General features: G+C 53.4%; 1 protein-coding gene across 2 annotated transcripts; it reads left to right on the top strand.

Annotated features, from left to right (window-relative positions):
* Positions 1 to 31,463: 31,463 nt before the first annotated feature.
* NOS1 (nitric oxide synthase 1) lies at positions 31,464 to 69,629 on the top strand (the record flags this gene model as incomplete). Of its 2 annotated transcripts, none has more annotated exons than XM_080628693.1 (27): positions 31,464 to 32,191; positions 41,725 to 41,851; positions 47,173 to 47,310; positions 47,757 to 47,902; positions 48,647 to 48,809; positions 50,037 to 50,128; positions 50,646 to 50,787; positions 51,451 to 51,590; positions 52,139 to 52,313; positions 53,204 to 53,305; positions 54,039 to 54,233; positions 55,321 to 55,406; positions 58,134 to 58,278; positions 58,693 to 58,797; positions 59,231 to 59,289; positions 62,135 to 62,251; positions 62,471 to 62,645; positions 63,049 to 63,187; positions 64,312 to 64,390; positions 65,021 to 65,214; positions 65,845 to 66,014; positions 66,203 to 66,413; positions 66,684 to 66,771; positions 67,051 to 67,172; positions 67,703 to 67,851; positions 68,403 to 68,597; positions 69,507 to 69,629. In XM_080628693.1, 27 exons carry the CDS (start codon positions 31,464 to 31,466, stop codon positions 69,627 to 69,629), a joined length of 4,305 nt encoding a protein of 1,434 aa, XP_080484819.1. The 2 variants fall into 2 exon arrangements, with proteins under 2 accessions (XP_080484819.1, XP_080484818.1); XM_080628692.1 differs by having other exon boundaries at positions 41,719 to 41,851.
* Positions 69,630 to 69,951: the final 322 nt, after the last annotated feature.

The raw sequence follows: 69,951 nt of genomic DNA, 5'->3' as shown, positions 1-69,951 counted from the left end.
ATATAAATATATAAAGGGGGAGTGTCACGAGGATGGAGCCAGGCTCTTCTCAGTGGCAAACAATGATAGGACAAGGGGTAATGGGTACAAACTGGAACACAAGAGGTTCCACTTAAACTTGAGAAGAAACTTCTTCTCAGTGAGGGTGACAGAACACTGGAACAGGCTGCCCAGGGGGGTTGTGGAGTCTCCTCTGGAGACATTCAAAACCCGCCTGGACACATTCCTGTGTAACCTTATCTAGGTGTTCCTGCTCTGCCAGGGGGATTGGACTAGATGATCTTTTGAGGTCCCTTCCAATCTCTAACATACTGTGATACTGTGATACTGTGGGTCCCTGCCTGGAACTGGATGAGCTTTAAGGTCCCTTCCAACACAAGCCAGGCTGGTTTGTGATAAACACCTATCAATCTCAGGGGCTTTTGCAGCACTTCATCTGCTGGCTGCTGCACCAGGGGTGTTTGGGGATGCCCCGTGCTTGGGAACCATCTGTCCCTCTGTGTCTGTTGGCACCATCATCACCAACAGGCTCTCGAGGCCCTGGCCCACATCACTGGGGATGCAGAGGGGATGGCGGTCACCCCCAGGCTCATGGATGCTGGGATTAGAGTGGAGCTGCTGACAGAGCCCTGGGTTGGGTTTCATTTGCTGGTGGCTATTTCCAGGCCTGCAAATCCAATGGGAGATAATGCTGGTGGCTCGGTGTGTATGAGGTAAAGTCACGGTCGGTCCTTCCTCAGCCTGGCCATGCTGCTTTCTCTTTTAGGCTCTAACTTACACACTCTTATCTTCAGCTGCTTGCCCCAGCATCCTGCGTGGGGATGGCTCCTTGCTTAGCCCTTGCATGGGGGATTTGCTGCTGGAATTAGCCCATAGCATCCTACAGCGTGGTGATCAGTCCCTGCTCCGTACCCAGAGCTCCCCAAACCAACACACGGGGCTGCTTCTGAGTTCATTTTGTATTTACAGCAGTGTACACACGGTGCTGGAGCAGCTACACCATGGCTTTGCCAGGTGGCATTGGCTCTGTATTGGTTTTGCAGCCTGCACACCATGAACCCCGTTTACATCCTCAGGGATGTGGGGAGACTCCGGGCAGCCACCATGCTGTGGAGAAGCAGATTTTAGCAGAGAGGATCCCTTGCCCTGTGGCTGGGTAAATGCTCTCAGTGGTTTCCCTTGGTCCTGCCCTTGGGCTTGGCTTGGAGCAAACCTGTCTCAGGTGCTGGCAGGAAAATGGATGGCCCCATTAGCAGCAATTTCTCCCGCACTTTAAATACAATGCATTGGCAGGAGAGGGGCCTTGGGTGCTGCTCACTCACCTGTGGTGGTCACAGCCTCCCAGGGAGCACCCCTGGGGCTGCTTTTCCCATGGGAACAACACTGTGGCCATCCAGGACCCAGCGGTGAGTGAGACCTGGGCTGGTGGGTTGAGACCCAGCCTGAGTCTGTACATGCCGGGGGGCTTGGGGTGATGCTGGCTGGGGTCCTGCTGTGGGGATGAGTGCTGTGAGCTATGTGCTGGGTGATGCTGTGGTTGGTAGGGGGGGATTTAGGGGCTGGGAAGGTCATGCTGAGCAGGTGAAAACTGTTGAGGAGGCTCAAAATTCCCCTATGGAATTAAGGTGGGAAGACAGGATTTGCCTTCAGGTGCTTGGGAAGCTATAAAATAGCAGCTGCTCCAGCCTGTCTGGCTGCATCCCTAGAGCTTTCTTCTAGGGCTTCCTCCTGCACTGTTCGAGATGTCCAAGCCCCTTCTCTAAATGCCTGTAGTTGACTATAAAAGCGGCCTGAACATTGGAGCACAGCACCCTTTTTGACCGCACTCTCTTTGTTTCCATGCTCCTGGCCGATGTTTGGGAATAGATCCTGGGAGTGCAGGGTTGGGAAGCCAGAACTGGGGGTTTAAAGGCACGAACATGGAACTGCTCTGATGTTGCTCATGTGAGGTGGGATGGAGATTTGCTGCTCAAAAGTCTTCCTCTTGGTGGTAAATGGCCCAGTGCAGAGCAGTCAGGATTGACTCTGGCTTTAGAAGAGGAAAATGCTGGGTTAAATTGCTCCCAGCCAGGTGAAAGTGGGGTTTTGCAGGCAATGGGGAGCAAAAAGAGGGCAGGTGGGATGTATTCCTGCTCTCATGAGCAGCATCTGAGTTGCTTTGGGATGAGAAGGGCTCATGCGAAGCGTTGCAGGGACCTGATCCAGGTGTTGACAGTGACTGGGGCAGGATGTGACTCTGAAAACTGATTTGATTTCACAAGGGTTTGGGTTCCTTGGGGTTGAGTTGAGGCTTCTGGGCAAGAGGGCTGCATCCATGCTGGTGCAATGAGGGGGTCGAGTGCATCCCTGCCTGCTTGGGGCTGGGGGGCTCTTGTTTGGTGTTAAAGTCTCTTCAGTTTGAAGCAAATTGCCCCTTTAAAGGCAAAGGGAAGCTCAGGGGCTTTGCAGCACTCAAACCTGATGCAGAATTAAGGTGCAGGTCTCTCATCACTGAGTGGATACTGCATGGGGCAATTGGAGGGGACAGGAGGGTCCCTGGTGATGATTTAATCTCTAAGCACTGGTTTAATTAATGCAGTAGCTCTTAGATGCATCCTAATTCCCTGGGCACACCTGACTTTGCAGCACACAGGGGCTATGGTAAGGAGCCTGCGGGCACCTTCCTGCTCCCCTTCACTTTGTAGCTGAGGAAAATCAATGCAAAACCCTTCAAGATGCCTGGAAAGACCTGTTATCTCCTGATCGAGCTCAAATAAAGCCCCACCTCAGCGTCAAGGACAAGAGCTCCTTGCCTGCTCTTCTGGGGGTGGGTTAAAAACCCAATTCCTTCCTTATGTCTATATGTAATTCCTTAGGTTTCAGGCTAAAAGAGCCTTCCTTGTCCTGGCTGTGGTGTGGAAGCAGCCTTGTTGTGGGGTCTGCAGCTTGTTCTATGCTTTGCAGAGGAGAAGGTCCTGATGCCCTGTGGATGTGTGCTTGGGAAGCCTGTTTCTGCAGCAGTGAGGGGCTGCTGGCCTTTCCCCTTCGACTTTTCCCTGTTAGCTGGGTGTTGGAATTCAAATCCGAAGCTTTTATCTCACCCTTTCCCTATTTCCCAACCCCTCCATTTGGTGCAAGGGAGAGACAAACCCCAATGCACAAAAGGAACTTGTGCGATGAGGTGGACGTAGAGCAGCCTCCACCTGGGGAGGTTAAAAGTTATTCAATAACCAAGCTCCTCCATCCCCTGCCAGTCACTGCTGGGGACTTTGCCTGCACCAGTGCCAAGTGCCCTGCGGGTGCTGTGGCCACCCAAACCCACCAGCAAACCCCCCCCATCCCAACGCTGGGGACCCGCAGGGGATGCTCCGGCTGGGGCAATGGGCAGAGCGGAGGGTCCCGGCAGCGCTGCAGGGCGCAGGGCACGGCCTGGGGAGGGGACGAGGGCACTGCGAGGCCCAATGCCACCGTGGGAAAGGCGGCGGGGGCCGCGCAGCCGGCGCGGCGCGGCGCTCCAGCCCTCCCGCAGCTCCCCCGCAGCAGAGCCCTTTCTCCCGCTGCCCGGAGCCTCCTTCCCTCGCTCCCGGACGGCTCCGGAGCCATGGAGCCGGGGTGCGCCTTTTGTTTGCTCTGCCTTTTGGGGCTGGAATCCCGCAATCCCGGGTGCGGGCGGGGGGCCCTCGGCTGAGCGGCGGCAGCGGAGGTGAGCGGGGTGCGATGCCCGATGCCCGGCTCTCTGCGCACAAGTAAGGCTGGGGACATGGGGCAATTGGGGGGGCGGGGGGTGGGGTTGGCAGTGAGGAGGCTTGGAGTGTGTGTGGGGTGTGAGTGTCTTTGGCTCCCATTGAACAGAGAGGTTTTGAGGAGCAGGAGCACTATGGATTATTCGGGATGGGATGGGGGGGGGGGTGGTGGTGCTGCTTTCCACCACCTCTTTCCTGGTCTCTTAACCTGGGGATTGCAGGGGGGTCACTTTTTGTCTCCAGCCCCCCCCCCCCCCTGCTTCATTGTTCCACCTCTTGAGCACATGTTTGGCCTTGGCACAGTGGGCAGGGGGCTGCTGCTGCCATCAGCATCCCTTTGGAACAGGAGGTTGGCAGCTCCCTCGCGTCTCGGGGGGACAATGGGCTGGGGTCTGCAGGACCATTTTATGCACTGGAAGCCTTAAAAGCCCCTCCCATGTGCATCTTGCTTCTCTCTGGGACATTCACCTTCTCCTGCATGCCACAGGCTGACGAGGCGGCTCTGCCTTGGCTAACCACAGCGTGTGTGAGCATGGGCACAGCGAGGAGGGGCAGCCGTGGGGCATGGAGAGGAGAGGAAGGAAGGAAAGGAAGCAGCCAAAGGGGATGGGGAGGCACTTCCAGCTTGTGCAGCAGCGTCTGCGGGGAGGTGCGAGAGCTCCTTCCTCCAGCACAGACCTCATCCTGCATCGGCACGCAGCTGCTCCAGCTTCCTGGGAAGTCCTATTGATGCCAGAGCGAGGAGGGGGGGAACAACTGAAGTTATGGGAGGCTGCGTGCGGCTGCAGATGCGGGGTCCTGATTCCCCCCCCTCCCTTCCTTGTTTTCTGGGGAGGCTTTCGGAGGCTGTGATCAAAAGCTGGAGCTGCGTCCATCTGCTTCTGACAACCTGAGCGCTCGCTGGCAGCTCCTGCATTCAGAGCCTTGAATTCCTCCATAATTAGAGGGCTTTTTTCCCCCCCCAAAAAAAACTCCATCTGGGCTTTTTCAGCACGGGAATGAAAAGCCAAGGTGGGTGTGGGAGGGGGGCAGGTGGATTTTCAGCCTTAGCAGCCCCAATCTTGCAATCTATTACATCAGCACCGAAGAGGTGTAATTAAGTAGGAAACAAATGAGCCCAACTAATCTGTTTTGCTTGTTTGAGCTTAGCCGAGTGCAGAAAACAAACAGAGACTGAATGATGAATGCGACTTCTCTTTGGTGCCTATGTTTCTGAAGGGTTTCTCTTTCTCTGAGCCCCACAGGGGGTGCTGATGTGGGTCAGGAAACTCGGCCACTCTCCCCCATGGCTCTGAGGCCACCCGGCTCCAGCCAGCACTTGCTGCTTGCCTGATTCCTGCTTTAATTGGCTGCTCTGCCAAGCCGGCTTCCTTGGATGCCCTCCCGGAGGGATGGGGATGGATCTCCACACTGCTTCTCCTGGTGGCTGCGGGGACATCAAAGCTGTGGCCCTGCAGGTTGCTGTGTGAGTGTCCTTTAGGGCTCCTCTGCTGCAGCCCCAGGAGCTTCCACATGTCCTGGGGAGGATGAGCCCTGGCCGGAGGTGATCCCTCTGCATCAGTGAGGCTCAGAGAACTGATGCTGCCGCTGCATCCTTGGGTGCAGAAGTAGGCAACCCCCATGGGGACCCCACAGCATCCCTGCAGTCGCTCTCCATCCCTCCTGCTGCATCCCACAAGGAGCAGAGGGGTGTAGACTCATAGACTGATTTGGGGTGGAAAGCACCTTAAGATCAACATGTCCCTGGCTGTGAAGCCACCAGCACGGGCAGTGTTTTGCAGCCCTTTAAACACCCCAAAGGGCTTTGGCAGCTTGGCCAGAGCTTGGCCGTGCCCCAGCTGCCTGCATCTCGCCCTTGGTGCTCCGAGCCCCCAGTGTGGGCTCACAGGGTTGCTGTGGTTTGTTTTCTCCTCGCACTCGTGTGCTTTCGGGCTCCGGCAGCGACACGAGGTGCCAGGAGCAGATGGCAGCCATCGGCTGGGCTTGCTCTCAGCTCCCCATGGCTCCTGGCACCGTGCTGGGCAGCGGCTCCTGGTAACCCCCTCGCTCCCACACTGCTCTGTAGGGAAAGAGCTGGGGTTGGCTTTGCCTCCTATTAGAGCACATTGAATATAAGCCACCTCCCCAGTGTTCCGAGGAGCTTCTGGAGCCCATGGCAGGGGTTGGAACTGGATGATCATTAAGGTCCTTTTCAGTCTTAACGATCCTATGACTGTTGCAGTGGTTTAGTGTGATGCCTGTGCTGGAGATGGGAGGAGACCTGGCATGGAAGGGTTTTGCATTACAGGCAGATGGATCTGAGTTGCTGCCCATCAATCTGTGTTAGAAAGACCCTGTTTCCCCACCACCCTCCAGCAAAACCTAGAAATGGTTTTAAAACCACAGGAAATGGGCAACTTGGCCTCAGGGAAGGCAGGTGACCGACATGGGGAGAAGCAGGGTGTGTGGGATCCTGGAGGGCTGTTGTCAAGTGGGATGTGGGATGGCCACCACTGTGCTGGCGATGAGGTGCTCCTTGAGCCTGGGTACCCATCTTCCCAAAACGTTGCACAGTGCAGGTGATGCTCCCAGTGTGCTGGTGGTGCCTGTCCTGGTCAGCACCTTCGAAAACACCCTGGTGCTTCCTAGAATCCCAGCCTGGTTTGGGTTGAAAGGGACCTTAAAGCTCCTCCAGCTCCAACCCCTGCCACGGGCAGGGACCCCTTCCACTGGAGCAGCTTGCTCCAAGCCCCTGTGTCCAACCTGGCCTTGAACACTGCCAGGGATGGGGCAGCCACAGCTTCTCTGGGCACCCTGGGCCAGCGCCTCAGCACCCTCACAGGGAAGAGCTTCTGCCTAAGAGCTCAGCTCAGTCTCCCCTCTGGCAGGTTAAAGCCATTCCCCTTGGCCTGTCCCTACAGGCCCTTGTCCAAAGCCCCTCTCCAGCTTTCCTGTAGCCCCTTTAGTGGGGCTTCCTTTACATTCATTCTCTTGATCCTGCACCTTTAGGCTGTTTTAAGCCTCCTTGGTGGGGTTCTGTCTCCAGCAGCCCCTCTTTCTGCACAGCAGGAGGATGCTGAGCCCCACACACACATATGGCTCTCCCTCATGCTCCCCCCCCATCCTCCCTCACCTTCTCCTACATCCACATCCCATCTCCTGCCCCCGGAGGGGCTGGGAAATTGGGAAATGGCCAAAATGAAACAAGTTTTCCCTTCCCTCCTGGGTGACAATTTCAACCCTGTGGGAGCTTGGTGCTCACCAGCTGGCTCCTGCATCCACAGCAGCCCTCAGCACCCCAAAGGGGAGCACCGGCTCCTTCTTCCCATCACAACGAGCATAAACATTCACCCTATTATTGCTATTATTTATTATTATTATAAAATCTGGTTTTTTCTCTGCAAGGGGAAGGATGCGGCTATTTATTTCTAGGTGTTGCAGTCGGCTGCCTTGTTTCAGCAGTGTTAAGGCTCTCTCCAAGCAATAAGAGCATCTCTGGAAGAGCAAATTGAGCAGCTCAGTAGCAGGCGGTGTCTTCCTCACCGGGCAAGGCTGTTTATCCTCCTCATTTGGTTTCAGACGAATACATTTGCCAGACAGCAATGATATTAGCCTCGTCTCAAAGACTTTATCAATTTGCAGTTGTCTCTTCGATGCTAGCATTTTATTGAACTGTCTGAGATGATTCCCAAGGAGAGGACTGCAATTTAAACTATTAAGTAATTTGGGAGAGCAATTAGTGTTAATCTGGAAACTCCCTGTGTTGCTCCTGAATAAATCAACCTCTCCATGAGACTCGTGCTGAAAGAGCCTGGGCTGATTTATGTGGAACTGAGGGGGGGGGGTTTCAGCCAGGATAACAACAAGGAGCAAGTTTATTGCCTGGAAAACTTCTAGAGCTGGATGGTGCTGTGGTTCAGACAGTGTCGGAGATGACAGAGGACCTCCACATCCTCCTTGTTGCATGTTCCCATGGGATCAGACCTGGCTCATGGCTGCACAAGGCACCACATTGTGTGTCAGGTGCTAGAAACACTGTGGTCCCATCAGGTGGAGCTGGTGGAGGTGAAGCTCCTTCCTCCTCTGCCTTGTTCTCTGTTGGCTTCTGCTCAAAACCAACCACCAAAACTGTACAAGGTCTCCAAGCCCAGCCTGTACCAGCAATCTCAGTGCTCTGCCTCACACCCTGCCTCCTCTGCCTGTGCCATGGGCATCTTTGCTCAAGGCAGGGCCAGAGGTGGTTGCTCAGAGCTGTGACCCAGCCAAGCCAATAGAATGGTTAAGGTTGGAAGGGACCTTAGAGCTCATCCAGTTCCATCCCCCTGCTATGGGTAGGGACACCTCCTCTAGACCATGTAACTCCAAGGATGGCTGTGCTGTGTGTGTTTGACCACCTGCATGGGGAGCATTTCTTCCCCCCAGTAGGTCAGAATTTCTCATGTTCCAGCTTGTGCCGTTGCATCTCATCCTGTCCCTGGTGCCCTCCATCTGTATTCTCCCCAGCTTCCACTGAGGTGGTTGCAGACAACCATTAGGTCTCTTCTTCCCTCTTTGGGAAGGAGGAGCCCACCTCCTGCAGCCTCCCCCTGTGCATTCTGTCCAGTCCTTAACTGGGTTGGTTGTTTCCAATAGACTTCCTCCAGTGTGTCCATGTCTGCCTTATCCTGGAGAGCCCAGAACTGGTCACCATCCAGAACTGCAGTACCAAATAGAGGGGAATAATACAGAGGGGGAAGCAATCTGTGCTGGCCAGGCTGCAGCGTGGTGGTTTGTGTTCACCAGGATCTCCAGATCATTTTCTCCAAAGCTGCTTTCCAGTCATTTGGATGCTGATACTTGGGGTTATCCCATTCCAGAGGCAAGAATCGGTGTTTGCCTTTGAATTCCCTGAGCCCCTGTTGGGCTGCTTGTTCAAGCCATTGTGGTCCCTCTGGGTAGCAGCTCTGCCTTCCAGCAATGTCAACTGCTTCCCCCATCTGGTGTCACTTGAAAATGAGCTGCGTGCAACCTGATTTACCTGCTTAGCCGCTATTTGGCAACAAGGACGCTACAGGAGGCTGTCAAAGGCCATGCCAAAGGGAGGTTATACAGCTTGCGTTGCTCTGCCCTGGTCCACAGAGCCAATCTTCTCAACTGGAAGGTGATCAGGTGCATTGGCCATGATTTACACCTAATAAATCCCTGCTGGCAGTTCCCAATGACTTTTTGCCCATCATAGGTGGAAACAGCTTCCAGGAGGATTTGCTCCATCACTTCCTCAGGCGAACTGAGCAGCCTGCGGTTGCCTACCTCATCCTTGCTGGATGATGGGTGGCATTTGTCTCTTTCCTGTCCTAAGGATACTCCTCTCGTCCCCACTGTCATTCAGCAACAGAAGCAAGGGTGAAGGCAACCCTGGCAGAGCAGAGAGCCCATCGCGGCCTCCTTTCCCCCACTTTGCCTTCCTCCTCAAGGTTATCCCAGGGAAGGTATTTGTGTTTCCAGGCAGCATCACGCTCCTTGTGCCCCCACCTCTCCAGACAGCTGCTTTTGTTTGGAGCTGTTGCTATTTTCTAGTGGCTGCTGGTTCCCCATTCGGATACCTTCGTAATCCACCAAGGGACCTTGCATCTCCCTTCCTTTCTTGTTTTCTTCTTCTAAAGCAATTAGCGTGGCTCAAGCCCTCTGCAATCCATCAATTAATACAAGCTGCGGCAGTAAATTAAAGGGAAACAGGAACAACTATGCTGGGATTAGGTCACTGAAACTATAAACTTTGGAACAAATCAGATTTCCTTGGGAAGGGAAATGGACAGCAGTGATATGTCAAGTCGTGAGATGAGACAGGCTCAGAGCAACTTTCCAGAGTCTCCTGACTTGGCTGCTGGATGCCAGAACTTCTTCCCTAGGGAAAGTTTTGGGTTGCCAGACCCTGTTGCTGCTGAGAAATGTTTGGATGGCCCAAACAAACAAACAACAAGAGAGAAAATGGGAAAGAGAATGGTGGTGAGCTGCGTGGCTGCTTTGGGCAGTGTATAGTGTGTATCAGTGTGTGTATCAGGACTTGCTGCCAGCCATTGTCAGGCCCTGTATCCCCTCCTCTGTGGTGGCTGATGCTCTTGGATGTTGCATGTGGCTGTGCTAGAAGGTCAGATTTGTTCACTACCAGCTCACCAAGTAATACTTCTGTCCTGCACAGCAGTGGTAAGAGCAATGCTGGGAAGGGTGATGGTGCTCAGGGGTCCCTGCAGAAGGGCCAGAGGAAGGCAGGATGCTCACAGCTCTGTGCCAGCTCAGCCTGCAGCCAAAAGGGGCTAAAAATGCTTCCGAAAAGCCAAAGTGACCGGTCCAGTGGCAATTTCTGCACTGAGGGAGCAAGAGCATCCTTGTCCTAGGGCTCTGCCGAGGTCCTCATTCCCTACACCTCGCTGATGGTACCCAGGACAGACAGAATGAGTGGAGGTCATCTGTCACCTCCCTCTTCAGGGGGATCCACTTGAGTTCCCAGTGATCTGAGGCTGATGAAAGGCCTGGAGTGGGGTTTATACCCTCCTGGCAAGGCTGATCACAGCCCCTGTGCTCTCATTAGCCATGTAAATGCATCACCCTTTCTAGCCTCTTACTCAGTTCTTGGCTTCAGTGAGATGCTGCAATCTGAATTACACGCTGCCTGTGTGAGTGCAACTTTCCCTGCTCTCCTCCCTCACTCCTCTTTTCCCACAGCTTCTCTCTTCACCTGAGCTTCATCCCCTGGGCTGATCATGCAAAACCCCTGTGGTCCCCACCGCCTTCACTGTAATGTCCTGTGAGCGCAAGCTGAGCCCCAGCGCTTAACCCCTGCCCACACAGCTTCGTTAGCAGCGGTGTGAAGGCAGCCGCATCCCTTCACCTCCAGACAAATGCCTTGCTAATGAAGGAACATCTGCTGGTGGAGCTGAAGCAGCGTGGGAGCTGCGGGGATGGGGATGCAGTGCTCTGTCTTGAAAAACAGCCCTGCGTGGCTTTCTCTTTCCTCCAGCACTAATGATGCTTCTCAGCCATCCCAGCTTGTTCTGAGCATCAAAGCTGGGAGACAACATCCTGGGCTCCTCACGTTGTTAGAGGAGAGGCATGTGGAGCTGGGCTCCAACGCCTTCCAGGGCTCCCACTTCTCACTGGAGAAGGGCCATAGTGGGTGATGGACCCAGGGGATCGCAGGGGACCAGATGTCCCTGCAGTGGTTGGTGCGGACTCTGCCATGGCAAAAGCTCCTTGTAGTAGATGTGTGATGGAGTAAGGTGGAGATGGAGACGCATGTCTTGCATCACTAAGATGTGGTGGAGAGCACGGTCTTGACAGTCTTGGTTAACCAAGTTTCTTGCTTCTTGCTTTTGGTTCAACCAAAGCTGTGCCGCCTCTCCCTGCTCTAAGGGAAGGCAAACTAGGCAAACACTGCACGTGTTTTGCACTCCTTTCTGAAGTGTCTCGGTCGCATCCAGGGATGTCATTGAGACACTTATCATCATCTTCATCAGTCGTATGCACAGTGTTTTGCAATGCTCCTGCCACTGCGTCCCTGCCCAGGGCCGTGCTGCTGTCCCAGGCATGCAGCCAGCTCCAGGCTCTTGGAAAAGCTGGCTTTGCCACCCCCAGCCTAATGTCTCTGCTGGCTGCTGCTGGGGACAGCATTTGTGTCCTCTCCGTGTATAAATCAGTGTGGTAATGAAGCATCAAGAGCAGATGTTCTCCCCTGTGAAGCTGCAGAGGTGGTTTCACACGCAGTGCTACACCCAACTTACTGCTCTTTCACCACCTTTTCCTTGTACCGGGTGGGCACAGGGACGAGGGAAGCAAATTGATTTCAGCATCACTGAAGGCAAAACCTTGTCTTGGCTGTTGTAGTGGCCCCGTGTAATTTGGCTTCTTTCTTGATGTTTTCATCGGAATTATTTTTTCCTAAGCCCTCCTCCCCTCATAATGACAGAGAGCTGAACCCAGAAAACATGTTACCAAACACTGTGACGCCAACCAAACACCTTTGTGTTCGTGTAAACTCCAGGACTGATGTCAGGGAGATCCTCTACCAACTTACACGAGCATCTCGGTACTGGTTGAGGTGCAGCAGACAGGGTATGTCCTATTTAATGCTGTAGCAGAACCTGCCTTACTTCAGTGTCTTGCTTGCATTTCTGAAGTCAATACCCCCAGAACCCTTGTGGGAAGCAACAGGTTGAGTGAGAATGAGCCATAAGGCTGGAAGAACCCAGGACAGCAAAGAAAGGTGGGATTTGTAGGGCTCTAACGCGGCCTGGGATAATGTCTGCTCAAGCCTCTGCAAGCAGCACCCACGTTCACACCAACAGCCTCAATCTTTGGCTCCCCTCAATCTTCCCTTCTCTGTGTCCACCTGCATCTTGGGTTCCTGCGGCTGCTTGGGGTTTTCTGGGGTCCTCGAGCCTGTTGGGAGTGGAGATGACTGCAGCGAGATTGGGAGGTTCAGACACTGGCTAATCCTGTTAGGAAGGCAGTGGTTATTGCAGGGCTTCCAGTGGGACCTGCTAAATGAACCATAATGCTGTAATGAGATTTCCTTTTCCCGGCCAGACTAAATGTTCTTGGCCACTGGGAATAAAAGGTCGAGGAGGGGAGAGAAAAATAAAGAGAGGGAAAGTAAAAGGGGAGGGGGAAGCCTGACTCAGGCTCCATCTATCTCCATTGCATCAAAAAGCTCTCGGATGTGCTTGGTTATTGCAGCTCACTTCTGCACCCCATGAGTGCGACTCAGGGCGATAGCTGCCCTGTCCTCCTCTGCAGGGGGTTGATGGGACCCTGAAAGCAAGAAAAACACATTTGAGGTGGTGATACAACTCCAAGATTCACAGAAGGCGAGAGAGGCTTCTTTAGGAACCAGCAGGATGCTGGGGAGAGAAAGAGAAACAGGCTGCGGGGCCATCGAGGAGAAAACGTGCCCTAGAAAGACAGCAGATTCTCTGTAGGAAAGCTGGATTCCATGAAGAGTGCCCGACGTGTGTTGTATTCTGACTTGTAGTGCAATAGGGAAAAGCCAGCAGCCTCCTGCTCTTCCCCAGCTGTGATTGCAGGCAGTCTGCAGGGGAGGATGCTTTGGGCTGGGGCATCTTAGCGCTGGTTCTGTGCTTGTTCTGCACTGAGACACCCATTAAGATGTGCTCCTGGTGATTTGGGCAGGATGAAGTCAGGGCAGAGATGGATTTGATCCATTGCATGGTCTTTGCAAACAGTGGGGGGTTTAGATGAAAACCCACAGCTGAGGCTGCTGTTAGCTCCAAGACCATCCCTGTTCATGCTGGACCATTGGCCAGCTGATGAGGACGGCTGCTGTCCTTGGGCAGCAAGGGCATGAGACAACATGTTTCTGATTCAAACAGCAACTCTTGCTCCTGGTGAGGGGCTCTGCTGTGCATTGGTGTGACCCCTTGCTCCCCAACAAGGCAGGAGTCCCAGCTGCTGAGCCCCAAGGGGTGGCATTGGTGGCAGGAGTGACATTTGGGTCACACAAGGCCCATGCCACCTTGGCCACAGGCTCAGCCACTGGTAACGCACCCGGTTCAATGACAGCCTCTGCTAACGCCACATCCCTCTCTCCTTTTCCATCAGCTTGTTTGCAGGTGTTCCCAAACTTCCCAAATTGGCCTCATTTGACCCTGGAATGAGAAGCTGGTCTCTATGGGGAAGGGCTGGCTTCTTTGTTCCATTGCTTGCTCCAGTGGGGTCTCTGCTGGGGAGCAGTTTGGGGCTGGGAGCTTTTGATGCAGGGAGAGATCCGCCTGCTGTGACTTGGTGTTTTGCAACAGCTCTTTTCTTGTTCGATCTTGATCGTGCTTGGGGTTCTTTCCTATTCTTTCTGGTCTTTCTTTTTGAATGTCTGACTCCAATTTATTTCTGTCTAAATGGCAAACAGAAGCTTTTGGGTTGCCAAGTCCCAAACTGGGTTTCTCTGGCTGTGGCTGGTGCTTTGGGGTAAGCGTTTTCCAGCCTTCCCCTGCTCCAGGGCTTCCTGATTGTCCTTTAACCTCGCAGTGAAAACCCTGAGCCCTGTCTCTTGGTCCTGGGGGTGCTGCACACACATTGGCTGACCCCAGCCCTTTCTGTGCCTCAGTTTCCCCACTTGGATTGGTAGGGTTGGTAAGAGGAAGGTTGTTTTCCAGTGCTTCACAGGGTTGCAGTTCTCAGGTCCGAGGTGGCCTCTTTAGCTGTTGGGCTGGTTTTGCTGTTTACTATGTTTTCAGCCTCAAAGCTCTCCCTCAGGCTGCGTGGATGGGTGCCCCCAGTCCTAACTCTGAGCCTGTTTCCAGCCCATCAGCTGCTCCTGCTGCAAAACCCCTCAAATGATGATAGCAAAATAACACTGCTAAAAATAAAACAGAGTGTTTGGATGCCAACTCTCCTGGTACCTTCTGAGGCCCACAGCCTTCAATCCTGGCCTCGGAAGGGCAGTACCATTGCTGGGCTGGAGACGAGTGCAGCAGGGACGGGTCTGTCCTGCTCCACAGGCTGCGGTGCTTGGCCAGCATGGGGGCGAAGCCTGTGGGTCTCCATCCTCCTGCCTGGGCTCTTCTCCAGTGTTTAGTGGTGGGTTGAGAGGGGGATTCAGCACATCGGGTGTGCGGTGATGACAGCCACATCTGGAGACACCGATGAAGTCCAGAGGAGCTGCAGCCCCTCTGGATCCCAGCTTCAACCCAACTCCCTTTGCCAATGTACTTCTGCCAGTAGCCTGATGGCAAAGGGACCGTGTCCAGTGCTGGAGTGGCCACTGAAGGAGCCTGAGGGTGGTGGCAGTGCTGTTCCCACTGGGACCTCACTTCTCCTGCTTTGGGAGCAAGGTGGGACCCAGCATCCCAGATCCAGAGCAGGACTGGGAGCAGAAGTGGATCAGGAGAGCTGTGGAGCAGTAAGTCCTACAGTCATGAGCCCTGGGCTGAGCTGATACCAGCCAGCTCTGCTCAAAGGACGTCCACAAGCAAAGCCCAAAGCTACAGCGGGATGTAGGCAAAACCATGGGTCAGATGTATCCGATGGGTCACAGCAATCAACTTAATCTGGGCTCTCTTAAGAGCCAAAGTGTGTTAAAATGCAGCAGGAAAAGCAGGAGCCTGGAAATAAAAGCAGTTGGGGCCCCTCCAGTGTTTCCCTGGCTTGGAGAGCCAGGATTTCCTGGGATTTCACCTCCTTCTTCAACAAACTGGGCAGGATCCCAGGACTAGGAAGGTCTATGTGTGCCCACCAGGAAACGTATCCTTACTGAGGACTGGCCCATCCTGGGGGGATGTAACTCCAGCTTGAGAGCAAGGAAAACACATTTTAGCCCCCCCAAAAGCAGCTGGGTTGAGGCGATGGGCAGCAATGTCACCCTTTGGTGGAGTTACCATCACCCACAGGAGGTACTGAGAGGTGGAAATCCTCCTGCTCTGAAGCACAGACACAGTTTTCCTTCTCCAACAGCACCAAAACAGAAGGTTTGGGGGTGTTCTCTTTTTGGGGGTACCTTTGGTACCTCTTTCCTAAGGAAACAGGGCTCACCCAGCTGCACTCTGGTGTATCCGCCCGCCTCATCCTAACAAACCCAGCTGATTTCCACCAAATTTAATGGGAGGGTTGAGACCTCAAAAACAGGATGTTTTTGGTGAGTTGCATGAAAATGGGTGCCAGGTGGCTGGGATGAGCGGGATGCCGAGCAGGGGGCTGGGATTTGGGCTGAAATCCATGAGGCACTGGTGATCTCACAAGGAAGCATCGAGGATGTTTTCAACCATGGGCAAAGTCTCCGTCAGCGTTATTAGAGCTGACGTCAAGGCGGTTTGAGGATGAGGTTCCCAGCACTAAGGAAGCTCTCACAGGTGACCCCAGTGAGCTGCTCAGCCCCTATTTCCTCCCATTAGTGGGGTCAGCCCTGCTTCCAGGAGCCTGGAACCAGAGCAGCCGCACACGAGCCAGGATTTGGCCCCAGGGAGCACCTTGCAGCTTGGAGGTAGGTGAACCACTGGGGCTGAGCTGGGTTTTGGGAGCCAGAAGCTGTAAATTGCTTTTTTAAACCAAAAGCAAGCTGTGACCTCAGGGCCTGGCACTTTCAAACCTGCTGCTGGGGCTTCGCGTGGGGCTGCTGAGCTCCCCTGGCTGTGCTGGTGTTTGTCAGCGTGGTTTGTACAAGGGTTTGCTTCATCTTGGCTTGACAAGAAGAAGCTGGGCAACACCTTTAAACTGCAGCAGTGTTTCAGGATCTCATTCAGGTCCTTCCAGAGAGAAATCTGAATTCCTGGCATACTTCTGCAAACTTCTCCGCAGTCAGTGGGAAACCTGAGCATCGCCTTTCCTTTGTCTGGTTTGTGGAAGAAAAGGAGAAAATCCACAGCTCTGCCTCTTGCCTTCTTGTTTTTCTTCCTTTCTGGGGAGCTGCTGCTGTTTGGGCTGGGATCAGTCCTTGGTTGCCATTTGGCCATGGCCAGATGATGCTAATACAGAGGTGGGTGACCAACACCTTTGTGTTCCCCTGTGCTTGCACATCTCTTGCTGGGGCTGGGATCAGCCTTTCACAGTCACCTTCCCTTTGCTGCTCCATCCAGGCTGATGTGACAGAGGGGCTGCACAGCTCGCTCCTCCTCATGGGGTACCCCAAAGATGCTGCTTCACTTAAGCGTGTCTGCGGAGGGGACCAGGGATGCTGGCACCTCCCTCCCTCCCCATCCTGTGAGGGGCTTTGCTGGTGGGGAATGGAGTATTTTAGGCTTTTTATTTTTGCCCTTCTTGCTCTTTTTTAGAAATTAAGAGCTCACCAGCAGCTGTTTCTCTGCTTTCGGGTTTGCTTTGTGTTCTTTTTCGCAATGAATGCTTTGCAGATTTGGCTTATCAGGCTTGTCAGCCTGCTCCAAGCCCTCCGCTCTCCTCCACGTCCCTATTTACTCAGGGCACTGGCTGGCGCAGGGCCCTTTCCTGTGTTTGTCACCACCCACCCCAAGGTCCTCCGGTGATAACTTTTCATTTAAGATTAGAGATTTGGGTCTTTTGGAGCAAGTGTTTAACCCCCAGTCCTCTGAAACGTGTCACTGAATAGGGAAAAAATACATCAAACCTCTCAATATGCTGCTCCAGGTTGACACAAAAGTGATGTTTCTGGTTTGGAATTACCCCGATAATTGATCCAAAGGTTAAAAGGCACCATTCGGGGGCCTGATCCCGCTGGAAAGGAACGGGCTTGAAATAGGGACTCAGATGGTATAAACCACTGCGAACTGGCTGGTTTTAGCTGGCTTTAATGATGTGGATTCTGCTGATTTCAGTGGAGTCGTGTAGCTCTGCCGCTGCTGAGCATCTGCCCCCAAACTTACAGCTGCTGGTGGATGGCTCAGGCACTTGTGTTTCAAAGCAGCGTTTGCATCTGAATAACCCAGAAGTAGCTGGAACCCCTTCCAGCCTGTGAAGCAAGGTCTTCAAGCAGGGGGGTTTTAATCTGTCTAAATCAGATCCTGGGTTTACAGGAAGTCCTTGAACTTTGGGGTGGTTTTGAGCCCTCCAACGTGTCCTTAAAATGATAATGAAAGCACTTTTGATGTTGATGGGAAGGTGGAAGGGCTTGGGCTGGAGGAAACGTGCTGCGGTGGCTGCTAAAGGTAGGGGGTTTGTGTTTTGAAGTACAAGTAAAAGAAACACAAGGGAAGATGGGCAGGTATTTCTCAGCCTTGTAATAGTGATGAAACATTAATTCATCCCCCTGGAATTTCTTGTTTGTGTGCTCCCGTAATTTCATTTCTGTGGTGTCTGTATGAACCTGGGCTGAGCTGAATGCCAGGAGCCAAATACTCTTCGACTAATATCTTTTTATTAGATTTGGTGTGTGCATGCGTGCCCGCAAGTACGTGTGACAGAGAGATCACCCTTTATAACCCACTTTATACCTTTGGAGGCGGTGCGATGCGCTCCAGAAGAATCCTTCCAGCAGCACGTTCCCAACCCTAACCCCCAGCGCAGGGAGGTTTAATGGATACAGCTGGGTTTTGGTGGGATTTACAGGTGTCCGGTTGGAAGGGAGGGTGGTTTCAGGGAAAGGCTGATGATTGCTGTTTGTGCTGGAAGACTTCGCGCTGCCGTGGCTCTGTTTGGTAGCTCAGGGCTTGTTACAGCTCCTGAAAATGGGAAGCAAGGAGTTTCACCCCCAAAACATGTCCAGGAGCTGGCGCAGGGATGTGAGCTCCCTTGGCCGTGTCCTGCAGGTTTTAAAGGCAGTCTGCATTGCCTCAAACCCCCGTCTTTTCCCCCGTGCACTGTGCGGAGGGAATGATGCCAAGGAATCCCGCCGGGCCAGTGGCACAGGCATGGCATGGGTGGAGAGGAAGGGGAAGGAGGCAGCAGGGCTCCTCCTTGCAGGTCCTGCCTGGGCACAGGAACCTGTGTTTATGCCCACAGCGGCCAAGCCAGCAGAGAGTGCAGAGCTCTGATGGGGACTTCGCAGGCCCCCCTGTGCTGCTCTGCTCTGCTCTAGTGCTGGAGAGGACAAGAGCGAAGGCTCACTGCCACCTCTAGGCAAGCACCCGCATAGGCGCCTGCTCTAAACTAGAGCACACACAGACAATCCTGGGATTTGTCCCAAATCACTGCAGTCTCTGTGCCAGACCCCCCATCAGCTGGTGTACGTGTGTGTGTGTGTGTGTGTGTGCAGTTACATAGCTCCTTAAGCTTTAGTATAAATATATTTAGCCGTTTCTTTATTCCCAGGGCAGTAATCCCTCCAACACATTTTGAGTTGCATAGAAATAGCAGCCGAATAACTCCAGAGCTGTGGCTGCCGGGGATATTGTGTGTGAGCTGTGCCAAGGCCACGCTTTCCTAAGGATCTTAGAGCTGAGCATCCCGAGCAGCACATTCCCATTGCGTTCCCGGCTCCCAGAAGAGAGGTGGGTGAGGATGAATGGCAGCAGGAGAGGGGAAAGTGCCCAGATCTGGGAAGGGGGAGGGAAAGGAAACTTGGGGAAGCATTAGCTGCTGGGGTTATATTTGGCTTCTCTAACCGCTGGCAGCATATGGCCAGAGGCAAGCAGAGCTGAGCTGATTTCAGAGAGGGGGAACTGGGATGCAGCTGTGTGAGGGGCAGGGAAAAGGCTATTCCCAATCCCAAGCAGGTTTGGGGGATAACTTGCTTGGTGGCACTGCCTGCATTTGCTCAGAGCTGTGAGAAGGGGGGAAGCAACTTCCGCAGATGGGGGGGTTCTCCAGAGCTGGGCTCTCTTTGGGGTTCTCATCTACCCATGAAGGATGAGGCAGGATGACAGGAACACGTTCCCTGTGGAGAAATCCTTCCCACAAATGCTCTTGGCTGGAGGAAGGAAGGTGCAAACATTTGCTGTCACATCAAGAGCTGTGTGGGAACGGGCTCACTGGGTGCAGATGGGCTGGAGAGGGTCTCGCTCCACCTTCTCCATTCACAGCCCAACATCTGCCTCATTAGCTGCTTATGAACCTCCAAGCCTCCCTCTCTGGGCTGACTCATGGCCACCAGCTGGAGGGAAAGTCTACCTTGGGGCTGCTCCTGGCTTAGGGGGTGAATGGGACATGCACAGGCCGGCAGCATCCTTCTCACCCCGACCCTTTGCTCCTGCCTTGCCCAGATTTACCGACTTCAGCAAAGCTCCGGCTGATACAGGAATGAGCATGGTCCTGTTAAGTTCTTTCAGGTTTGCTTCCCCAGCGTGGGTTTGCCTCCTGCAGTTCTGCCTCACCGGCAGGAAGGCACAAGAGCAGCGAGGTGCTGGTGGCCAGAGCTCATGCTGTGTTTCGGGGTGGCTTTGGCAGCACAGATTCCCTTTGAATGCCTCCCTGCAGTGTTAAGGCCAGGCTCAAAGACAGGAGCACTGAAAGAGGGGAAGGGTTTGTGTGTGTCATCAGCTGAGGATTTTCAGCCTGGGACAGGGTCATGCAGCGCTGGTGTGCACCTACGCATCCCTCCACGGGGCAGGTTTCCCTGCCCAGCGCATCAGAGCAAGTGTTGTTGGGTAGCTTACTATCAGATTAGTCCTCTTGCATCTAAATAGGCCTAATTATGTTTTCATTAGCCCCAGACAGTGTCTTACAGCGTGATGTATGAGGCGAGTGAGGAGGGGGGAGCATGGGGAAAGCAGCCCCAGTTCTGCTGCCGCATTTGCCTGTCCTCTCCCCTCCACCACCTCTGCGAAACTCCCAGTGTGCCGGGAGGGAATGGGGCTGCTCCCTTTCCTCTTCCCTGTGGGACGTTTTGTAATTGAATCTCCTGCTGAGCAGCCATGGGGCAGGGAGCCCGAGGTGCCGGGCATCCACGGGCCATGCATCTTCACCAGGCTGCAGCCACCTCTCTCTGCTCCAGTGAGAGCTGCCTTCTGGCCTTGGGAGGAGGCTGCAGCGGGTGAACCTCTTATTCCTGCCCAAGAACCTACTTGGGTTTATATAATACTATATATCTATAATTGTGTGTTTGTTGTTGCCATGGGAATGAGCACAATTGTAAATCCTGGAGACTGATGTCAAGCCTTGGGCTTGCACTGGGCCTTATCAGGGGCAAATAGAGAGTCAAAAATGGGGTGATGGGATGAGGAGGAGCCCCTTTGCTCCCTAACCTGCGCGCTGCCCGGGCTCGGTTCTGCCAGCAGAGGTACAGGCAGCTTTGGTGCTCAGGGCATCACAGCGGGGTTGGTGCCATCTGCCTTGGGTGCAGAGAGGGCAGGGGCAGACCGGGCAGCAAGGGAAAGAAGGGGCTTTCCTGCAGCCATCAGGGCACAGCCCGGCTGGGAGCAAGAAAGGGGGTGTGAATGCAGCTTTCCATGGGCCCTGAGGCAGTTGTTGGTGCGGCGGGGCTGGGCAGGGGCAGGCAGAGCTCGGGTCAGGGGCGGGCTGCGGCGCGGAGCTTCCCGGCAACAAGTGGGGACCGAGGGGTGTCTCTCGGCTCTTTAATTGGGGGGGGGGGGGGAGGAATTGGGGAGGGGGAGAGCGATGTTCCCCGTAAGGGGAGGGAGGGGGAAGAAAAGCCACGCTGGAAATGAGGTTATATAAAAGATGTATGATTTGGAGAGCAGAGTGTCTCCTAATGAGGGCTGCACCGGCTCGCTCCACACCCATAAAAACCCGGGTTGGACGTCAAAGCGGATTCGTTTCGGTGATGCTGGGATAAAGGGGCGCAGCAAGGACTGGCTCCCTCCCCGCCAGCCCAGCCGAGCCCAGCGCCGCGCCGGGCTCCGTCCGTCCGTCCGCTGCGCCCGGAGCCGCCGGGAGGGATGCACCGGGCGGGGACGGGGACAGGGCCGGGGACGGGGCCGGCTGCTCTCCGCCGCACGGTAGGTGGGGCGGCGGGCGGGCTGCCCCCAGCCCCGCACCGGGCGCCGCTTCGCCGGGAAACTTTGCGGGGGGACGCGCGGAGCCCCGCGGGACCGTGCGCTCCCTCGGGCGCCCGTCGGAAGCGCTCCCCGGGGCACCGGGGCTGCGCCGCGCCGCCGTGCCCTTGGCTGGGGACGGGGACGGGATGGCAGCCGCGGGTCCTCAGCCCCGCCGGTGCGGGCAGCCGGGCGTTGCCTCCGGCTGCAGGAGCCCGGGGTTCGGTGAGGGCAGTCGGGCTGCCTCCGGGCTCCGAGCCGCGGATGGGAGCGGGGGACATGGGTGGGGTCTGCCCGGCTAAAGCCGCTTTGCTGGTCCAGCGAGTGGGGCTCGGTGTTTCTGCGTCCCCTCGCCTTCCTCCGCACCCCCGGGGCTCCGCAGCTAACTCCGTGATCGGCTCCCCCCCTGCTTGTCCTTCGGGCTGGGGGGGCTGCAGGGACCGAGCGAAGCGGGTGGGTATTTCCCTCCCCCGTAACTCTTTGCAGCAAGTTGGGATGGGGCGAGGCGGGCCTCTTGTATGGGGGAGCGGTTCAGCGGGGAGGACACGGCACACACGGGACGGGGAACGGGACAGTTTGCCCGGAGAAGAAAGGGACCGGGACCGGCGGAGACGCGGAACAGCGTGCAGGGATGGGAGGGGGAAGCTGACGGAGGCAGTTTCCCGGTTTGGGGGGGGGGAGAGTTTCCCGTGATGGGGGGGTCAGGACTGTTCTCCCCCCCCGCTGGCGGGGGCCGTGCCGGAGCTGTCCCGGGTGCTGATCGCTGCCCGACACGAATAGCGACACATACCCCCCCCGCGACAGCGCGGGCACCATCAGGAAGGGCTCGGGGCTGCAGGAGGTGCCACCACCAGCCCAGCGCTCGGTTGGGGATGACCCGGAGTGTCCCCGCCGTCCCCGAGGCTCTGGGGTGGGAGCAGGGTCCGCATCCATCCCGGGGTGGAGAAGAGGCACCTTAATGCGGCTCCAGCCCCCCGAGTGTAGCCCTGGGATGCTCCGCTCAGCACCGTCTCCGGTCCTCCAGAGAGGGTCAGACCGGTTCTTGCCCCTTCCCTCTCCCCACCCGGGACGTCGATAGTCGCCTCTGGGTGTGCTTTAAATGCAGAAGGGAGTTGTCGCAGGGAGCAAGGGATTGAGCAGTGCTTGCTCTGCCTGTGGGCTCGCTCTCGGCTTAGTTTGCGGTAGATAGTAGAAAGCTTCTGGTTTTTACTGTCAAAGCAGAAGAAAAGGAGACCTCTGTAGAGGCACATCTGGAGCATCTGGTGCTGAGGTGGGCGTGCATCGCCCCATCCAGCTCCAGCCCCACAGAGCCTTTCCCTGCCTCAGCTCAGCAGCTCCACAGCCCAGGTGCAGACATTTTCTTCCAATGCTTTCAAGTTATGACTGTCAGGAGGAAATTCTGGCAGCAACTTGACAACGATCTCGCCGAGTCCCCAAGGAGCTGATCCGCCTCCCACCGCAATGGAGGGGAAGCGTCTCCTTCCTTCCCGTGGGAGCACAGGCTGTCTGGAGCGGGAGATGTGGGAGATTGCGGGGGGCAGTTGCAGTAGGTGGGGGCTCGACTGCTTTAAATGCCAGCTCGTCTTCCTTTTCTGCATCCCTAAATGCTGTTGGTTCAGGCAGGGCTCTATAGGGATCATCACACAAAAGCTGTAGGAAGCTTTTGGGGCAGGGGGGCTGTTCACAATAGGATCTCCCTGGGATTTTTACCTGCACGTCTTGGTTGGCTGTCTTTTCTGTTAAAGGTCTTAGTGAGGATGTCCTCTTGTAAAGAATTTGGGTTTGCATCAGCTCTTTCTTCCTCCTTCTATTTCTTTCTTGCTCGTAATACCCAGAATATTTCCTTAAAGATGCCACACTCAGCTACATACTCTCCTGTTTCAACGCGTGCATGTGTTTGCAAACAAACTCCCAGCACAAAGTCTCCTCTTACGCAGACCTGGGGTTTGAGGGGCTCTTTCTCTGATCAGACACCTGCACTGGGAGAAGCGTTACGTTCCCTCATGAGCAAAGAAGAGTGACAAGTCCTTGTGCCCTTTGAATCCTGCTTATTCCCTCTGTCAGTGCAATGATCGTGAGCGAATACTGGAGAGGCCATCTTAGGCAGAGGGGTTTGGGCTGAATCCTCACTTGCAATTAATGTTGTGTGCCTACTGATGGGGAGGGTTTGGTCCTCCCCCGGGGACATTTTACCCCTCTCAGCATTTTCTTTCCACCCCCTGCTTTGCTCGTGTATTTTGTCTTTTCCATTTCAGTAGAGTATCTGTACAAAGGCTTAGGAAATCTGCCAGATTGCCTAAATCAGTGCCTGAAAACAACTATATATAGTAACCGATAAGTCACATGAGCTCGGCTCGCATAGATTAGCATCTACCTCTCTTGAGTAATGAGAATATTGTTTGATACTTGTTGATACCGTCAATTTTTACTAAAGAAATACAATCCCGATAGGAGGGAACCGGTTTTGAGAGGAGGCTTCAAATGAAGCTAAAATGCCTTTCCTGTACTCACGCTGTTCTGATTGTATCGTGTGCATTAGATCAGATCTATATACATGATCTGATCTCTTGTGTGTAGCCAAAAATAACTGTATTGTGTCCTGAAAAGGGAAGGATCTGTCAGCCCCTTTCTGGCTGAAGCCAGATGTAACATGTTCATTCCAAGTGGATTGCGATGGGCTGTGTGTGATACCTGACCCAATGCGTTGCCACCCTCCACGGCAGCTGTAAAGCAAGCGGAATGAAGTGTCGATGTGATGCCAAGCGAGTGCTTGGGATCTGGCTGTGAGCATGAGAAACACACAGTCTGGAAAGCCCATATGTTAGCAGTATGTTGGTGCTATATGCAGAGTGTGGAAGCCTGCAAGTACTCTGTGTGTATATACAAAACCGGAGGTATTTATGCTAAGGCAACTCCTTATGCTTGACGAGATCTTGCAATGCTCTTCAAGGACAGGCTTGTCCTAATCCTATTTTGCAGAGTCTCAAGCCTATGTTTTCAGACATACTGAAAAGATGCTGTTCTTCTTCCTTGCCTTGATAGTCATGAAAGCTCAGTCTTTTGAGAGCAGGACCCATCCTTCAAAATGAATGCATCCTTGGAAATACCAGTGGCATGTTGTGGTCAGTGGCTCCGGTCCCACTGGAGTGCAGGCGGACTGTGGTCCTGGTGTGCCAGCCTGCCCCACTGCTGCCTCTCCCCGTAATACCATTATTGAGGAGCAGCATTGTAAGAAGCCATAATCATCTCCTTTGGCATAGGCAAACCCTCTGTTTCCAAGAAGGGCTGGGGCTGCTGCAGGCAAAGGCAGCATCACCAGCATAGGATTGTCCCATGGGAGAAGGGGAAAAGCCCCAGGAACCGATGAGCATCAGGGCCCATTTCTATTCCTCTCTCTCATGCACTTGTAGAATCACAACATGGTTTGGGTTGAAGGGACCTTAAAGCTCGTCCAGTCCCAACTCCTGCCCTGGGCAGGGACCCCTTCCACTGGAGCAGCTTGCTCCAAGCCCCTGTGTCCAACCTGGCCTTGAACACTGCCAGGGATGGGGCAGCCACAGCTTTCTCTGGGCACCCTGTGCCAGCTCCTCAGCACAATTTAATTTTCAAGGGAAGAGTTAGAAAGGAAACAGAAAATTTAACCCCCCATCTCCCAGAATCCTGCCTGAATTAGAGCCAGAGCCCTTCCTAGGACACGGAATGGGTCCCAGGAGGCATCCCGAGACCTTTGCTGCTGCTGGTGATACTATGGCAACAAGTGCTCATGCAAAACCCTAAGAAAAGTGCAGATAGAAACTCGGGAGCAAATTATCTTCCTTTCTGTCTTGCACAGTCACCGAGGATGCGGGTGCACAGAGGGTGCGGGCTCTGCTCTGCCTCCGTGTACCCAATTCATCAGCAGGGAATCTCACCTCGAGTCCTCCTGCCCCATTAGGTTTTGAAGAAGGGGGACAGAGAGAATCCCATCACCTTTCTCACTGGCAGGCTTTCACGGGGAGCTGCTGGCTCATGCCTCCAGACTGAGGAACCCAGGCTTGTTCCGTAAGGAGCCCGATGTTTTCCTGGGGTTTTAAATAGTGACATGAGTCACTCTATCAGAAGTTGGTGACAATCAGGTTTATTGCTATTTACTGTCCTAATTGGGCTGCATCTCCCACTGGCTTGTTAGAGGAGGCAAATTTGATGCTATTCTAGAAGGAGTTTGTGGAGTCAGCAGTAAAGGAGGGGACAAGAATGTGAGCTGCTGAGACGAGCCGGGAGTTGAATTCCTGGACTGACTCTGAGCCGAGAGCTCTGTCGCTGCCTCTATTGATGCCGGCTGGCGGCTCCGGAGCTATTGCAGCTCCAGCCAACCTGCTTTCCTGTTCCTTGTTCTTTCCTAAATGGAGCCACAATCCCCCTCTCGTGCTGCGACTGGATTCTGAGACCATCCATCAAGTGGCATTTTCTCATTTATTTCCTATCTACCTATTCTGTCATTTAGGACAAAGCGGTGTGGTGTTAACACGGGTCCCATTTGTCAAACTGGAGTCGCTGGTGTAATTCCAGTCCTCTTGGCAAATTGATGGTGGTGAAATTTATGTTTTACAGATGGGCTGAGCCTTAATAAGAACATCAGTTTCAGATGGGGTAAGCGGCAGAATTGACGGGTTTATCTAAACTCTGCTTCAGCCACACACCACAGGCGCCAAGAAACAGTAGAAGAGAAATGGCAGGCGTGTGACTGAAATCTGCGCAGCCTTGAACTCCAAATTAAAACAAAGCCTTGTTCCTGTCATCTGGGGAGAAAAATAAGGGAATTTTGTCAACACAGTTGTCTTGGCAACATTAAAGTGGTTGCCTGAGGTCTGCTCGGAGAGGTACGGTTTGTATCGGATGGGCTGAAGAGAAGAGGGATGAGGGACTTCATTAAATTACAGCAAAGTTTTGGTGCAGTTCTGCCTCCTCTAGGGTGGATGCTCCATGGTAAAGAGTGTGCAGGATGCTGGTCTGAATAGAGAATACAGCATTTCAGCTGGAAGGGACCTAGAATGATCCAACTGCTCACAAGGTCTGCCAGTGGCTGCTCCTGTCGGCAGGACCAGGCTTTCCTGGCTGTTTAATTCCCTGGAGTGAGACAGCTGGGATGAATACAAAAGCAAGAGTAAGGAGTTGGATAAATGTGCATGTTGTGGGGCTTTAGGGCAGCTCCAGCCCAAAGATGTGGCCATGAGCAACCATGGATCGTTTTGCTTTCCAGAAAGCAACCCCGTGATTAGAGGCAAATGAACCCTGTCAGGGAATGGACATGGATTTATTTATACTGGAAAGCAAATAGTTACATTATTAACTGTTCTTTTACCAGTTATAGGCGTGTTTTCAATGCTAACGTCTGTGCCTTTCTGATGTGAGGGAGGTGAGGGGGTTTCCAGGACTGAGACCTCAACCATTCATTCATTTGGCAGCATCCTTCTCGAGCCCGCTGCTTCCCGTGGCTGTATGAAGTGGTCCAGCAGTGATGCAGCATCCCTGGACACTGAGCACTAGCACCAGGATGTTGTACAGATGGCAAAGTGCCTCTTCTTTAATTCACTCCTAGGTGTAAATCAGGTTTATTGGAATGAATAAACCACTGTGGCCAGGGTGAAACAGCCACTTCCCAGCCTGGTGCGCTGGGGATGGGAAGGCAGAAGCGGAATGCGTGGTTTGGCTGTGAAGGAAAAAGGGCTTGCTCTTTCCTGGGTGTCTTTTGGCCAGGTTTGTGGGAGATGGATCATTAGAGATAGTTGGGGGCGCATTGTCTATATAATGTCAGGATTAAAAGGCCATGTACACAGATACATCGTGGCGTCGGTCTGAGCCGAGCGGGAGCTGAGCACAGAACTGCTGGCACGGGCGAGCTGGCTGCCGGTGAATCACTTTAATGCTCCATTTTCGGCTGCACAAACACACAGGTTTACAGTAACTGTGCATATGTTGCATCCCATCACTCCTCATCAGATCCACTGGTGCTCCATGGGTCGTAAAAATTAAACGGGCATAAATCCATCAGCCCTGGGGTTCTTCCTTGAGCTCTGTAAATCCCACCAAAACTAATTAAATAGGACAATGGTGTCCATTTAAAGTTGGCACATAGAAATATAAGCCATTACCACAGCGAAGACAAGGCTCAAAATCGATTTGTGAGGGCAAGGGCAACCCAAGTGCCCACGCTGAGGGCTGCTCTTGGGTACATCCTAACTCACCATCACTTGCAGCCCCTGGCTGGGAGAGCTAAGAGATTGTGTTAAGCTCCTAAGATTGATTTCTCCTCCTCTTTGCTTCCTAAATCAAATCAGGCAATTAACATATGTGCTGGAGTTTGTTGTTTGAAATGTTATCTGGCGACTCTAAAAGCTTCTTGTTATTGCTTTTCATAGGGCTTGTATGTTAAGCAAATGCCTTCGTCACTGCCATAGGGGAGCCTGTTCTGCTGCTCTTCCCTGCACGGATGGAAGCCTCCAAACAGGCGCTGCCAGTGTGGACTGGTGTTGAGATCAGGGTTAACGCTTGATTGGGGTGCTACATGCTTGTAGCTCTACAGGGTTTGTTGCTGTTCTGTGATTTGAGTTGGGTTTATGCTTTGGAAAGGGGAAGGAAACTGAGGCAGGGAGTGAGATGTCAATGACAGTGGATGTTTATCAGCAAGGAGCTGAACCTGGCTTTGCCCATGGTTTTAGCCACCTCCTGCTGTCTTTCAGGGGTGAAATAAGTGTTTCCACCCAGGTAGCACTGTGAAACTCTGCTCACCACACTGCTCTCATGGGTTTTGAGGCCTTAGAACTGACATCTCCAGCAGCTTCACATGTACGACCTGGCAAATGTGCTACTGCTCTTGGGTTCATAAATCAGACTCGTAATGATGCTCCTGGGGAGAACTGAGTTCGCCAGATCTGAGCAGAGTTCATCCGTGCTGTGAACAGCCCCCATCTCGCTGTCACTTCACATGGGGTTGAATCTTCCAGCTTCCCTCTGGGAACAGACCTACCAATGTGTTGGGACACACTGGGAGCTGGGCGTGGGGAAGCTCTGACCCATGCTGGGTGTCTGGGGAAGGCTTCCCTGTGCTTCCAGGCGACTCCTGAGCTTCTCCCTCTCCCTCCCATCTTCAATCTGAGTTTGTGCAACACTTTGTAGCTGGAAAATGGTCGGACTCGATGATCTGAAGGTTATTTCCCAACCTAAATGATTCTAAGATAATGCTTGTCCAACTCTTCCCCAAAGGAACAGAAGGGTCAGGAGCTTAGGGACAGGTTGTCCTCCATCTCCTTGCCTGCCCCTCTGCTTTCTGGAGTTTTTCTGACCTTCCTTACTCTGGGAGGCAGCTGAGAAAAAGGAAGGAACAAGTCACCCTCTTTTCTATGGGGACATGCTGGTCACCTCCATCTCGGAGAAAGCCCTGGCTGGGTGCTTGGGTACCACCTGGAATCTACTCTGTTCTTCTCTTGCCTCTTGTAAGGCAGGTTTTGGGGATGGGGAATGATGTGCACCAGCAATAATTCTGTTCCCTGGGATCCTGCAGGCTGGAGCTGCGTATATGTAACAGATTATAAGCTTTGCTATAAGGCTTTGGAGAGAAGAACTGGAAATTGGCCTGGTGGGAGAAGAGCGAGGGACTGTAAATACTTCGGGGTCTCTCAGCTATCTGGGGTGGATGAGGCTCAGCATTGCCCCCCTCCCTTGCAAGCACTGCAGTAAGGAGCTGAGACAAGCTGAAAGGCATCACCTCCTCCAGCTGCAGAGCATCTGCCCACGGGAGCTGCTGGGGATGCCTGGTGGTGAGAGGGGCTTGTGGGGGGCAGTCATTCAGGTGGCCCTGGCCCCTTCGATATGGGCATGATGTGAACACAGACTTCACCCGCTGCGAGACGTTCGTAGCTGGTGACTAATCCAGAGCTAATAACAGGGCTGTCCCCTTGAAGGAAGTTGGCAGTACTGCACTCGCATGGTACTTACACTGCTTTCAAAGCCTGGTTCATCCTTCTGGTGTCAGCTAATACATTAGAAATGAGTCCTGCTCTTGGTGGACCTGCCTGGACATCAGGGCGATGGTGACCTGGTTTGTAATGGGGACCAGTGGAGGGGCTGGGGGTTGCAGGGCATGTGCTGATGGGCTTCCAGGAGTAGGGAGAGGAAAAGAGGGAGCTTGAGCGGGGAGAAGGTCTGTCAGGTCCTGTTGTTTGGCACCGGCACCAAAGAGCCTGCAAGAGAGAGGGAAGGCTTGGCTGGGATCCTGTTGTGTCCAGTGCTGCCGGTGAAAGCCGGCTCTGGCTGGGGAAGGGATGGAGGGAGTGGAAAGGAAGGAGAAGAGAGGCAGGACCTTCCCCATAGAAGCAGATCTCTGCTTCCCTCCATCCTCCCCAGGTATGTGACCTTCCCGGCCCAGATGACCTGAGGACCAGGAGATGTCCAAACCCTGTGAGGTGGCACAACCCATCACTGCTGGCAGAGGTCCTGCTCTAGCCACCTCTGCCCAAGGCCACTGGTGGGAAGTCACTGGGCAATTAGGGCTTCTGTTACCCAGGTTAATTGGCCCTTGAAGTGGTGACTCCCCACTGACCTGCTCAGGTGACATTTACCCTTCACACCTTGCTGCTGCTCTGCAGGGATGAGTAATGGCAGAAGGGCAATAGGGGTTAAATCCATCAGCCTGGGTTATCGCTCTCTAATTGCTCTACTCTTTACTCGCCTGTAGAAATCCAGTCTGGGGTCAGCAGCCTTCATCACATGGGGATTAAAATGCTCAAGTGAGTTAATGCCAGGGCTGCTGTCCCCGCCCTGCTCCTCAGATCCCTGTCTTTCCTATCTGGGAGCTGAAGGGAGCTCCTGGAAGAGGGCGGCTCGGTGTCTGAAAGCTCAGATGCTGCCCTGATTGTGCTGTCTCTGGGCGACAGGAGAGCGTTTGATTTGGCACCCCAGTGCCTCCAGCCTGCAGATCTCGTGCCCTCTGTTCTCTCCCCAAAATTCAGATTTAAAAAGGAAAAGAAGGCATCTGCCTTTCAGCTCACTGCTAAATGTCAGGGCACGGTCCCAGAGAGACACGTTCTCCAGAGCATCTAAGAAACAGGAGGGGAATGCAGAGAAGGGGGGGTTTCAGAGCTGAAGTTAGCGAGCACGAGCATCGGCGTGTAGGAGCCAGGGTCTCATCAGGAGTCAATGAGATGTGGCCCCTCAAGCCACACATGGGCGGTAGAAAGTCATGCCCCGATGCACGAGGTTCCCCCGAGAGCTGGGTAAACTCAGTGCGTGTTCTCCTCTAGATGGTTTTCCATCAGCTGAAGCACTTTGCTTGGGAACTGCTCAGAGCTGGATGGCAGGGCTGGGCACGGGGGAGTGCGAGCTTTGCCTCCTGTGTCCCTGTGCCAGGCTTAAAATACAGGGAGAGGAGGAGCTGAGCCAGGCTGAGGCTGTGCTCCCTGTAGCCAGGCTTAAAAGCAACCTCCGTTCTGAGTGCTTTGCTGTAACTCAGGGTAAGGAAGCTGAATGTCTTCTACTGCTTTGGTTAGCTTGTGGGTGCTACTAGAAAGAGTAAAACCCTCTTGGTGTGACAGCACCTGTGGAACGGGTTTCATCCTGGGTAGGGATGCACATCCCCTGTCTGCTCACCCCGACCCACCTCAACCATCAGGCTGTTGGATACTCTGGAAAACACATGGAGAGGAGATCCTCGGCCGGCACCGGAGCCGCTTTCCCCGCAGCTCTACCCATTTGCCGGACTGGCACCCCATGGTCAAAGCAGGGAGGGTCTGAGCCCGGCTTCCCCTCCCCGGGCTCCCCCCGCACTTCCCCATCCCCTGCCGAGCAGATGGTGCTGCTTTCGGCAGGGAGGGGTGGAGGAAACAAAGCCCAGAGCAATGGGGAGCTGCAGCCCGGCTCCGGAGCGCAGCCCTGGGGGTGGCAAGTGTGGGGCCGGGCTGATGCACGGGGGTGTCTGTGGCGCGCCGACCCCGTGCAGCGCCGGCACTTAACGCCTGCCCTGTCTCACTTCTCTTTCTCCTTTGTTGTTTGCTTCTCTTTTCCTGCTCCTTTCCAGCTGAAGAGGCTCGTGCACCGCTTTCAGGGATGTCGGTGAAGTGAGCGGGCTGCGTCCCCTCCTCTGCCCAGCGCAGGACCAGAGGCTTACTGGAAGCTGGCATGTTGTCCCCTCCAGCCCCTGCGATGCCCAGCCCTGCTTTCCACCGGTGATGCACCCTGCTTTCCCCGGGCTGCATTACAGAGACAGGCAGCAGTGAGTATGCTGAAGAAAACCAGCCTGCAGCCAAAGCCCAGAGGAGTTCTGCAGTGAGGCCGGTTGCTCAAAAGCCAAAGAGTTGTCGCTTCCCCACCTCGGCGTGGACAAGCATCTCAGACAGTGAATTCCTCTGTGCTCAGCGGGTGCCAAGGTCCTGGTCTGCAGGCTCGATAAAGAGGGGCTGCCATGGAAGAGAATGTGTTCAGCGTGCAGCAGATACAGCCCAACGTCATCTCGGTGAGGCTCTTCAAGCGCAAGGTGGGCGGCCTCGGCTTCTTGGTGAAGGAGCGCGTCAGCAAGCCACCCGTCATCATCTCCGACCTGATCCGGGGAGGGGCTGCGGAGCAGAGTGGCCTCATCCAGGCTGGGGACATCATCTTAGCCGTCAATAGCAAACCGCTGGTGGACGTGAGCTATGAGACCGCGTTGGAGACACTGAGAAGCATCGCCTCCGAGACCTACGTGGTCCTCATCCTGCGGGGCCCCGAGGGCTTCACCACTCACCTGGAGACCACTTTTGCAGGCGACGGGACACCAAAAACCATCCGCGTCACCAGACCCCTGTGCCCCGTGCCGAAGGCAGTTGACTTGTCCAACCCAAGCCTGCACAGCAAAGAGCAGCCGCTGCCAGCAGCCGACCGCACCATGGGCTCCCTGTGGACAAGGGAGATCGGGCAGGAGGTGGAGCCGATGGTCCACGTTAACGGCGTCGTTACTGGTGGCAAAGGGCAGGGCAGTGGAAAGGGGAAGGCGGGTGCTTGTGGCTACCCTTGCCTCAACGGTGGTGTGGAAGACAATGAACTTCTCAAAGAAATCGAGCCTGTCCTGGATCTCCTGAAGAGCAGCAGTAAGGACAGCGATGGAGATGCACCCTCCAAGGTAGAGACAAGAGATATAGAAGTCCAGGTAGACTGGTAGGTCCCTAAATAACTTTTTTACCTTTGGTGGAATGTGGTGGTTTTGGCTACCCAACGCGGCTGGTTTGGGTGTTGGTGAGCAGCTCTCCACAAATGGCTGCTGTTTGACATAGCAGGATGGAGATGGAGAGGAAGGGATGGAGAAAAAGGGGGAAACAGTTGATGAGGGGAAGATCAAAGTAATGGAAGATTTGGAATAGATGGTGGGAGAAAGGAAGAAAGATGTAAGCATGGCAAATGGGGCAGACAGCAAGAGTTGTGTCTCATGGAAAGCTGAGCTGTGTGATGTGGTGGATCACTGGCTGGACTGGGATTCGTTTCTGTTCCGTGTTCTTGATCTCATTTGTGTTAAGTTGAAACAAAATCCTGTGCCTCAGTTTCCCCACCTGCCAAATAAGATTCATGGTATCGTCTGCCCTTGCTGTGCTGCGTTAGAGCTCTCCAGTTGAAATCTGCTATTGATTAGCTGCCAGAGAGGGAGAAGGAAGGTCAGACTGGCAGGGTATGATGCTGCCCAAGAGAAACGAGTTTCAAAACCTTCTGTGCTCTTGGTAGTCAGGATCTTGCTTGGGGAAGGGAGAGGGGAGCTCTGGTCCAGCTCCAGCTGAAGCCAAGGGGACCTCAGTGCAAGGGCAGTGGGACCTGCCTTGGGTGCTCTGTTTTCTGGAAAGGAGGGAGATGTTTCCCACCAAGAGCTCAGAAATGGCCATCTCTTGTTGACACCCAACAGCGGAGCTGCCTGTTCATCCCCTCCGCTCTTTCTAGATCAAGCTATTTATTTCTATACGTGTATGCGTGTATCACAAGGGTGGGGACATGCGTGCTTGCCCCATAGCTTCTTGGGGAGGGTGAAGCCCCATCGTGCGGGTGGAACCGCTTCATTTCTGATATCTATTTCTGCAAGGGGCCATGTGTGTGTTGGTGTCCCCCTGATCTTCCTCAGCACTATGTAGACCATTGCTGCGGAGCCGAAGCAGCTCCCTGTGGCCCTTCATGCTTTGCAGAAGCTGTTGTTAGTGCCTATTTCTATTTCTTGGTGTTTATTAGCAATGATAGGTTGCCTTCTCCTGTTGCCTTTCCCCAAGTCCCTGAACACATTTCAGCAGTGTCAAGTGCTGCGGCAGGCTGTGGCTGCACTCGCTTATTGACTGGCTGGAAAAGGTTCGCCAAAGCTGGTATCTCGGTTCAGTGACAGAGGGATTTGTAATCCCAAGTTGCCCTCCTGCACCTGCTTCCTTTGAGAGGGGAAAAGATTGTATTCATCCATTCCATCAGATACAACAAGAGGGGAAAGGCAGAGCTGGGGAGGAGCAGGACCCCTGTGGTGCACAGCTCGGTGCCAGAGCCCAGGCTGAGCTCCCGATGGCTCCCGTCACAAACCAACACCCACACTGTGTGTTTTCCATCTCCATTCCTGCTTTCCCAAATGATGCATTATCCCTTGCGGAGGACACGGCTGCTCAAAGCCCGTTGGGGTGGTCACACTGAGTCAGAGGGAAAACAAATGTGCTCAGCTCAGTGCCGGCAGCGGGTGGCAGGCGTCTGGGAAGAGCAATGGGACAGGGTATGCTGGGGACATCCTTCCCTGCCATCCTTTATCAGGTCTTGTACTTTTGGCTGTTTCAGAAGCAGCTGAGTTTGGTCTCTGCTGTGCAATAAGAGGTAATTTAACCCCTGAGCCCAGCACTCTCTTTGGGAGGCTGAGGGTTACCTACTTGGACTGCACATCCTTTAATCCAGTATCAATCCATCCCTGGGGGGGTACCTGGTTTTAGCAGACAAAGGATTGGAGCCTTGACAGGGCTGTGCTTGACTACAGGTCCAAAGAATGTGCAGGGGTGCTTAAAAATCCCCTCTGTGCCTCTGTTTTTGCTTATGCTGCTGTAGTGGGGGTCACAGCCCAGCAAATCCCCCAGGGGACACAATCCCAAGCACCGATACCAGGTACAACCTCACCCTTCAAACTGTGTCCCCACTGTCCCCATCCCACCAGCTGCAGGTCTCTGAGGGAATTCTGCTCCCGCTGGGAGAGGAAGGAAAATTGTGTGTTCTTTCCTTTGAGGAGTCGCTTTTACGCAGAGATTAAACCCAAACACTTCGAATTCACTTAAACTGAAGGATGCAAAACCAGGAAGAATATCAGCAAAGTGGGTACTCCAGCAAGGCTCCACTCGTTCTCTTTTTCCATACCAGTTAAAGAAGTATCTGTATAATCTATGTACCTTGGGACTGAAAATCCACTTTTCAGTCAAAGTCAGTCTTCTGCATAATAAAGAGCTGCAGCCTCGCTCTTGCGATAGGACTCTATGAATGAGGAGACCTGGGCTGGAGCAGAGAGGTGGAGAAGGAGATTTACTGCAGGGACAACTTGTTGAGAGCCGCTCTGCCAGGTAAAGGGCATTTTCCAGCCACCTCTCCTCCCACTGCTGCGACGTGCTGGAGGTGATTCATCTCCTTGGCTTGGTCTCAGGCAGAGCTGGGGCATCCTGAAGGTCTTCTGCAGTGAAAGTTTTCTTGGTCCGTAGAAGGAGTGCGGGAAGGTCAGGGAGCAATGGGGAGTGGATAACTGGGGGGACTGCTGCTTGATGCCAAAGACATGTCCAGAAGAATAAGCGAGCCTTGTCAGATTGATGCAGCTCCTGCGCCGTAGGCTCTGACTTCTGCAGGTTGGGGGGGGAGCAAGCAGGGCTGCCATTAATCAAAACAGGAACAGAGCTCTCCCAGGACACCAGGAGTGTGTAAAACCTTGAGCTTGACACCTACAGCCTGGGCCACTTGACCGTCGATCCATTGGTCTCGGTACCAATCCTGTTCTGTCTCTGTCTTGGTGCTGAGCTTCACAGCCTGCAGCACTTTGTCGAAGTGAGTCCGTCTTGCAGAGCCGTGACGGCTTTCCTAGGGCAGAAAGGAATGGTGTGTGTCCGAGGGTTTCACGTGGAGCCAAACACTTCTTCAAGGTGGGCTTTGCCAAACGTGGTTCTATTTACACCTGATGCTTCGGGCTTCCAACCCATGTCTCTGAGGTTAATTCCAAGGAAAACTGGAAACCGTGAAGTTTGCACTGAGGGGAAAAATCAGTTCGTCTCCTTCTGCTGCATCCATGCTCTGCATGGCCCTGCAATGACCTGGCTTTTGCTCCAGCTGTAAGGTGCCCCGGATCCGTGGTGCGTGCCCATGCGATGGGCTGTGACCATGGCTTAACGTGTGCTTCTTGGCTCAAGCCATCTGCAATGAAGTCAATCACAGTGCAGAGCATGGAAGTGGGGTGCAAGGTATGATGAGAGCTGGCATTTCTGCCATGAGGCTCACCGTGGGCTAGAAAACAAAAATAGAGTTTGATTCACTCACTGCCAGCTAAGCCAGGTCTGTTTTCCCTCTGCGCTCTAGGGAGATTGTCATGTCCCATCTTCCCCCCCTCTCTCCCCTCCGCTCGGTTGCCAGTATTTATTTTCCTTCTCAGGTCTATTCCATAACATGAACAGCATGATGGAAACGTGGCAGTTCTGGTCCAAAAAGCAGCATCAGCAGCCCTGAGAGGGGCTGAGTGTGCTGAGAGCAGGAATCCTGTTTATGGAGGTTTCAGGCTCCATCCTGCACTGGAACAAACCCCATAATTTTGCAGTTCTCGAAGAGAAAATTCCCTTCCTCCCACCTCCTTCGCTGCCGCCAAAATCCCTTTGTGTGGCTCAAAACATTTCATTTGCATTTCTGATGTCTTCATTATTCTGTACTTGGACACGAAAACTTTAAAACCTCTGAAATGAAAAGGCTCCCTGAAACTCTCATGTCATTGCCATGCTGCAAAGTGGAGAAGGAGGAAGCTTTGCCTGTGAATAGCCCTCCCCTTCTCCCTCCGTGGATCCTTCTTCCTCGTCACTCTGACTACATCAGTCTAATCCAAAGAGGCATTTTGTGCACAGCGTCAGCGTATTCCACCCAAATATACCCCCATGGAGCCTTCTCAGACCAGTCTCCAAAGCACCCTTCACGCGCTCGGCCCCTGTGCTGGTGCACTTTCATCCCATGGGATCCCATACTCTCCTTGTGCATGGTCCCAGCAGACAAGCCCACATCCCATGTGCCCTCCTGGCAGACCTAACCTGTGTTTGGCCTCCAAAGAAGATGCTGAAGCTGGAAAGCTCTGGTGCTCTTTGGGCATGGCTGGAAGGGGATGAGTGTGGTGGTTGTAGGTTGCATCTGACACTAGCTGATGAATGTTGAACAATGCTGATGGGACTTTGGGATGACTTGGATCTGTTCCAGGTCTTTCTGTGTCAATGCCTACTCCAACGGCATTTACCAACCTCATATTTCATAGGTCTCTCCCCAGAGCTGCTCTTTGTGGCTTGCTTTGCTCATTAGTCCCTAATCACAGCATTGGGCATGGCCTAGCAATGCTCTGACCTTCCAGGGCGCAAGACCTTCTTCAAGACATGCCATGTGCTTGCTGGCGAGGCTTCTGTCCTCTTCCCTTGGTGCTGTTCCAAGCTCCCCTTTCTCATTTAGGAAGCGGTTTCGTCCTTCGATTGCTCTGCAATTGCCTGCTCTGGGCATGCTGCCCCTCTGGGGAGTACATCCCACCTTTGGGAGTCATTCCTTCTGCTTCCAACATTCCTGCTTCCTTCTGGAGCTCTGCTCCATCCTCTGCACCCTGCAAATCCCAGATCCTGCCCAAGCACTTCTCCTGCCTCTCACTCAGACAAGTGCTGTTGTGGCGGACCTTGCTTTAACCCTCGAGGTGAGGAGTCTGCAGCAGCAAGTATTCACAGTCTGGGTTGGGTTGAAGGGACCTTAAAGCTCCTCCAGCTCCAACCCCTGCCACGGGCAGGGACCCCTTCCACTGGAGCAGCTTGCTCCATGCCCCTGTGTCCAACCTGGCCTTGAACACTGCCAGGGATGGGGCAGCCACAGCTTCTCTGGGCACCCTGGGCCAGCGCCTCAGCACCCTCACAGGGAAGAGCTTCTGCCTAAGAGCTCAGCTCAGTCTCCCCTCTGGCAGGTTAAAGCCATTCCCTTTGGCCTGTCCCTACAGGCCCTTGTCCAAAGCCCCTCTCCATGTTTCTTGTCAACTTCTGTTAGGTATTCAGATTTTCCAGTGTTACAGACCGTGAGCTGCCAAAGGAGTACACATGCAAGGGAATATTAACTGCTGAGGATGCAGTGCCCTCTGGAGAACGGTTTTCTGTGGGGCAAAATAAAGGAGAGGCAAGAGCCTTTTACCCCAGCCTCTTAGCACTGGATGGAGGAGCAATGTACAGTGCAGCTTTGCAGCCATCTCCAACGACACACCAGCAGATGGGCAGAAAGTAAGATAAAGATGTTTCTCTCCCAAAGCTCACACCAAGCAAGGGGTGCACGTCTGAGCTTCCCAAGCTCAAGTGTAGGGCTTTCAGCCCCATGGGCAAGGGTTTGGGGTGAGTCCATCCCCATGGTCACAGCAGAGTGCTGCTATTGGCATCGTGGCATGACAGCTGTCATCAGAAGTGTGGACAGCAGCATCCTTATCTGTTCACCCAAACGGGCCCTGGGGATTGCAGCAGCCAGCAGTATCTCTGCCTGGGAAATCAGAGAGATTCTTCTGCCAGGCAAATTCAAAGGAGCAAAGTGACAAACTTTCTTTTTCGCTCATTATTTTTCCAGTTTCCATTTTGGAAAAGCTTTGGAGGGATTTCAGAAACGGCTGCCTCAGCAGCATCACTCCAAGCACTGCAACATCATCAAATTAGTCAAAAGCAAACAGTGGTGCCTCTCATTTCTCCCAACAGCCAGATGCTCTTCCCGAGGTGAGGCAGCATCCGCGGCTCTGCCTTTGCACCAGTGGGGGAGGGCAGGATTCCTCTTGCTTTTTTTAAGTAACAGATTTCGCTTTCGGAACAAAAGACAACTTCAAACGCGGCTCTTTCCCAACAACCTGCTCTGAATCCAAGAGGTCTTGCTGACAGCATGTAACAGATCTGGCAGCAGGTCAGGGAGGGATCTCGGGAACTTGGATCTGGCCTTTGGGAGGGTTCAAACAAGTACCTCCAAGGACACATCTTCGGCATTGCCTTCAGTGCCTCAAAGACTATAAAGGGGTGATTTTGATGTCTCCAAAGGCTGTGGGATACAAGGGCAAGCTCCCTTCTTCCCTGCGTGGCTGCAGATAGGGCTGTTTCCATGGCAGCTCCCTGTAGGGGTCCAACCCAGCTGCCTTGGGGGAACTGCATCCTCCCCATCACCTACCAGGAACCCATGAGAATGGCCCTTTGGGCTCTCCTGTTGATAAAGTGCTTTTGGAAACGTTATCTGGAGACTGAGCTCGGGCCATTCTGCCCCTCTCCTTGACTGTGTGAGCAGCATCCTCATGTGAATAGGGCAGGTCACCCTGTGTCTCTTCTGGGCACTGGGGAAGCCGAGTCAAGAGAGGGAAATAACTTACCCCAAAGATCCTGATCCTGTCTGACCTTGCAAACATGAAACAGGCAGGAAATACCTGTAAAATGAAGCAATTGTTCGGTTTTATGTCCTTTTCCCATCTGGGCTAGGCCTGGGGTGAGGCTGTGGCTGCTCTGAATGGGCTTTTCTCTTTGTCTCTCCCCAAAAGACAGAGCTGGATGCTTCTGGGCAGCCTCATCCGTGAGAGGTCTACACTAGCTCAGCACAGGGGCATGCACTCATGGTCATGCAGTTCCTCAAGAATAGCACTACACAAGGTTCTCTGTCCCTGTGGCAAACATGCAATGGGATGTGGAGCATTTGCTCCTGAGCATTCAACCTTTAACACCCACCCGGACTTCACTGCTCCTCAGGATGATGCATCTTTCTGTCGGGTGATGCTCAAGGCCAGTGAATGGGAACAGGGCCCTGCTCCAGTAATACTTGTAATACACAAAGTAGCCAACTACAGCGATGACTTAATTCAAGCATCTGGTCCTTTCCCCTGCAGTTGGCACAGGTTGCAGCATTTATGGCTTTGCTGGTGTGCAGACAATGAGATTCCGCATGCTGCCTCCCAGCCGAGACCTCCGGCTGCTGCCGCCGATTGATGGATTCCTCTCCAAGGTTCCCTCGTGTCATCAAACACCCATTTGGACAGGCTTTAAACAGGCAAACACCTTCCTGGAAACAGCAGGTTGTGCCAGGCGCCTGCAGGCATGTGCTCAGTGTCATTCTGGAGGTGCCTGTGGGATACCTGGCACGCCGGGGTCTGTCTGCCCAAGCATCTCCTGTCTGCACAGAGGCAAAGGCTGTGCCCCTGGAGAGGCACTGTGTTCCTCCTGGAAGCAGATTCCCTCTGCTGAGTCCCAGGCACCAGTAAAACAAAGGTATTTTCTCTGGTTGCCTTATGGATTTAGTGCTCGTGTCTTGATTTCTTGATGGATGTTGTGAATGCTCCATCCCTGACAGTGTTCAGGGCCAGGCTGGACAGGGCCTTTGGTGACGTGGTCTAGTGGAAGGTGTCTGTGCCCATGGCAGGGATTGGAAGGGGATGATTTAAGGTCCTTTCCAACCCAAATCATTCTGTGATTCTTTAATTCTATGATTTTGGGCCAGTTATAGGGAGGACAACTTCACGAGTGCTTGTAGCATTGTAGCATCAGCTACAAGAGGTGGCTTAAGTATGCCCATCATTACATGTGCTTACTGGCTTGGTGTTGACCTGCCTTCACTCTCCTAGATATGATGGGAGAGAGGGTAGGGATGTGCAGCCATGGAAATTAGTATTCTCTGGGATATTTAATAGCTGGCCTTAACTTAGGGGGAAGAGCCAGATTCGCTGAATGTTCATCCGGCTAATTCCATGTCTTGCTGCCAGGAATTGTCTAGGTGGAGGTAAGCTGGATGTGCCAAGAGACCCTCAAACTTCCCCTTTGGATGGGCTGGTAGAGGGCAGAGCGGATACTGTGTGGTTCATGGTTGTCCCCAGCCCTCGGGGACCTGCATGGCTGCTGAGTCCTCCTGGCAGTGCCTCCACCGTGCAGCAGAGAGCCAGGACCTGTTGTCTTTGGCTGCGGTTGTGTGGTGCAATGGGTGGGGTTTCTTGTGCTTTATCTGGTTGAAACCCTTCCATGTATTTCGCAGCAGCCAAGTCACAGAAGAACAGCTTTCAGGGATTGGGGGGGGGGGAGGGCATAGAAAACCCAGTAGAAACTGTCTCTGTGGCACTGTACCTCCCTGCTTGTACCAAGCTGGCCACTATCACCCTCAGGCAGCCACTGTTTGGAAGGTATCCAGGAGCTGAGTGTAATATTTTGGCAGCTGAAAATTGCTCTGTAAAGGCAGAAAACATACAGAAAATCTAGTTCACGGGGAGATCATCTTAAGTGAAGTGTTTCCTTTAAACTGTTCCTAAAGATACGATCTGGGGGGCAAGGAGGACTCTGAAATGGAATTTGTCTTGTACGTATTGTGTCTTCCTATGACGGTGTCAAAAGGTTGGGTTGGTGTGAATTATGCCCTGAGTGTGAGTGTTCTACTTTGGTCGGTGCCCAGAGCCCACCGTCATTAATGGGAAGGCTCATTATTGACTTCAGTGGGCATCTGGAAGACTTGCAAGAACTGACAGCAGGAGCAAAGCAATTGCCAGAGCACATTACCTCGATGGTCTGCTGGGCAAGGGCAGGGTGGCTGCGAGCTGTAGGGCTGTACCCATCCTGGCCTGTGGCCTGTGCAATTAAACGCATGGTGCTCCTTCCCGTGTGTGGCCTCACCAGGGTGGTTGGCACCTTCAGTGCGGATGCCACAGCTTCCTTTCTCTGGCTACCCTGTCCCTAAACCCATTTGTTTTTCTCCTTCATGCGGGCTCGTATGGCAGTGGTTTTCCATCACCTGCTTGGATGGCATTTAACAGCCTCCCTGACATCCCATGGTACATTCCCCAGGCAAGACGTGCGTGGTAGACTGTGTGCCCCATGAGTTACACCAGCTCATGCTGGGGGCGTCCTCAGTCCCCCAGCCTTACCAACATTCTCTGTGGAAGCAATCCATCAGTTTGCTTAAGGACAATCGCTTGCACTCACCAGCCTTCGCGGCATCTCTAAAGGTCAGGAAGAAGAGAGATTGCTGTCTCTTCCTCCTGGGAGCCACCTATTTTTCCTTGGCTTATTTTTTTCTCTCTTTGCTCATAAACACCAGCTGGTTTCGCTATGAGGTTTCACCATGGGATTTTGCAGCTGCAAGTGCGTGCGGCTCTCCTTCCCCCAGCACCATGCTTGCTTTCACAGGGCTCCAACTTGGTTTTGGGGTGCAAAGGCTCTGGTGTGTGGAGGCAGTGTCGGGCAGGGGTTTCCTGTTGTTTTGCGAGCACTGTGCTTGCCTGTGCAGCAGGATTTCTGCTGTGCTTGGATTGCCTTCACCGCGGTGATTCATCGCCTTGGCCCAGGCAGAGCATTTCCTCCCCTCCTGCAGGGCAATGCGCGAGGTTTTGCTCCTTCGTGGGAAACAGCTGGAGCAGATCCTGGAGATCCCGCTCCGGGACCTGGCCCGTGGTCCCGGCACGCAGCCACCCTCCAGCCCGCTGACCCCAATGGTTTTTAACCCTTCAGTTTCAGGGAAGGGGAAAACAAGCTGCAGAAAGCTTTACCGGCCGGGATGGAGAACGACCGTGTCCCCGGTGACCTGTGGGGGAAGAGCAATGTGCCTGTGGTCCTGAACAACCCCTACTCCGAAGCAGAGCAGGTAAGAGCCCATGGTTTGTGCTGTTTTAGGTGGGAAAAGGGTTTGGGGGTACATAACCCATCCTGGTGGGCTCTGACACCACAGAGAACATGCAAGGACTACACGTGCTACCCTGAAGGCCTTTGATCCCAAGTTGATGGAGCATAGTGACCATTTGAATGAAGCCCAATTCCCCGTGGTGTAAGCAGGGTATAGGTTACTGGAGAACTTCCAGCTCTTCATCCAGAGGGTCAGACTGGGATGGGAGCACAGGGACCAGGACTTTGACACCTCCCTCGGGACTGTTGTCTCTCTTTGCGGCTAAGAGCCAGGTTGTGTCGTTACAGCCGTTTTGATTCACATGATGGTAATTCAATAGAGCACTTCAGATAATGTGCTGTACAGTGCCTTTTCATCTCCTCGCATTCCACAGGCATAAATTCTCCGGCTTCCTTGTCAAAAAGGGATTAGGTCCCCGTTTGTAGCAAAGCCAGAGACGTAAAGGCAGACCCTGCCAGGCCAGAAGGATCACCTTGGGAAAAGCATGACGTGTGTGAGCACTGCCAAGCATGTTCAGGCAAACATGTCTCCCTGATGGGATTAAGCAGCATCAGAGCAGGACATGGGGACCAGTCTGAGGACCATTTCGACGCAATGTTCACATCCACTTTTGCAGCACTCACAGTGCTGGAGACCCACTGTGAAGGTGTTGATGAACGTGACAGCAGCTGAGATACCGCTGTCCATGGCAGACTTGCTGCATGGCCTTAACCACCCTGGTTGGATGCTTAGATGCAGTTGGGAGCTAATTTCCACCCTTCCCTTGCCTGGCTGTAGCTCAGGATTGCGGCCAGGTCTTCCAGCAGCATAAACAACCTTATGGTGGTTATCATCCTACACACAGTTGGGCGCATCCAAGAGCTGCATCACCCTTTGCTCAGCTGTTGGAGAGATGTCCCTGGGCAGCCCCATGTCCCGCCACATGGTTAATGCACTGTGGCAGGTATCACGAGCCCATCTTGCCCAAGGACAGGTCACAGCTCTGGTCCCTTTGCCCCAGCTCTGGAAAGACACTGTCTTGCCTCCTTCACTAAGCTGCTTGCATGTGCATGTCTGTTACTATAAGCACTTTATAACCTTCTATGTTCAGAGCTTAATTTCTCTCCGTGTAAGGGCTGCCAAACCTCTCAGTCTTAAGCTGCTAATAAACTCTTTAGGTTTTTTTTCTCACTAGATACACAGCTTTCTTTTTATCCTCCTTATCCCCAAATCGATGTGCCTGCACTTCTGAAGGCAGCTTGGGTTTTCCCTCATGCTTCCCGCAGTCATTCCCTAGGGCTGCATGCGGTCAAGGCAACAGAACTTCTTGTAAGCAGCAGTAATGACTTTGAACACTCGGAAAAGCCAAGCAAAGTGTGAGCTTTTCATACACATTGTCCTTTACAGCAGGATTTGGTGGGGTTTACAGCTTGGCCGCGTGGGGAATGCTCACTGAGGCTCAGAATAAGGAGTTGAAAGACCCACTGGGCATCAAACCATATCCCTTGTTTCTTGCGAAATTGGGCAGTGTGTTTTGCTTGTTTCCCCTTGGCCCTAAACCTGAGTGATGGCAAAATGCTGTGACTGCACCAGCCCAGGTCCTACGTGAGTCCTATTTCAGCCCACATAGATTGATTTATTAGGAGTTCCAGGGTAACCAGTGGTGTGTTTGTCCATGGAGCTAGGAGGGGAAGGGAGTCATGTCAGCTCCACGCTTGTAAGGATGATTTACAGCTTTATAAAAGCAAAAAACCCACACTTTCAGCCAGTGGGGTTAATGCAGGCTGGAAGGAAATGTCAGCATGACAATAGATGGAGAAAAGAAGCTACGTGGGAACCTTAGAGCAGCTGCCAGTGCCTACAGGGGCCGACAACAAAGCTGGAGAGGGACTTCAAAGCTTCAGCAGGGACTGTAATGATAGCACAAGGGGTGATGGGTTCAAACTTAAACAGGGGAAATTTAGGTTGGAGATAAGGAAGAAATTCTTTACTGTGAGGCACTGGCACAGGGTGCCCAGAGAAGCTGTGGCTGCCCCATCCCTGGCAGTGTTCAAGGCCCCGTTGGACACAGGGGCTTGGAGCAAGCTGCTCCAGTGGAAGGGGTCCCTGCCCGTGGCAGGGGTTGGAGCTGGAGGAGCTTTAAGGTCCCTTCCGACTCAAACCAGGCTGGGATTCTATGATTCTATACCTATGACCTGAGCTAACGCTGCAGACCTTGTCCTCCTGCAGTCAATGAGTTTCAGCAGGGCAATACATGCTCCTGAAGCGCAGGTGGGAAGCAGGAGGAAGGCTGAGGACCTGTAGAGCTCACTCAGGTCTGCAGCAAGGATGCTCCTGTCATTCTGGTTCCAAGAAGCACCCAGGGCTGGGTGCATTTCTCCCCTGTGTCTGTAAGAGCTCAGACAGCTCCCAAGCTGCGTGCTAACAATAAGTGCCACCACGCTCCCTTGTAAAAGATGTTTGCATAATGCATGTGCGCCCCGACTGCTGCATCAGTCTCTCCGTTTGTCCCACTCCTGAGTCACTAACACTGCAGCTGCCTAATTAAAGCATGAAAAGATCTCATACAACGTCCCTGACGGAACCAGGGGTAGTGTTTGGCTTCAGCTTTGCCGTGTGGGAAGGCAAATACACACATACGCACACAGAGCTCCTTCCCAGTCTCTTCTGGGTGTCACTCTCTCTGTAGCTGCTCTGTGCTGTGGTTGCCAGACCTGGCACCTCTGCTTCTTGTAGGTGGTGTCTCGTTTGCTGCTCCAGTCTGGCTGGCATCCTAAGGATTCAGCATTCAGCATTCCATCGTGACCCTCTTTCAGCAAGGATTCACACTTTGCTAGCTCCTGCATGGAAAGGACAAAAAGGAAAGGGAGCAGCTGTGAGAGAGGTTTAGGGCAGAACATCTGCGGGCAGATGTTAGACAGCCAGCGTCCACCAGGATCCAAGGATCACTGCTACATCGGGATTCATAACACAAGCTTGTCCCATACCCGCTCAAGCAAGACGCTGTTTAGCAGCATGCCTCCTAAGCTGCGTTGAAACCCCATCAACAAATCAAAACTAACACAGAATAAAAAGGTGATGCTGGATACAAGCAGCACTTTCTGCTTGGTACTTCCAGTCCCTGCCTGGCAGGTGGAGGTAAGGGAGAGGATTTGGTTTGTTGGGGTTTCTCAGCAGCAGTTTTCAGCTATGTTTTGCCAGTCTCAGAGAGCTGCTCTGAGCAATCACACTCCAAAGGGAGGCGGGAGATTATCCCCCATGGTCCTAAGGGTGGCCCAGGTTCAGAGAGCAGAGGATGCTGTTGGTGGCTCAAGAATGATTTAATTTCCTTGAAAGCATAAAACTAGCAGAAAGAAATAGCCAGAAACTGCCATAATTCAGGCCAGACTCCACAAAACTGAAAAGTCCCCACTTTAAGAACAGTGCTTTTCCAGGACTACATTTAGGAGGCCTTTTTTATTTACTAGTGGTTCTGAGCTGTATATGAAGAATTGTGTTTGCTTTCTGCGGCATGGAAAAGAGAAGCTGAGATCCACTGGGCGGTCATCTGGCTTCAGGGGCTAGGACTTCCAACGTTCCTAGGGAAGCTCATGGGATTTGTGGCATGAAGAATGTTGCAGAGACCCCTGACAGCATAGCCTGAGGGTGTGCGGAGAGCGGCTTTCAGCTGCTGTGAGGACCAAAGAGGGTCCTACCAAGGGGTGAGGGTTAGAGATCTCCCTCTGCCTCCATCCTTCGCCTCTTGCTTCCAGTGTATGCTTTCAGTGCACAGTATTACACTGTGAGCCTCAGGCTGCTCGACAGCAAAACCCCTGTTTTCTGGGAGAAAGAATATGGAACATGTGGTAAAAACAAGGACTCGGCAAAAAATAGGACCAACATTGCCACCAGGGCAATGCAGTGGTGCTGCATCCGTCTCCCAATCAATCAGGCATCATTCTGCTTGAGAAGAGCAGAGCAATCCTCTGCCTGGCAAAGCAGGAATAAGTTAGGTCCTGAGCCTCATCTGCTTCTGCCATCCTTGTGGTCCCTGTTGCTTTCCCTCCTGGGTCTTTGTTCATCAGCAGAAGGTTTGTTCCGAAACATGGATTTCTTCCACCGTGAGCTGGCTCTTCTTCACCTGGTCCTTCTGGCTGTAATACACTGATATACATACTATTGCTGTCAGTCCATGGGCTGCAACCGTGACATGAGCCCAGGGCCACCAAAAAGGAGGGTGAGACTGCACAGCTCTGCTGAAGGTGGTGCCATCTTTAACAAACCTTGCAGATTGATTAGAAAGCGACACAAGCTACAGGGTTCACATAGGTAGGCTACATCAAAACTCGATCCAAGCCTGATTTGCAGAGATGGAAGCCTTTAAGAGATGCCAAATATAAGCAGGTTTTTAGGGGATGCTCTGATGTGGGATAAGGTCTCCCCTTGAAGCCTGCAGTAACACTGTTGTGGTTGCATGACTGGATTACACCCTACTATAAGATCTGATTCCTACAAGATTCCGTGTATCCAGACCACTGTCCCATGACAGGCCAGCAGACACTGATTGCTCTTTAAGTGCCTGGGGCAAAGAAGGGTCACAGTAGAACTGGTAGCTGTTATCTGTGACGGCATGTGCAAACACAAGCACTTGCAGCCAGCTCTTCTCATTACAAGCTCTCTGCTGGCTGAGGCTCTTCCTTTTGTTGGCATACAGCTCGGGATGTGCTGATGAGCGCACCATGACGCAGAGGAGCAGGGAGGGCTGGAGCTTCAGAGCTGAGACTGAAGTAACTGTGCATAATCCAGCAGCCCTCCTGTTGCATAATTTATTCGTCCTTATCCCTGTGATCTCCCAGCGTTGATATCAAATGAGTTGTGCCTTTGGCTTGCTCGTAGGAACAATTGGCTGTTAGCTCTATCTCAGTGCTGCTATCAGCTTGGCACATGCAAAACCCGAGCAGGTGATGCTCCTTAAAATGCTCCTTAAAAAGAAACATCTAATATATTATAGAGGTAAGTCTTCCAGTGGGAAACTTGAACAAAACATTCTCCTCTAAGTCTTTTCTATCTCTGTTTTTAACTCCTCCTCTACAGGTTTGACTCTCCTGTAAATGGAGATGACTTCTCGGTTGCATTGAGAGTTGGTTGCTCGATTGTAGGGTCCCAAATGCTGCCAAATATTTGGATCATGTACCTTGTCTCACTACATTATCACCAGGATTTAAGTGCAGGCATCCACTAACACATGATGCTGCTTGTTGTGACCTTTCTTCTGTATCTCCTTGCTGAACACTAACCTTGTGCCTGCTCTTCATGTTGCCCAGCCTCCGCCATCAGGGCGGCAGTCGCCAACCAAGAACACAGTGAATGGAAGTCCTTCCAAATGCCCACGGTTTGTGAAAATCAAGAACTGGGAGACAGGCTCCGTGCTCCACGACACCCTGCACCTCAAGACGGCGATGGTGAGTATTGTAGGTAGGCCTGGCCAAGAGTTGCCTGAGCACAATGGAGTGGATCGCAGGGTTTCCAAGGCACTTTACTTGGAAGTGCAGGACTGGATGAATTCTGCTCAGTCGTCTTGTCTCTGGTGGTTGGGACTCAAACCTCCGCTGTAATACCCTGGGTGAGAGGAGAGTTCCCCTGTGATACATAAAGAAAAGCATTTGACTTTATACCAAGCTGGGCAAGAATCTAGTGAGACCCAATTGTCCGTATAGGATGGGACAAGAGATGACTGCACGTGCTTGAGCAGCATTACCAATAGGTGTGAAAACAAATAAGCTGGAAATGTTTGTCAAAGATGCCTCCAACCTCTGCATAGCTAACCACTGACTTCCCCCAACCCAGTTCATATAACCAAAGGTGCTTTAGTAACCCAAGACACTCTTGTCTCCTTCTGTCCCATCAGACCACTGCATGCACTGAGCAGATCTGCATGGGCTCAGTAATGACTCCTAGCCAGCACGTCCGCAAGTCAGAAGACACCAAGACAAAAGAGGAGGTGCTCCTCTTGGCTAAGGACTTCATTGACCAGTACTACTCCTCTATAAAGAGGTAAGCATTGGCTGGAGAATGTCGCAGTCCGAGGCTGATGCTGATGCTGAGATGTCACACATCATCTGATCTTTCACACTTGAGAGTCAAAGCAGGGTGAGACTGTGCCACTGCTTCTACAGTGGAGCTTCACTTGTAGTATTTGGTGTGTGCCTCTGTGCAAATTGCTGACCTTTCCCGTTTGCACTTGGTCATCCAGTATCTGACAGCATATCTTAATATCTTTATCCATACCTTAAGCGTACGTGTGCACATATATACACGTGTATATGTATGTGTGTATATATGTGCACACATCTGCTTAAGAAAGAAACAACTTCTAGCAGTCTTCCACTGCCTAAAGGGGCTCCAGGAAAGCTGGAGAGGGGCTTGGGACAAGGGCCTGTAGGGACAGGACAAGGGGAATGGCTTTAACCTGCCCGAGGGGAGACTGAGCTGAGCTCTTAGGCAGAAGCTCTTCCCTGTGAGGGTGCTGAGGCGCTGGCCCAGGGTGCCCAGAGAAGCTGTGGCTGCCCCATCCCTGGCAGTGTTCAAGGCCAGGTTGGACACAGGGGCTTGGAGCAAGCTGCTCCAGTGGAAGGGGTCCCTGCCCGTGGCAGGGGTTGGAGCTGGAGGAGCTTCAAGGTCCCTTCAACCCAAACCACTCTGTGACTCTGTGAACTTGTGCCCAGGTGGGGAGCAGCAGGATTCCCTGCCTTCCACCTCAGTGGACAGCTCCCATCTCCTCTGTTCACACCCGTGCAGATCTGGCTCCAAGGCCCACATGGAAAGGCTGGAGGAAGTGACCAAGGAGATTGAAGCCACTGATACCTACCAGCTGCGGGACACAGAGCTGATCTACGGAGCCAAGCATGCCTGGAGGAACGCAGCCCGCTGTGTGGGCAGGATTCAGTGGTCCAAGCTGCAGGTGAGCACCAGCTCCAGGTTGGTTGCCAAAGGATGCCCCGGAACAGGCAAATCTTGCTCTGCAAACAGCTGGGGAAGCACAGCACAGGTACAGTTGTGGGTGTTCAGCACACAGCAGCCCTGCTCTCCTCAACAGCTTTGGGGGTGCACAGGCTGGGAAGTGAGCAGGTGCTGGGAAAGCATCTGTGGGGTAGGAGGAGCTGAGGTGTCTGTGTCTGAAAAGGGGCCAACTAGAAGCTGGTTGTCTAGAGAACATTTTCCAACGTCAGACACTGCTTCAGTATCTTACATGCTGCTTCCAAAACTATCGCTGGAGAGAGGCAGCAGGGCACATTCATCCTTGGTACAGAGATGCTATGGCAGAAGCAGATTTGGCTCAGCGCCCTTTGACCAGCTGGAAGTGTAGAGTAGGCTCTGAAGTAGTATCTCCAGTGGAATCCCGTGGTACAGAGATGACGTCTCCCTCTGTAACCTGGAACACAGCTCAAGTGCTGCTGAGCAATTCCTGTGGCTGCTTCACAAGGATATAGGCACTGCCTGGGGCCAGGAGGCTGAGCCTTTGCTCCCAGCTTCAGCTCTTCTCTTCCACTGTTTCTTTTGGCATATCTGGATCTAGGGTGGAGCTATATCTGCAAGAAATTGCCTTCAAGCCTCCTGTTGACCCTCTTTCCTGGTTTCTCCATCCTTTTGTAGATGCCCCATACCTGGAAATGTTCAAGGCCAGGTTGGAGGGGGCTTGGAGCAACCTGGTCTAGTGGAAAGTGTCCCTGCTCATCGCAGCAGTGTGGGACTAGATGGCCTCTAAAGGTCCCTGCAACACAAACTAAGAATCTATGATTCTATGATTCTAATCTATGGTTCTCCATCCTCTCAGTGCCCCTCAGACCTGACACCTACCCTATTTCAGCTTTGAATCTTGATCTTCAAGAGACAAAGAGCAGAAACCCAAACTGTTGGTGGATAAGCGACAGGTTGGGAGCACTAGACTGAGGAGGGTTTTGCCTCAGGAGCAGATGACTCACCTCTCCAAAGCAGAAGGGGCAGCTGCATTAGACATTCCAGTGTTGTACAGGCAGAGAACACACAGTTCTGGAGCTTTAGACACCTAACGAGTCATGGTGGTATTTGGTACATGGAGCTTTCCCTGTGCTGTGTTTCTTCTGCTTGGCTCTGTCCTAAGGAGTCAGAGCATCCTGTAGCACCACCACAATTGCTTCCACTGTTTCAGGTGTTTGATGCCCGGGACTGCACCACAGCCCATGGGATGTTCAATTACATCTGCAACCACATCAAATACGCCACCAACAAAGGGAACCTCAGGTGAGTACCAGGGAGTCTCCAGGGTTTATAGCTGAAGGCCTCTGGATGTGTATCAACCCTGCTGACGGTGTCTCCTTTAGCAGCCATTGCACAGCAGGATGGTTGTAGCCAGCTCCTTTCCTGTGGAGCTTTAGAGGGACCCAGTATCAAGGGAAGGTGTCCTGCTGGCCCAGGTGTATCTCTTCTTGCTCTCTGCGGGATATCAAGGCGCAGATTTTCCTTTCCATTAATTCTCCTTCCCCATATTCTGCATCAAATGCAGAGCATGGACTGCTCTTCAGTTCTGTCTGAAGCCCCATCTTAGCAGCCAGCTTCTGCTTGGAGCTGAGCTGCTGGAAACACGCCACATTCCAGAGCTGGAGCACACTTGGTCATGGCATCTTCTAGTGAAAGGAATGCAATAGATGCCTGGGGCTTACCCAGGGCACAAGCAGAGGTGATGCACAGGGTGGTGCAGGCAGGGACAGCACCTTTCCCCACCACACTTCCTCTGACAACCCCTGCCTTTTCCTTCCAGATCTGCTATTACCATCTTCCCGCAGCGGACGGACGGCAAGCACGACTTCCGCATCTGGAATGCCCAGCTCATCCGCTACGCCGGCTACAAGCAGCCCGATGGCACTATCCTGGGAGACCCTGCAAACGTGGAGCTGACGGAGGTACCATCACCATACCTGACAGAGGCTGTATCCATCCTTCCTGGGCACCAGGGGCTGGGGGGGGCATGCATCCCGACCACCCCAGCAGGGAGGAGGGTGCTGGGACAAGCAGGGTTTGTCACATCCACTGCAGCAAAGCTGCATTTGTTTCGCCCTTAGTTATTTCCCCAGGAATAAAAGCTGTTTCTGCAGCACTGAAAGCCTTTCCTCTCCTTTTCCTTTCACTAAGAAGGGGTCACTTCATGGTGCTGAGGAAGCTGTTGCAGGAGGATGTGTGCCCACCGCTGACTTGGGCCAGTGGAGATCGGAGCTGAGATTTGCCTTGTGCTGCTGCTCACACAGCACCAGTGCTCCGCTCAGCCATTCCCAAACCCCTCTGCTCTTCTCACTCCTTTTCTTCTTCACCATTACAGGCACAAGCAGCCTTTTCAGAGCATGATCCTTGATCCTACCTGGGGATCTAGTTCTAGGCTCATTTTCACTCCAGTTCCCCCTTACTTGGCCAGGGTTGGCTGTGACAGGCACCCCCACGTCGTAGCTCCCTTGGATGGAGGTTATTATTCCACCATAAGGGCTGAGCACAGGTGCTGCTAGGAGACCCTATTCAGTGCCATGCAACTCCCCACCCATAATGCTTGAACCCCATTTTTGTTTCTCCCATAGATCTGCATTCAGCAGGGATGGAAGGCACCACATGGGCGCTTCGACATCCTGCCTCTGCTCCTCCAAGCCAATGGCAATGACCCAGAGCTCTTTGAAATCCCCCCAGAGCTTGTGCTGGAAGTGCCCATCCGACATCCCAAGTAAGTCAGAGTAAGCTCCAAAGCTGGGGATCAGCAGGACTGAGCCCATCTGGTTTCACCCTAAGCCTTCTCCTGTGCTTGGCCTTTCCTTGCCATGCCTTGGGTGCTTGACCCAAGACCTCTTCCAGATCTTCCCTCCACTCTCATGTAAGCCTGGCAGAGCCTGGAGGTGGAAAGCAAGTTGTGCCCTTGTCCCAGGGATGATTTCCCTTTTCTTCTCAGGACTTACACCACTCTCTAACACTCATTATCATAGAATCAACTAGGATGGAAAAGACCTTTACGCTCATCAAGTCCAACCTTTATCCCTGCACTGCCAAGGCCACCACTAACCCATGGCGCTGAAGGTCTCATCTAGATGGTTTTTGAACACTTCCAGGGCTGGTGATTCCACCACTGTCCTGGGCAGCCTGTTCCAATGCCCGATATATCACTTTCTCCCTATAAACAGCCCCTAAGGGAGATATTGCCTTCAGGAAGCATTCTGCTCACATGGTGGCTGGTGGCAAAGTAACCTCCTCCATTCCCTGCCTGTTGTATCCCATCAGGTTTGAATGGTTTAAGGACCTGGGCCTCAAGTGGTATGGTTTGCCAGCAGTTTCCAACATGCTCCTTGAGATTGGGGGCTTGGAGTTTTCCGCCTGCCCCTTCAGTGGCTGGTACATGGGCACAGAGATTGGGGTCCGGGACTACTGTGACAACTCTCGCTACAACATACTAGAGGTAATTCCCCTTCCTTGAGTTGATCGGGGGCTCCTGGGGTGTGTGAAGTTACTGGGGAGCAGGCAGGACACCGGGAGAGCATTGTTTTGAGTAGGAGAGTAACAGGACATCCAAGTCTCCCTTAGATAGGGCAATGATGTTCTTCTGGATGTGTGATGTATGAAGGGTGTGATGGGTTTTGTGACCTATGGGGCCAGCTGATATCTAACTCAAGCAAGTGTGGTGTCCACTGAGCTCCCCTTATGACCTTATGGATCAGCAGGCACCTGGTCAAGTGCTAAGATGTGGTGGGGCTCAGAGGGTGCTGAGACACTTGGTGACTCCTTGCCTGGGATGCTCCACCATGGCTTGGTGACAATGACAAGGGGAGGTGCCAGTGCAAAGGGTCTGCACCCATCAAGGGTGGCTCCTTTGCCCTTCCAAGGGGCACACTGTGTTAGCTGGAGGGGCTGCATCCTTCCCAGTCACTTGGAAACCAGAGGGGTGGCAGCGAGTGTGTGTGTGCACATGTCCATCTGTGATAGTGTCTGGGGGAAGGACTCCAGGTAGAAGAAACAGGCTGAGGATGAATGGAGCTTGTGAGCAGCATGGAGACATGGGGAGAGTGCAGGAGCCTGCTCCTCCCAGCTCACGTCTCCTGCTCCCTCTCACAGACCCACCTATTTCCTCTCCTCCCACAAAGAGCAACTGCTCTTGATGACAGCATTTAGTTACCTTCCTGTGCTTAGGGGAGGAAGGGAGGCCAGGCTGGCCACACTCCTGCCATGGAGAGGAAAAGGCAGGACCACGTCTTCTCAGAGGAAGGTGAAACGTCAGCCTTTTGTTGCAAGTGTGCTGGTCTTGGTTCTTGGCCATTACAAATGTTCATCTTCTACCATGTTTTATTACAGCAAGTGGCCAAGAAAATGAACCTGGATATGAGGAAAACCTCCTCGCTGTGGAAGGATCAGGCCCTGGTGGAGATCAACATTGCTGTGCTGTACAGCTTCCAGGTAACTGAGCGGCAGGACTTGGGTTTGTTTGGGTCAGGCTTGAGGGACACAGGGACAGGATCGGCCAAGTATGGAGACATCCCTCCAAGGACAATGACAGCTGATGCTCTCAGCTGAAATTGGGCTGTGCCCTCCTAGTTTTTGGCTGTTCCAGGAGCCTGCAGTGAAATGTAATGATCTCTGTGGCCTGGATGTTGCAAGGACAGCATTAGCAGCATCTGAGCTCTGCTGGTCCAGAGGGAGTGCCCCGAGGGGGCAAGATCCAGCCCTTCTCTCCTGTTCATGAAGCAAGAGTTGGCCCAGGTTCTCCCCCAGCCTTTACTTAAAGGTTGAGTAGCAAAAACTAATCCTTGGCAGCCCAACTTCAGAGGGTGGGAGCTAGATCAGAGCTGCTCCTTGAGTTGTGCAAGCCATGAAAGAGCTCCCCAAGGGGCTGAGCAGAGAATGCTCCATCCCCTTCAATGCCATCTTAGTCTTTGCTTGACCCATGACAAATAACAGGAGGAACAAGCAACCCATAGCACATCTACTCAGGAAGGACTAGGGCAGCTTTACAGCCTGCTTGGGAAGACCAGGGTCATCTCCAAAGGTACAGTCCTGTAAGACCATGGGAGTGAGGAGTATTTGACTTAAACAGCTCCAAATGTAAAATCTTGGCTTTAAATCCTGGCTGTTGCCTTCTGGGGTGAATTAACCCAGAGCTGATGGCTCTGCTCTCTTTCCTCTCCAACAGAGCGACAAGGTGACCATTGTGGATCACCACTCAGCCACCGAGTCCTTCATCAAGCACATGGAGAATGAGTACCGATGCCGTGGGGGCTGTCCTGCCGACTGGGTGTGGATTGTCCCTCCCATGTCGGGCAGCATCACCCCGGTTTTCCATCAGGAAATGCTCAACTACCGTCTCACACCCTCCTTCGAGTACCAGGTACTGTCTGCACCCTGCCTCCCACCAGTGCTGCATGCCCAAAGGTATAGGCAGAAGCAGGGTGGGAGCTGGAGCTCAGAAGATGCAGAAGGGGGACACCATCTAATCCCTTCAACAAGCTGTCCCTTCAGGCAGTGAAGTCCATAAACAAGTGTAATTGATGTAGTACACCCCAAATGTAGCGTAATGACCCCCTGGATGTTACACCTTTTCCCAAGGCAATGGCTTTTTGCCCCTCCATGAGAATATGGGACACCTCAGGTGCCAACCTTCCCCCTTGGATCAAGCAGAGCTCCTCTCTTTGCATTTTGCACTTTGATGGATGGGTGAGGAAATGACCTGGTGGTCACTGTATCCTCCTCTCTACAGCATCCGGGTTGTAGTGAATGGCGCTTGCCAGCTCAGGGATCCAACAGTTTGATGGGGGGGCTCCTGCCAAGCAGCAGGATGAAATGCTGGAGTATTTAACACTTCAGAGCATGGGGGAAAGGCCCCAGAGCAAACACACCCTCATGAGCCAACCATCCCTGCTCCGGTGGCTTTCAGACAATGTGACCTCTAGTCAAGAGCCCTTAAGGAACGATCACAAACCAGGAGCAGTCTGTTCATTTCCATAAGCATCCACCAGGAGCCCTGATGGTTCCTGGCCCTGATTACAGACTCTGAGGGCATTGAATAAGCTTCTGTGAGCTTGTTCCTTGCTTCAGCTGCCTCCTCTTCCCAAAGGGCCTCTCCGGAAAAGAAACCCAACCTGTGGGCTGGGGAGGGGAGGGAGCTGTTTCCATCCCATCTCCCTTTCTGGTGTTGCCTGCCTTCTTTTTGCCTATCAATGCTTCTTTCAGAGGGAAGAAATCATTTGCCCAGATACTGTTACAAGCCAGGTTTTATTATATTGCAGTTCTTGTGTTCATATTCCATTGTCCGACTGCCACGAGAAACCCTGGAGCCATGATCCTTGAGGCTCCAAGGATCAGGGACCTACACATGAGATGGAAAGCTGTGTATAAGCCAGCTAGGGCTGTGGCTACAGCATTTCCTAATGCTCTGATCACTGCCCATCAGCTGCTGTTGCTCTTCTCTCTCCTAGCCTGACCCTTGGAATACCCATGTCTGGAAAGGTGTCAATGGGACACCCACCAAGAAGAGGGCCATTGGCTTTAAGAAGTTAGCAAAGTAAGTACCAGTGGGCCTGGAAAACCCTGGAGTGTTTGGGGCTGATCCTGGTTTCAGGCAGCAGTGTTTGTTGTGCTGTTTGACAGCGCTACCCTTCAGATGTGTGCAAACTCATGGCTTGTGAGCCTGGATCTCAAGCTGCCCATAGGGGCATTTGGAGAAACAAGCAGTCCTTTGGGCACCCCATTAGACCACCAAAAGGTGTGTGGGCAGGTGAACACCAGATGTTGCATATAGTCTCTTCTCCCAAGCTGGTTCATTCTCTAGTAAGGTGATCTTCAATGGTCAGGAGTGGCTTTCTCACTTTCGGGGTGTATTGCCTGTTTGTCCTTTCACAGCCTCCTGGGGTAGAGAAATCACCCACTGATGATCACCCACAGCACTGTTCACGCTGGCACAAGCCAAATGAAACCTGTGTTCGTATCTCTCTTTTTCTTGCTGACTTTTTAGTTGCTTGAGGAGCACTGGTCTCCAGTGTGTGTCTAAACCCCCAAACACCCCATCTGCAAGGAGCTGGGGGGAGATAGGAATGAGGAATCTATCTACAGGTAGCAGATGGATCAGGGCTGAGCTGAGATTCGCACTTCATGGCCAGTTGACCCCTAGTAATGGACCACGCGCATCCCTCTCCCCTGCCAAAGCATCCAGTCAGGAGGGATGTAGGAATGAAGTGTCATTTGGCTGATCCTGGCCCAAAAGCCTTCCCTGTGGGCCATTGGCACAGAGGCTGTTGTAGGAGCTGCTGGCTCCACGGCAGCAGAGCCCTGTGCCAAGGCTGGGAAAGGCTGGGTCTACCCTGTATCCATGGCCAGGCTGGCAGGAGGCCTGGTGCTGTTCACAGCATCTCCCCACGCTTCAGTTTGCCCAAGTCCTTGCCATCAGTTTGTTCCCACTCTTCAGCTGTCACCTTCTGTGAGCTATTTTCTGTGGAGCATCCATAAACATGATCAGCGGCTGATGAATGTGTTCCTTAAGCTGACACTGGTACCTGGGTCTGGCCTGCAGCCTGGGGCTGGTGGAGAGTGCAGGAAGATGGATTGAGCCATTGAGTTAGCAGAAACAATGCTTTGTGTGTGTGTGATTGATAAATGGTTTTATAAAAATGTGAGCAGAGCAGGTAATTTACACCCAAATCTCCACTGTTCCTGATGCAGGGAAAAGAATTATTCCTGTAATTCACCATTAATCCTCACTGGATCTGAGCTGATCAGGTGATGGACCAAGCCCAGCAGGCCTTGGCACTGGTCACAGCGTGATTTTGATGCCTGTTCAGACAGGCTGTGCTGGTTCTAGCTAAATCAGAGCATTCAAACCTGCCCCTTCCCTCCCCTGGGGCCAGTGTAAGTTCTAGGGGAAAGAGACACTGCCCTCATGGGAAAGAAAAGGACAACTTTAACATGCAGAACGACACGGAGGAGTGTTTGTATAGCAGCAAATGATGTGATTATGAACAGCCCTAAAGCAACAAACTTGCCACACTGATGCCACCCCAGCCAGTGGCACCAGCGTAGACAAGGAGCCAGCGTTTCCAGTGCTGCATCACCTTGGCCAGGATTAGAGAGGCCAGTGACCTCTCAGAGCCCCTCTGCCCTGCTGTCAGAGCTGAGCCAGTGGGGAAGGCTGGAGCAAACGCATCCAGTCACGACTGCAGGCACAGGAGGCAGCAGCCAGACACAGCCCTTGAGTGAATGTGCAAGCTCGGAGCCTCGAGAGGGCTGCTCCTCTGAGTAAAGTTCATAGCATCGCTGGAGTGCAAATCAAAGGGGCTGCAGACAGCTCCATCTGACCTCCTCAGTGTCTCAGGGCTCTGTGTGTGATGATGTGGAGCACAGGAGTGACTGCTTGGCTAGGACACCTCCTGCAGAAGGGCAGCCAGGTAGGATGTAAAGACATGGAGAGCAGCAGAAGATGCCGTTCGTCCTGTAGCTTGCTCTGTGGTTGGTCTCCAGCTTTTCCTTCGAGGTTATGCTGTCACTGCTTTCAGCATTTCTGCCCCTGATTCTCCTGCTCTGTCCCTGCAGAAAGATCATCCCCACACCTGGTTTAGCATTTTCCTCCTTACACCCATTCAGATATTTCATGTGTTCAAGCTCCCCCATCCAGTCTTCCCCTCTGGCAAGTCAAGATGAACGTGCTCTTCCGTTGCTTCCCTGTTTGGCATAACAATAACAACAAAGTGATGCTGCAGCTTTTTAAAGCAGGCTGTTCATTTAATAATAAATAAATGGTGTGAATAGTCTGGGCTAGAGACACTGGAAGGAAAGCAAGCTCTCTTATCATAGAATCATGGAGTCCCAGCCTGGTTTATATTGGAAGGGATCTTAAAGCTCCTCCAGTCCCAACCCCCTGCAACGGGCAGGGACACCTTCCACTGGAGCAGCTTGCTCCAAGCCCCTATGTCCAACCTGGCCTTGAACACTGCCAGGGATGGGGCAGCCACAGCTTCTCTGGGCACCCTGGGCCAGCGCCTCAGCACCCTCACAGGGAAGAGCTTCTGCCTAAGAGCTCAGCTCAGTCCCCCCTCTGGCAGGTTCAAGCCATTCCCCTTGGCCTGTCCCTACAGGCCCTTGTCCCAAGCCCCTCTCCAGGTTTCCTGCAGCCCCTTTAGGCACTGGAGCTGCTCTCAGGTCTCCCCTTCAGGAGCCTTCTCTTCTCCAGGCTGCCCCAGCCCAGCTCTCTCAGCCTGGCTCCATAGGATTCTTACCAGGGTTTATTCTTCCTTCCTAGGGCTGTGAAGTTCTCAGCCAAGCTGATGGGACAGGCCATGGCCAAGAGGGTCAAAGCCACCATCCTGTACGCTACCGAGACAGGGAAGTCGCAGGTCTATGCAAAAACTCTCTGTGAGATCTTCAAGCATGCCTTCGATGCCAAGGTATTGTCCCAGCTCCCAGCCCCGGCGAGGGTATGTGTGCACCTGGGTGGCCCCAGGAAATACATGGCTCAGGGCATGTGGAGCTTCCCAGCTTCCCAGGGAAGCAACTCCCACGATACGACCTTTTGAGTCTGGACTGGAGCCTGCGCAGGAGTTCTTCCAGCTAATTCTCCTGCAGGCATTGTGGCATACATATGCCCACTGCCTCCCAGGTGATAGCCCGTGGTTTGTCCGTATTCCTTGAGGCTCTTGTTCTCGTCCTCCCTGTGTGGAGATCTCTGCTAGCGCAATGGCATGGAGTCAGCAAGGATATGCTGCTCCCATCCCCAGGAGGACTGGGATCTATCCCAGGAGACTGGCTGGTGGTAGGTCTCCCCACCAAAGGCCTTTTGTTAACATCTCTGTCTCTTCCAGGTGATGTCCATGGATGAGTATGACATTGTGCACCTAGAGCATGAAACCATGGTCCTGGTGGTCACAAGCACCTTTGGCAATGGAGACCCGCCTGAGAATGGAGAGGTAGGACAGAGCACAGGGATGGGTGACTACACTACAAGAGGGACATGGGCAGGGGACAGGCAGTGGGGAATGGGGAAAAGCATCCTCTTTTTGCTCAGCTGGAGCTGGAATGGCCCAAAACAGGTTCAGAAGCTGTGTGATACCTGGTGTTGTGTGTGCCTGCCTCCAGCCTGCTCTGAAATAGGGTTATCCACCTATTCCCTGCTGTGAGACAAGTAACTAAGCTGCTGCTAAATCCATCCTGTACAACTGATGTCAGTGGCACACAAAAGGTGCCAGCCCCTTGGCTGGGGAGCTACAACCTCGTCCAGTCCTGTTGCAGGCTGCTGGGAATAGCAAGCAGAGATCAGAGCCATGGCCCAGGCTTTGGTCATGCTTTGCTCCCTGCAGGGCCTGGCAATACTGATGGCCTCTTCTTGTTTCTGCCCTGTAGAAATTCGGCTGCGCCTTAATGGAGATGAAGAATCCCAACGCCAACCTTGAGGAGAGGAAGTAAGAGCACTCCAAACCCATCCCTTCCCACTCCAAACCCCTGCAAGCAGGCAGCCCCACAGCCAGGACAGCCTCTGCTTGCCTCCTCTCAGAAGGGAGGATGAAATCCTCAGCAGGTTTCAAGTTTGCTCAGGTCCAAGGGATGGGACCAGCCTGGAGACCCAGTGGATGGAGCAGGTGGAGGTCCCAGGGAGGGCAGACGCATCCCATGGACTCCAGCTTGTCATTCCCCTGGCTGGCTTTTAAAGCATTTCTGTTCAGCTGTAAAGAGGCAGCATCTATGAAAAAACACAACCCAAAACAAAAAAAAATCCAAATAAAAGCAGGAATTTCCCCCAAATCATCAGATCTGAGAGCTGGGGCCATCCAGGAGACACCAAAATAGTAGAACTTGGAGGTAGAAGGGAGTTCTCAGCTGTGTGGATGTAGGTGGGGGTGAGCTCGAGAACCAAATTTAACTTCTTGGCATCATGTGAAAGTATTTCTAGGGAAAATAAGAGCTGTTCTAAATCCTGACTGTGATGTTTGTAACGAGGAGGCTGGAGCTGGTACCTTGGAGACAGGCTCTGGGCTTTTACAGATCCTCATCACTAGGAGATGAGCCTTGAGCATCTCAGTGCATGCCTCAGAGGCTGCAGCCAGCAAAGTGTTAAATATCTGGAACATCCTCTTATTTTAGCTATTAAGTACAATGCATTTCACTTAACTGGGACACTGCTCTGCTCCAGAGTGTTTCCTGAGTTAACACAGGATGCTCACAGCTGGCAAAGGGCTGCTCCTCAGTGAAGGAAGAATCAGCCCTGGCCAGTGGTACAGAGCAATTTAACTGCCCTGATTGCTCCATCAAGAGCATCCCCATGGCCTCCTCTGGCCTCGCTCCAGCAGCTCCACGTCCCTCTTGTGCTGCTGCCCCAGAGCTGGATCAGGGCTGCAGGGGGGGTCTCCCCAGAGCACAGCAGAGGGGCAGGATCCCCTCCCTGAGCTGCTGCTCACGCCCTGGGGGTGCAGCCCAGCACACAGGGGGGTTCTGGGCTCAAGCGCGCACTGAAGCTGGGTCATGGGGAGCTTCTCATTGACCAACACCCCCAAGTCCTTCTCCTCACGGCTGCTCCATCCAGTCCCTCCCAGGCTGTGTTTGTGCTGGGGAGGGTCCTGATGCACACTCAGGACTTTGCTGACATTAAGCATGAAAGAAAGCTTTTGCCATGAGACAAGGTGGCCTGGAGGAGACTGTCTGGGGCAGAGGGGCAGCGTCAGCTTGGCTTTTTGTGTCTTACCTCAAGGGTTTTCCAAGAGTTTTCAGAGGCATTCATAAGTCATTCCTATTTATGGACTTGCTGTTCAGTTGCAGCCCATCCTCCAACAGTCATAGAATCACAGAATGGTTCAGGTTGGAAAGGAACTTAAGATCATGCAATTCCAACCCCCTGTCACGGGCAGGGACCCCTTCCACTGGAGCAGCTTGCTCCAAGCCCCTGTGTCCAACCTGGCCTTGAACACTGCCAGGGATGGGGCAGCCACAGCTTCTCTGGGCACCCTGGGCCAGCGCCTCAGCACCCTCACAGGGAAGAGCTTCTGCCTTATCTCCAACCTGAACTTCCCCTGTTTGAGTTCGAACCCGTCACCCCTTGCCCTATCCCTATAGCCCCAGATAAAGAGCCCTGCACTACAAGGACCTATTAATTTCAACAAAACTGCTGGTGCCCTGACCATGGACCCAGCACTGACTGGGGAATTTGGACTCCATCCTCATCATGGGCTGCTCTGCCCAGCCTGCCCCACATAACCCAGGGTGAGGACGTGGCCCAGGGCCAGCGGAGGAAGGAGAGGGGTCTGTGTAGATGAGCGAAGCAGAGAAGCGTGAGGAGCCGGGGCAGACAGGAGGAGGCTGTGGAGCAGAGGTGGAGCACAGGGCTCTGAACCCTGGCATTCCTCTGCTCGGGGGTTGTCTCCTCTGCGTGGCGGCGGGTGCAGGAGGTCTGCTGTGACTCATGCACACACACCACTGCCTCGCTGCTTGGCAGTATATTTAGAAACTCTTGTGGAGAGCAATTTCTGAAGATGGTTCAATTCAGAAACACTTCTGCTGCTGTCAGGGCTTCTGCTCTGCTCCCTTCCCCCTCCCCATCCCTCTGCTCTCACTCTTTTTATCTTATTTTATGGTTTTTACTTCCTATGGATGAAAAACCCTTCAGACTATCAGCTCAGGCGCACGTCGACCTTGTGTGCAGCCAGGGAAGGACAGGTAAAGCCAGAGGTCCTGGCAGCTCCGCATTGCTGGGGACAATGTGGTGGCCAACACCTGGGCCAACCCACTGGGAGGTGACTGAAGGGTCTCATGGAGCGGAACAGGACCAGAGGGAGGGATGCATTGTATGGGCTGCTATGGCTTAACCCCAGGAGTCACAGAATCATTAGGGTTGGAAGGGACCTCTGGAGATCATCTAGACCAGCACTCTTGCTCTAGAGAGACCCAAGAGCAGGTTACACAGGAACATGTCCATGGCGGGTTTGGGTTGTCTCCAAAGGCAGAGGCTCCACAACCCCCTTGGGCAGCTTGTTCCTATGCTCTGCACCCTCAACGTAAAGTTGTTCTTCCTCATGTTGAGGTGAAACCTCTTGTGGTTTAGTTTATGGCCACTGTTCCTTGTCCTGTTGCTGGGCACCACTGAAAGGAGTGGAGTGAGCACATTGCTCTGCTCTAGCCACTGATCACGGAGCCTGCTCTGGAATACCGGCCCCTGAGCTCTGGTTTGATCTCCTCCACAATCTGAGTACACAGCCTGGTGGGAACCACACGCACACGTGTCATCACTGTGATGCTCAATGCTGTTGCTGTTCACAGGAGCTACAAGGTCCGTTTCAACAGCGTCTCCTCTTACTCGGATGCACGGAAATCCTCGAGCGATGGCCCTGACTCCAGGGACAACTTTGAAAGCACAGGGCCCCTGGCTAACGTCAGGTAAACGGGATGGAGGGGAGGCAGCAGAGGGGACAGACAGGGAGCTGCGTGGTTCCTGCACAGAGCTCCTTTCTCCTCTTACCTAAAGCACGATGTATCTCTGCGATGCGCAGGTCTCTCCACGCACTCATGTGCTGGTGCTGGCCATGGTGGGGCAGAAGGGGGACATGGTGGTGTCATTCCCTGCCCAGCGGCTGCAGCCGTGCCATCTCTCCACAGGTTCTCCGTGTTCGGGCTGGGGTCTCGGGCTTACCCCCATTTCTGCGCCTTTGCCCGGGCGGTGGACACGCTCCTGGAGGAGCTGGGTGGAGAGAGGATCCTCCGCATGGGAGAAGGGGATGAGCTCTGCGGCCAAGAAGAGTCCTTCAGGACCTGGGCCAAGAAGGTCTTCAAGGTAACCCGCTTCCCTTGCGCTCCAGGGAGGAGCAGGAGGCGAGGCGGATACAGGGATAGAGCAATGATGCTTGTTAGAGCTGGATCAAAACCCAGCCTCTCCTTCCCTACACCGGGACACTCAACCATCCCCTTGGCCCACAATAAAGAGGTTTTCCATAGTTTGGTGGAGCTGGTGCTCTGGTTTGTGCTCACCAAGGGGTGAGCACCATGTTGAATTCCTGTGTTATCCCAGATCCCTGGGGAAAGGGAGGCACCACAAGACATGCCCATAGCCACTGGGGCAGCCGTACTCTGCTGAGGGCTCCTTCCCCATGTATTGGCTGAGGTGGGTTGGGACCAGGGCTTTGTGGGGCTCCCTGGGGGCAGCGGGGAGATGCCTGAGAGCCCGGTGTGTGCTGCAGGCAGCGTGCGATGTGTTCTGTGTGGGGGACGACGTCAACATCGAGAAAGCAAACAACTCCCTCATCAGCAACGACCGGAGCTGGAAGAGGAGCAAGTTTCGCCTCAGCTACGTGGCTGAGGCCCCAGAGCTCACACAAGGTATGAAGATGGGGTCACCACTGAGAGTTCTGGGCATGGGGTAGGGGAAGGAGAAGACCTCATAGCAGCCTTCCAGTATCTGAAGGAGGCCTACAAGGGTGCTGGGGAGGGACTCTTCATCAGGGACTGTAGTGACAGGACAAGGGGTAACGGGTTCAAACTGAAACAGGGGAAGTTTAGATTGGATCTAAGGAAGAAATTCTTTACTGTGAGGGTGCTGAGGCACTGGAATGGGTTGCCCAGGGAAGTTGTGAATGCTCCATCCCTGGTGGTGTTCGAGGCCAGGTTGGACAGAGCCTTGGGTGCCATGGTTTAGTGTGAGGTGTCCCTGTCCATGGCAGGGGGGTTGGAACTGGATGATCTTAAGGTCCTTTCCAACCCTGACTATTCTATGATTCTATGATTCTATAAAGTAGGGGCAAAGGGGCCAAACCTCTTTACTTTGTGTTAAATTGCCAACATTTCAGTGTTGCTTTTCCCCTCCACCACATGCCCAGGAAGCAGTTTGTGATGTCTCAGGCCCCTCTGCCTGGCCCCTGTGTGTGTCTGTAACAGCGATGTTGGTCTGTGATCTGCTGTCCCTCCTCCTGACCCCATTTTTTGAAGCAAAGAGCCGCCAACCTGGGTGCATTCCAAGCTCTCTTCGCGTCCAAATGCCACTCAGCCGAGCGCTGCGACGCAATGGCATGTCCAGCCCAGCAGCACCTGGCCCCTCAGCATGGCTCCTGCAGCTGAGGATCTGCCGCACTGCCTTTGCTCTTCCCAAATCCAGGCTCTTTGCTCCCAGCCAGGTGGTGCTGGCAGCGAGAGGTGCGTGTCTGCACGTGAGGGCTTGGCCCCAAGCCTCGTGAGAGCTGTTTCGGGGTCCTCCTCGGTCATTAACAAAAGGGACGTGTGTTTGGTCCTCCCTTGGGGTCTCTGATCCCCTGGGATCACTGGGGCTTTGAAGGAGATGGAGGCAGGAGGATGGTCAGGCCCATGGTCTGTTCGCTGGGGCTGGCATCAACCAGCTCCAGTCTGAAGGGCTGAACCTGCAGCAGCAGCCACCAGCTTTGCAATAGCCAGAAGCCTCCTGCCTTGGCCACGCGCTGCAGCGTTGCTTCACTGACTCTTCTCCTCTGCAGGACTGTACAGCATCCACAAAAAGCGTGTCTATGCAGCACGGCTTATCACACGCCAGAACCTGCAGAGCCCAAAGTCCAGGTAGGAGATGGATCTGCCCTGGGAGCTGAAGGCACTCGTGGTGCACCCAAGCACACATCCCTTCATCCCTGAATGTCCCAATGGGTACCACCTTTGTGCTGACTCTGACCAAGGCTAGAAGCCATGTGAACCCAGTAAAGGTTGTTCCCTGCCTGATGGAAGGGATGGGATGATGGGTGGCCACACTTGTGTAGTGCAAACAAAGGGTATTTGGCACTGGAACCAGTTGCCCAAAGAAGTGGTGAATGCTCCATCCCTGGCAGTGATCAAAGCCAGGCTGGATGGGTCTTGGAGCAACCTGGTGTAGTGTGAGGTGTCCCTGCCTGTGGCAGGGGGATGGAACTGAATGATGTTAAGGTCCTTTCCAACCCAAACCAGTCTGTGATTCTATGATAAAACATCTGAAGCTAGAAGTTAAACAGTTTTTTCCCTTTTAAAAAGTCCCTAAAGGTGACTCAGCAGCACTGCAGTGTCCTTTCTAGCTCCCTGCTGTGACTTTGGAGACGGTGGGGCACCAGGGCTTGGACACCCCACCACTGCCCAGCACACCCCACAGCTCTTGAGGCCAGAGCTCAGCAGCTCCCTGGAGGACTCCCCAAACACATCCTGCTTTTCCTCCTTTCCCTGTAGCCGCCTGACCATCTTTGTGCGCCTCCACACCAACGGCCACCAGGAACTGCAGTACCTGCCCGGGGACCACTTGGGAGTGTTTCCAGGGAACCACGAAGACTTGGTCAATGCCCTCATTGACAGGCTTGAAGATGCTCCTCCGGCCAACCAGCTGGTGAAGGTGGAGCTCCTGGAGGAGAGGAGCACAGCTCTAGGTAACCAGAGTGACCTCAGCGTAGAGTTGGCTTCTCTCCTCCTCACCCATCCCCTTGTAGCTCCTCAGGGACGTAGGTGGCCCCCAGGATATATCATTTCCCATCTCACTGCTGTGTTTGGCTGGTTGGGGGCACCTCCTTCAACCTTCCTCTGCTCAAGCCACTGCTTATCTGTACTTGGGATTTAGAGCAAGATTCTGACGGGTGAGCAGGGCCCTGGGGAAGATATTTCCTTATTCTTCAGGAAAGTTAAAGGTGTTTATACTCTCATGGAAAGAGCAATGTCTAGGACTGGAAAGAAGTTAAAGGATCTTGATGGACCATTCCAACACTGTATTTCAGGCATAAGTCTGCTATCCTACTGCCATGCACAGTGTAACAGGAGATGAAAAGCAATAGTAACTGTGGAGCATCAGACTCATATTTATGCTCATTGTACAGCATCTCACTTGTAGCATGACAGTATCTCATCGACTAGTGGAAGGTGTTCCTGTCCGTGGCAGGGGATTGGAACTGGATGAGCTTTAAGGTCCCTTCCAACACAAACCAGGCTGGGATTCTGTGTGATTTGTTCACCTTGGCTCTTAGGCTCAGCTGATCCCATGGTTGTGCTCAATTCCCTCCTGGCAGGTGTCATCAGTAACTGGACAGATGAGAACCGTGTCCCACCATGCACCATCTTCCAAGCTTTTAAGTACTATTTGGACATCACCACCCCTCCCACCCCCCTGTTGCTGCAGCAGTTTGCTTTGCTGGCCACCAGTGACAAGGAGAAGAAACGTCTGCAGGTCCTTAGCAAGGTAAAGCCTCAGATCCCAAGTTCTTTAAGGCCTTGGGGGCAATCACAACTACAAGGCATTTTCATCCCACACTGCCACCCATCCCAGCTTTGCCATAAGCCTGGTGGGATGTTGGTTGAGGCAGTTGGCTTGGAAGAGCTGATGCTGCAGCTCTCTCCTCCCTCCTTCCCTCTTTTCCCTGCCTGCAGGGCTTGCAGGAGTATGAGGAATGGAAGTGGTCCAAGAACCCCACCATTGTGGAGGTGCTGGAGGAGTTCCCCTCGGTGCAGATGCCCTCTACATTGCTACTCACACAGCTCCCTCTCCTCCAACCACGTTACTACTCCATCAGCTCCTCCCCAGAGATGTACCCAGGCGAGGTCCACCTCACCGTGGCAGTGGTCTCCTACCGCACAAGAGGTACAGTGCTCACGCAGGGGTCAGTGGAGACAGGCTTGGTTTGGGGACCAAGGGAAAAGCATCAGCACATGGGCAACAACACAAGGTCTTTGGTAAAGATATGTCATTTGAAAGCCTTTCTACCTGCTACAGTGACCAGATTCCTTCAACCCATGACACCACTGTCCCTTGTTATGGAGAATGGTCCATGGCAATGTTTCAGGGAGGTGTTCATGTGGGATGTAGCAGGGAGCCAACTGGAGTAGCTGACCTCCTTCCCTCCCCTCCTAGATGGAGAAGGACCGATCCACCATGGAGTCTGCTCCTCCTGGCTCAATCGGATACAGACCGATGAAGTAGTGCCCTGTTTTGTAAGAGGGTAAGTGGTCATAAAAGGCAAAGGGTGAAAAAGATGGGGTGATCCTCTCGCACGATGAGCTCTTTGCCCTCAGATCTTTGCAAAGCACTGAGGGTGAGGACAAAACAGGGCAGGATTGGTGAGCAAATGGGTCCCTCTTTCTGTTCAGCACCAAAATGTTGCTCTCTGGGATTTCATCTTGGCTTTACCCCTCCCTCTCCTGGTGTCTCAGCTCATTGTGGGCAGAGGTGAGGGAGGGAGCATCCTGCTGGGGTTTAACTGTGTCTTCGGTGTGTGCAGTGCGCCCGGGTTCCACCTGCCCCAGGACCCCCAGGTACCCTGCATCCTCATCGGGCCCGGCACCGGCATCGCCCCTTTCCGAAGCTTCTGGCAGCAGCGGCTCTTTGAGATCCAGCACAAGGGTGGGTCCATGCTTGTTCCCCGTTGTGTGCTTGGGCACCCTGGGTGGTGGCATGGGGATGGGGGTCCAGTCACCCTAGCAGAGGCCGAGGGCTTCTTGAAGCAGTGACTCGCCCAAGTGCGACCTTGGAGGTCCCAAACCAAACTCCATGACACTCCTCCTGTACGGATTTGCAAGCTTTTGTGGCAGCATTACAGTGTTGGTGTTGGTTTTTAGGGCTCATTTAATGAACATGTGTGTAAAATACACATTTTACACAGATCATTTAGACGATTTAGGGAAAAAAAGTTTAATTTCTCCCCCAAACCTGGCACCAGCATCCCTGTTGTGTGAGCCCAGGCCATGCACTGGCGCAGGCCATGCATCACCTTCCTCCTTGTCTGTTTTCCCTCCTTCCCAGTTTGACCAGGGTGGGCTCCCAGCAATGTTGTGCAGGGTGCTGGGGCTGCTGGCAGATCTGGAGAGAAGTGGCTTGCACAAAGGGGCTATTGGTGGTCTCCAGGCTAACTGCTTCTCCCATCTCCCCCCCAGGTCTGAAGCCTTGTCCCATGGTGCTGGTGTTTGGCTGTCGGCAGTCCAGGATTGACCACATTTACAAAGAGGAGACACTGTTTGCCAAAACCCAAGGTGTCTTCAGAGAGCTGTACACAGCCTACTCCCGGGAACCGGACAAACCAAAGGTGTGTGGTGGGCTCTGCTCAGGTCCCAGGGTGCAGCCGTGGCCACTCAGCATGGTGTGGAGACGCTGCTTCCTTGGCCACAGCGCCTCATGCCCCAGGGTGTGCTGGTTGCTTAAGTGTGCAGGATTGTGCCCTCCCCACTGCAGCCCCTCATCCCTGCACCAGCCTGAATGTGTGCCCACGTTGCTTATGCTTTGCCCTGGGAGCAGATGGGAGGGGAAAGGCACATCTTCCCAAGGAGCTGGAAAAGGAGGGATGTCAGCCAGTGGAGTGGAGCAGAGACAGCACAAATAAGTGGTCCAAATTACCACCACCACCACCCTGAGCAGGCCTGACAATGAGATATATAATGGAGGTGTGAAAATGCATGAGCAGAACGATGCTTTGCTGCTTTCCCCATCTCTTGTTCTTCATTGTGAGAGCTGCAGGCATGCTCGCCCAAAGTGGTGGCACATTGCAGTGCTGCCCGGTGCACCCAAACCTGGCCACAGCACCCAGGTAGATAGGGCTGAGAAGCTGGAGTTAATCCCATCTCCCACCTCCTCCCTCAGAAATACGTGCAGGACGTGTTACAGGAGCAGCTGGCCCAAACTGTGTTCAAAGCACTGAAGGAGCAGGGAGGCCACATCTACGTCTGCGGGGACGTCACCATGGCCGGGGACGTCCTCAAGACGGTGCAGCGCATCGTGAGGCAGCAGGGCCAGCTCTCGGTGGAGGAGGCAGGAGCTTTCATCAGCAAGCTGCGGGTGAGTAGTGCCTGCACCATGAGACACTGTGTGACCTCCTGCCATGGGCACTGCACCTGATGCCTCCTCCTGTACAGCAGGCAGCACCGTGTGATGGGTGCTGCGGGGGGACAGCAGCTCCCACCCATGCTGCTGCACTGGGCAAGGATGGGAGTGTGACCTTACAGAGCTTTGGGTGCACAGTGGAAGTCACTTTGCTTTGCTGCAGCTCCCTCAGCTCCTGTGATGGGCCTGCTGCTGTGCTGAGCACTGATACAAGCTCTGTTGGGCACCTTCGGTAGCCTGGGCAGGGCTTGTTCACCTTGCTTAGTTCTCAGTGTGTGTCCCTCGCATCACTGCAGTAATCTAACAAGGAAGTTTGTGGGTCATAGAATCATAGACTCACAGCCTGGTTTGGCTTGGAAGACACCTTAAAGCTCATTGAGTCCCACTCCCCTGTCACGGGCAGGGACCCCTTCCACTGGAGCAGCTTGCTCCAAGCCCCTGTGTCCAACCTGGCCTTGAGCACTGCCAGGGATGGGGCAGCCACAGCTTCTCTGGGCACCCTGTGCCAGTGCCTCACACTTCATCCAGTAGCTAAGGGAGCCCAGAACTATGTTTTAACTGGTTTACAACCAGCTCTCACACATGAGCTGGCCCCAGGCTACTTGTCCCCTTGATGGCCAGGGTCGCCAGCCTATGAGGAGGTCTAATGCAGTGTGCAGCTCCATCGCTGCCCCACAGTGTGCTTTTGGGAAGGGCATTTCACCTCCTTGCTTGTCCCTGCCCCTCTGCCCTGCCAGTCCCTCCAGACAGAACATGTGCTGTGCATTTGGTACCTGCCCACAACACAGAGCTTTGTGGTGCTGCAGCAACACAACTGTTTGTAAACACTTCATTCCTGCTGCCCCTCTCCCATCCATGTTTCAGGATGACAGCCGGTACCACGAGGATATATTTGGAGTCACCCTGCGTACGTATGAAGTGACTAACCGCCTTAGATCTGAGTCTATTGCATTCATTGAGGAGAGCAAAAAAGACACGGATGAGTGAGTTGACACGTTTATTTTAACCCCTGCAATTGCTTCCCCAGCATGTGTGGGATGAGGAAGGGAGCTTTCACTTCTGCACTCGCGTGATCCTTCTTATAGCAGAGGATGAGAAAAAGCATTTGGGTTTGTGCTGGAAGCAGGGGTGCTGCCTGGCAGGCTCTGAAATAGCTGTTACCTTGCTAGGACAAATGTGCCAGTGGCCTTCCTGGGTTATTGCACCCACTGGACCAATGTGCTCAGACCTGACAATTGCATCTAAATGGTGATGCAAAGGGAAAGAGTCCTGTTTACTGCCTGCCTCTGCCCCCTGCCAGGGAGTTTTC

The sequence above is a fragment of the Psittacula echo genome, assembly GCF_963264785.1.
Source record: "Psittacula echo genome assembly, chromosome: 13".
NCBI lineage: Eukaryota > Metazoa > Chordata > Aves > Psittaciformes > Psittacidae > Psittacula > Psittacula echo.
Note: the sequence above shows the minus strand (reverse complement) of the source record. Positions and strands in the feature narration are given on the sequence as shown.